This window comes from Chaetodon auriga, chromosome 14 (genome assembly GCF_051107435.1).
Source record: "Chaetodon auriga isolate fChaAug3 chromosome 14, fChaAug3.hap1, whole genome shotgun sequence".
NCBI classification, from domain to species: Eukaryota; Metazoa; Chordata; class Actinopteri; order Chaetodontiformes; family Chaetodontidae; genus Chaetodon; species Chaetodon auriga.
The window spans coordinates 3,896,520-3,957,467 of NC_135087.1; the positions used below are offsets into that span (position 1 = coordinate 3,896,520).

A 60,948-nucleotide genomic window follows, 5' to 3' on the forward strand; every position below is an offset into this window, starting at 1 on the left:
AAAAAAAAAAAAAAAAAAAAGAATAGAAAAGTTACAGAAACAATGAGCACTATATAACTGTGTTCATCTCTGTCTCTAGGTCTCTCGCCCCCGCTCTCTCTCCACTCCTCTTTAGAAATAGCTATAGGAGAAAGCCAGAGATATGCATATATTGATGGAAAAATTATTAAGTCGCAGAGGGCTTGCAGCAAACATAAATTAGCATATTCAGGGTAAATATGCAGACTATTTACGATAATAAGACCGGATTATTCAATTCAATGAATGTTAAATAGATGAGGAAATGGTATGTGTCTTATCTAGTCAAAGCTTCTATTCATTTTAATCGCTTCCCAATTGAACTCTTCATTTTATTCTCTCTGAGTTATTGTTCCCATTCCAGCCAGCGATGGCACCTATGGGTCCTGGGAGATTTCCGCCGGTCACGTGGTTTAAGTGGCATTCACCTTATTCTCGGCGGAAATGGAGAAAGTCGACGTCACCCCGAGGCCAGCATCATGATAAGCCCCTTTTCATTATGCACAGGGGCCGATGGAGAACAAGATTAGCGGGGCCTTGTGTGCATAAAGGTGGGAACATACAAGTCATCTAGATTAAATAAAAACAGCTTTTTTTTCCCACAGCACAGGTCCATAAACAAAACGCATTTGGTTTCTTATTGTGTGCATTAAAACTTTAACTTTAATCAGTTTGACTGTGTGTGTGTTTGTGTGTGCGTATTAATATATTACAGTCGTTCTGACATGCACGCACACAGACACACAGATTGTTACTGCTGCAGGCTTTTCGTCTCTCACCAAATTCATAAGGCATGAAAGACACATTTGACCTAATTATTAATCCACCTACATGTGGAACTGGTTGAATACAAGCCCTTTCAGGTCCTATAGGGGGTTCATAGGGTCCTTTTGTCTCAAAATGAAGTGTAATTTGGTTGTTATTTCGCACTCAATGTACAAACAAGTGATTTAAGTTATACAGAAAGTCCTGATAAGGTCAGATTAATGAATGTTTATTGTCAGCAAAACACAATAAAAGACCAAAACCAACCAGAAAATCTAAAAAATAGGTAAATGAATAAATTTAAAAAGCTTACAAATCTATAGCTTCATTTTAAAAATAGGCTCTGTCATTTCCTAAAATGAATGGTCGCTGTAGTTTTTGGCAAACATTACTGCAACAGGAGTAAATAATGTATTTGTTGAGGACTATTTTCAGCTGCGGATTATTACACATTTGGTTCATTAGTGAGTATTTACAGCAGCGGGATGGTGTATGTGGTGTGTGTAAAAGCTGACATGATGCTGTGATGGATTAGTGACTGAAGTCTGTTTGAAGTTTTACAGAAACAGCAGCACATACGAACAACACCACAGACGACTGAGCACGACTCAACTGTACATCATATGGAAAAAGCTTTTTTCTCTTTTCACCAGTAAGAAAAGTTTAATTAGTACAAATAATAATAATTAAATATATTATTAATATAGTTATTTTAGTGCAAAGTCACACCTTTTACAGAAGAATTTCAACCCTGCACCTGCTGAAGAAAGTGGCTGTAATTACTTTCACAGCATTCTTGGAGATGCCTGAATAAATACAAATGATATATAATATATAGAATATTTTAGGTTCGGCAACCTGCTGGGAATGTTTTTCATTTTAATCATGGAGATATTTTTTTAGATCAAACTCATCCAGTAACAGTCAAACTGGTCTGCGTGTTGTTTGAAGTTTTTCCTTCATGTTGCTTTCAGTTTCTGTCACGGGATCAAATCCCGCTGTGGTTTCTGTTTTCATGACAGTTTGACTGATTCAGAGTCAGTCAGTCCATCCACTGCTGAGACAACTCATGTGTCAAAGTCTCCATCTAGTGGCTGAGAGGCTGAACGACTGCAGGGTTATTTCTAAAAACTCTCAACTGCTGCCATATACTGCTGATATCGAGGTATTTATGTTTTCATGAAGTGAAATGTTCTTCTCTTAATATATAAAATGTGTTGCACAGACAAAGAAGAAGGTAGTCTGACAGCATGTAGTTTGTCAGACTGAAGTGGGGAAGTGAAAATCACTCTGTCTTATGTGGTAAATTATTACTATGATACAAACATTTAGAATAAGGTGTTTTTTGGGGATAAAAACCAACAGAAATATTCTTAATTTTTGCATTTCTATTCTGTGCATGTTGGCAGGTTTGTTCCAAAACACCAAAAAGACATTTTTTAAATGCTCCCAGTGAAAAATGTCGAACTGCTGTGGCCTTTTGCTCCCCTGTCACACGGTGGCGCTCTTCCCTTAGTATTTCTGCAGGTCACATATACTGTACGTCATCGCTGCTGTCATGAAGCCCAGAAAACCTCATTGTTCTGCACTATTTAACAGTCAGCAGCCTAAAACCCTCTGTGATGCACCTGCTGTATTTTGGAGATCAGATTTTGCTTCCAGGATTTCTTGCATTCTGATTCTAATTCTCCATTTTCATTGCAAGATATCTTTTATTAGCACGGCCAAAGATGTAAAATAAATGTGGTGAAGTAAAACATTTCCCTCTAAAGGATAAAGTAGCCTTAAAATGAAACCCTCAAATAAAATAAGTGTGATATAACAGAACATGAGTAAATGTACTTTGTCACCTTCCACCACAACTAAATCCTGTAAATGTGACACCTAATCAGTGGTGACGTACATTTACTCAACTAATGTTCAAATTTGAGGTACTTCGCATTTTCATCTAAAGCTTCTAAAATGTGCAGATTTGCTGCTTTTCCATTGAATTATTTAAAGATTTTTATTGTATTTTTATACTTCAATAATGAAAATGCTAATTACTTGCAGTCTTACACATAACAGTTTAAACGTAGCTCCACCTCAACGACAGAGAAAAGAGGAGATGGTGGATTGTTCAGTACACAAATATACACAAAACAAGTCATTCATGTTTCTTTTTCAGACATATTTCACTCTCGGAGAATTCATTTTATCTTGAGGGATGTAAAGTCGACTAATCTCAGTCGTGTTGAAGCTGAAGTTTGAGACGCTCTCTGAAGACTTGATCTACGTCATGCTAACATTCATGCTAATGTTAGCTACCATTAGCCCTCAGATAGCTTATAAACATTGTTAATGTGTGCAAAAGATGGAGTTACTGTAACAGTCTTACACTATATTTTTCTCTCCAGAGGGCCTCAGCTAAGCCTTTTTTTTTTTTTTTTTTACAAGTTTAGTTTTTTGAGTAAGTCGGGGGAAGCGGAGGCTCACAGCTCCATCAGTCACAACAACGGAGAGGTGTGAGGAGAAATGAGTGTTTCATTTCAGGTGTCAGCAGAGGACAGCAGCAGTTCGCAATAATGTTTTCCACAGTGAACAAGTGATTTGTTTTTAAATAGATATCTGGTGTTCCTCCAGCGCAGAGCATTGATTGACTTCTGTCTGACTGCTTTGCTTTGAGTGATGCTCCACAGTCTTCATGGTGACCGCACTCAGTTTGAGATGTGTGAGGAAAAAAATAGTGTTTCATTTCATTTCATTTGCATTGAGTGATGCTCCAAAAGCTCTGTGCCAGCATCAAAAGCTTCTGGAAAGCTGGAAACATAAAACTGTATTTGAAATAACAGTTATTTTATAAATAGCAGTACTCGTCTCAGTACTACCTGTACGACTACGTGCTGTAATAAACAAACGTACTCCTTCCACCTCTGCACACAGTGAGCTATCAGGCACAGCAGGTAGCAGCACAGAGGTAACATTCATCTGCTTAAAACATTAAAAACAGGGACAAAGCATGAAGGCAATGGAAGTAATATTCACTAAAACCATATATATCTGTATAGTGTCTGCTGATGCCGTGTTTCCAGTTGCATATGTCTTTGGCTTTTATGTATTTATGATTAAAGAAGAAAAAGAAAGCCTCCATCCGCTCCCCCTCCCATGCACACTATAAAAAACCTGACATTAATTATTTGCTATTTTGCAGGCGGGAGTCTGCCCTTTTGCTAAAGGGAGTCATTTATCCCTTTGCATGATGCCTGAAACAAATGAACAACACAACGATGAAGATAATGAAAATGATTTCCTGCAGCTCATCACTGATCGAACACGGATTTATTCACACAAGCAGCGAAATTAAAACTGTTAAAGAGCTGAAATTCATCCGCTGTCTGGTGTGTGAAGATGCTGTAAGTCAAGTGGCTTCCATCCACAGGTTGTCGTGGAAACTGTCAGTCAGTCAACAGCCTATAGGAGCCACTTGATGTCGGCAGCCATCGCTCTCCATCATGAACTCCGCTTCATGTTTGGGGAACTTGAAAGCAGCCATGCAAAACAGGGTCGCAACATCAACAGCAAATTGCTAATCACTTCTCCACTTCTGAGCAATGACATCAATAAGGAGAGGCTCTGGCAACAACACGGTTTATGTCCGCGGTTACCTGAGGAGACCCTTTTACCTTTGATCTCTCTGAATGACGCCAATGACAAAAAACTGCTTTTGTTTTCTTTGATACTGTAAAAGCTTTTATGCATCAAGGGATTTGGGACAAAAATGTATCATGGCAAGGGTTGCTTTTTATGGTAGATATCCCCGTGGTGGAAAAAGTACTTCATCTTTGTTTCTACTCGGGACCGTCTCCAAAGGGAACATTACTGGAGTTCATTTAGACTCTTACCGAGCTCCGGGTTTTTGTTCATGCTCTCCCCCCTCCTCTCTCTCATTTTCTTTTACTGTTATTTTGTCCTTCTCCGGCTCTGGAAGCCTTGAGGGAATGTGAGGGATCCAACTCTGGCACAATACTGATTCAGTCTCAGCTGGAGTGGTGGATGCAGAGATGAGAAAGAAAAGAAAAAAGGCATTTGCTCTTATATCTGAGTTGGTCTGGGTTGTTTTCAAGAAAAAGACCCACAATTACAGTCTGAGTACCAGACACTAAACGTAGGCGCACGAACAATTCAAAAATACCTCTTTCATCCTTTTGAGACCCCGCTGAGAAGCCGTTTTGTGCCGAGATGCGACTTTTTTCAAATGGTGCACAGTAGAAAATGACAGCACATTAATGGAGCTTTTAAACGATAATAACAATCATGACTGACAGAGAGATAACACCTCATGAGGGCTAAATCTTCTTCCAGTAATTTCTTTCAAGTAATTTTCCCCCTCAAATGGATTAATAATTGAGCTTTTGACTGGATAATGATTTGTTTCATTGATTCACACCTCCAGTTACATTAGAACAAGCCGGGGAGTTTACAGCCATGCTGCCAGCTCTGTGTGCACAGCACTGCTGCAAGCTAAATGCTAATGCTAGCATGCAGTGCTAACATGCTGTTTGATAACATATAATGTTTGCCATTAGCGTGTTAGCATGCTTACATTTGATAATAAGCACCAAACACAAAGTACAGTTGAGGCTAATAGGAAGGTCATCAGTTCTGCAAAGTACTGATGTGATGATGGCGCCGAAGTCATTTAGAGTCATCCTCATTATGATTCATCCTCTGGGCATCATGAGTATCTGCACAGCATCTTATTGAAATCCATCAGTTAGTTAAGATATTTCTCTCTGGAGTACAGTGATGGACCAAAAGACTTCCATTAACATCCCGAGAGCTATGTCACTAGCATGGCTAAATATTCCTGCGAGGCTATTGCAGTAACCATAGTACAGCTTTATTTAAGGTGATAAATTACTAGATTGAAGTACTGGTTATTATGGAGTTCCTCAAGGGAGCGTACTGGGGCCCGTTCTATTTTCTTTATTTACACAACATCATACAAAATTTGATGCAGACATTCATGATGACAGGATGAATCCAGCTGACTCTGGTGATCCCCTGACTTTTCCTCCATAGTGCCATCAACAGGTCAGAGTGTCAGTTTGTCCAGTTCTTTGGTTTGTGCCCAAACGCCTGCCAAACCAATGACACTCCCATCATCCTCAGCTGCGCATTGTGTATTGTGCTAATTACCAATGTTAGCATGCTAAAAAGCTAAACTTGGATAAGTTAAATGGTCAAAATGGTCAACATTATACCTGATTAGCAACAGCATGCTAGCATTGTCACTGTTAGCATGTTAGCATTAAGTTCCATACACTGCTGCACACAGCCTCATAGAGCTGCTAGCAAGGCTGTGGACACTTAGTTTTAAACTAAAGTCCATATCTTTTTAATCTGGTTTTTAATTTGGGATAATCTGACCATGTCAGGTCTTCACTTTTTATTCATATAATTTCTATTGGTTTTATTGCCATTGTTTTTAATGTTTTATGATATAAAAGAATGTTTTTCTTTGTGCTCCTGCCTATTTAAATATTTGTTTTCTGCTTAACGTCATTTGTAATCTTCTTAAATGACGCTGCATGTCTGCATGAAAGCTGCTACATAATTTGGGTTATTATTATTTATGTTATTAAATATAATGAGAATATGGTCTTGTTATGTGGAGAAATCATGACAGCATCTCTGTGTAAACAAATGCACATTTGAGTGTTTGGTTCACATTACTGATAGTTTTCCAGAGGTGAAATCAGTGGGAGCTGAAACCTACTTGTATTCTTAGCCTTGCACAGTCCACAACATATCAATTATCTCTGATTACTGCACGCCGTGAGGGCAGCACTCCTGCTTGTGCTATTATATCATCTCTAAATACCACCAGAGCCTTTTCCCCCTCTGCACCGACGCTATGTAACTGTTCATTTATTAGATCAGAAGCTCCAGAGTCACTTAAAAAGCCTCTCTATCCATCCATATCTCACACTACTTCATCATGCCTCACATCTTCCTAACCCCATACTGTGATGGTGGCTCCGGTCTCCTAGCAACCAGCCCTCTTAGAGGAGGTGACAGCATTTGAGTGGGCACCCTCACCTCTCCACATACAACCCCCCCCACCCCACCCGCCAACCCCTCACCCTCTCTCCTCTTCATCATCCGGATGCTCTTCAAGTCAAGTAAACACACCTCGCTCTGCGGTGCAGTCTGCTTCATGCACTTACGCATCACAATCACTGTGTTAGACTGATAACGAGCCTGTACTGTCATGTTGTTTCACTCATTCACTCAGATTTGAATCAGTGAATCGCTATGCGAGCACCTCAAGTTAAAGCAGACATAATGTGGTCCATTCATATTTACTTTGACCTCAGTACTGAACTTGTGGAGCAGATCGGGTGTCGACCACAACGTGATCCACATTAAATACAGTTTCATTGCCAGTGTCTTTATAAAAATTCAATGATTCAACGATCAGTACATTCTTCAGTTAGCAGGTTGCTAACTCAGATCTGTTTCCGCAGATACTCCAAACTGAGGTTTCAGATTCTATATAATGGGAGGAAAAAGCTGATGGTTTGGTGATAAAGCTAACATTAACAAATATTCATTGGATTCTCACTCTCTAATAAACCACTGTGTCTGCATGTTAGTAAGTCATTTTTAAAGGGTTTTTATATAAACCAGCAAGTCTGCAGGTGTCAGACATAACCAAGCTGATTTGTTGCCTGAACAATAACCAAAGCGGACTTTTCACAACATTGAAAACAGGTTTATTATTGTTCCCAGAGAGCTTTATTTTGAAATTGTAACAGGACGTTATATATTTATTATTGTTAGCTTGACCGTGAAGCCCTGCACTTACTGATCCAAACTGTGTATTTAACAGATTAACACTGATCTGTAAAGTAGTAATAAGTCATGTATTATTAATAATTAGTCACATAAAAGGTGCTTTATTTGAAAGTGGCACCAGTAAAATGTTGTTGATATGATTCTTAATCAAGTTATTTTAACTGTGATGTTTACTGAACAGCAGCCACCGTGGTCACAGGTGGAAGGTTCTGGATAATGATAAATACTACAGCGCAGTGCTACATTAGCACAAGCAGAGAAAGTCATCACCATGACTCAGAAAGGCTGATTACACAACAATATCTACAGACGTTTAGCTAAATGTGTGTTTTACTGCATGAGTTCCGTTTTTCATTTGAGAGAAACAACAACAACAACAACAACAACAACAACAACAACAACAACAACAAACTTTTTGAAAAGTGACATGGTGTCACTTTAAATGTTCTTCAATGCACCTTTAAATGTTTTGTGAATGGACAGAATGAGTGTCTTTAGGGGCCAGAAATACTTGATTTGATCCTCAGTAGACCATAGTTTTGCCTTAAACGTTGTTTATTCTTCTCAGTTTGCCACAGAATGGACGATTCAGGTCATTAATGTTTGACACGACTGAGCCTGGGATAGTTTTAAAAGGGTGTTTCTGCAAAGTTTGGAAAATTTGAGCCACCAATTCCGCAATTTAAGAGAACCATGTTTAATCATTTTAAAATGATTTGAAGGGTGTTTTGTAGTTGCATCCTTTTTTTAAAAAAAAAAAAATCCATTCCTTGATTTGATTAGTTTTCAGACATTTCATATGTTGGTACAGCATGCCATTATATGTCAGGGATTCCAGTCAGTCACAGCTCTGTGCTTCATATCTAACATACACAGAGTTAACTAACAGACACCCAGAAGATCCAGAGGATGTTTTTTTTTTTTTTTGGTACATATTTCTGACACGCCACACCAGCCGGGATCCCTCTGTGGTTTCAAATGTAAATCACATCACGCTGCGCTAACATTTGGGCTGGCTGCAGCCTGGAGCCACACTGGCAAAATGACGTGAGTGCTTGACGATGCTAAATGGCAGCACTTGAAATAGCCTACCTGCCAGCCCGCTCACCCACTTGCCGATGCGATCGCGACCCCATTAAGAGCGTTTCAGCACCGCGGCGCGCTGGACAGCTCCACCGCCTTTTCCCCTCCAGGACGTTAAATCTGCGGAGAAAAAGTGGAACTCGAAAACATTTTCATCTCATTTCTTTCTTTTTTTTTTTACTTGAATGAACTTTAAAGTCACAAGGGAAGACATGGATACTGATCGACCTGCAAACGTCTCCTTTTTTGATTTTGTTGGAGGAGTTCAACTTCTCCAGGGGGAGGACACCAGGACCGCCATGCCTGTCATCCTGATCGGGATCTGCGTGTCCGGAGCAGTTGGGAATTTGCTCGTTTTGCTGATTTTCATCCGTGACTTTAAAAACGGGAAGGGCTCTGAGGTGAAGGCGCTCCTCGCCTCTCTGGCCTCCACAGACTTGGTGATCCTGCTGCTGTGCGCCCCCGTGCGCGCCATCACCTACTACAAGCAGACCTGGACCTTGGGGAGTTTTGTCTGCAGCACCACGGACTGGTTCCAGCACTCGTGTGTGGTCGCAAAAACTTTAATCCTCGCAGTCACCACCAGAGCCAAACACACGTTTGTCCCCAGCACCTCCACGGGGCCCCTGTACAGCCCGACGTGGATTCACGGAGCCCTGGCGTTCGTTTGGATTGTGTCGATGATGTTTCCGATTCCCCAGATGCTTTTCTCCTCTTTGGTGCAGCATGGCCGCGAGACTGTTTGCGTCTCTCAAATGCCAGTGTGCGCGTCTGAATTCATGAGTTTGTTCTACAAGATTTATCCAACTGCGACCTTTGTGGTGCCGGTCATCTTCACACTTGCCTACTACACAAAAACGTTGCACTCTGCGGTGAACCACGCGCCCAGCCCGCAGCACCAGAGCAAGGTTATCCTGGTTTTACTGTGTCTGAGCGGCGCACTCGGGCTCATGCTGCTGCCTGAGTGGGGGACTTTCACCTGGATCAGGCTTGGGTACAACAAACCTCCTGTGGGTTTGATCATCTTTGCGCAAGTCCTCCTTTACGCATGCAGCTCCATCTCTCCGGTGATCCTGATGACCATGTACGACGACGTGCGCCAAGGACTGATCGCCATCTGGTTCATCGCGACCTGCAGAGGCTCAAAGCAACTCCCCAGCAACAAGTGTCCGAAAACGGAGGGGAACGGGGCAGAAGTCGGAGCCAACGCCGTCACCAACGCGGTCTCACCGGACAAGGAGAAGACCTTCCCGGACGTGGAGCACTTTTGGACGGGGCGCAGGAACACGCAGGTCGAGGAGGAGCAGGATCCGGTTCCGTGGGAGAGAGAGGAGAAAATGTTGTAGTGAATCAGATGTTTTTCTAGCAGAAGAGTTTATCTTGTTCTCAGCTGGCTTCTAGTGTGTTCGACCCACAGTAGTGGCCTGTTTGCTGTCGTGAGCTTGATTAGATGTAAAATAAACTTGTAAGCGACCATGTTTTGGTGTTACACATGTTTCTACTATCTATTTTGAGTATTTTGTTCTTGCCTGCAGGTTTGCTGCGCTGTCAAGTAGAATAACACTTTTATTAGTTGAGGTTTGTACAAATATGTGTAAATATCCAGGACACTCAAGCATCAAGGGGTCTGTTGTGATTGTACGTGTGGTGAAAAACGTGGATATTAAACATTCTCAAATACGGACTGCTGCGTGTGTTTTTTCAGAGGGTATAAAATACTCACCTTAATCACAGATAAAATACAATTCCACCATCAAATCTCTCCATTTAATTCAGAAGATTACGAGGTGACGTGCACTGTGCTAACAGATCATTTCTCCATATTAAATTCATGAGTAATCCAGCTGCATGTTTTAGGTCAAGTCAATCATCATATTTCAGTGAAAGCAGCATTTTGGCAGTTTTGACAAGACATGACACCAACAGTCAGTAAGGGGTCATAAAAGTGTATTATGTGGTGATATTTCAGAGCATAGGTGTTAAACAAATGTGTGCAAACCATATTCAGGATGTATAAGCAGTGGTGGACTCAGATCTTTTAAGTAAAGGTAGCAGTACCACAGTGTAGAAATACTTACAGGTTAAAGTCCTGAATTCACATTTGACTCAGGTAAAAGTAGAAAAGCAATAGCATTAGTACATACTTAGAGTACTAAAAGAAAAATTTACGTATCACTGAATAAGAATGACTGATGCATTTATGTTCTCATCACTTTAATGTTGTAGCTGGCAAAGGTGGGGTTTGATTACTTTTTGATTACTTTATTTACTGTTGGGCAGCTTTTGAAAGTCTGATCTTAACCTATAATAATGAAACATAATGTAGTTGTTGTTTTTACAGTAATCCAAAATTGCAAAGTAAAAAGTAAGTAATGTGAGCAAATAAATGCAGTGAAATAAAAAGTTCACTATTTGCCTCTGAGCTGTAGTGGAGCAAAAGTAAAGTAGCATATGGTGGAAATACTCACAAGGTAGAAGTAGTACATGTATTTAAGTATGAATGACAGTCATTATATGAACTATGATCTCATGGGAGAAGTTCTGATTGGTAACACTTTAATTCTCTTTATTAGCATTTAGAAGCAGTATATAAACATTTAACTCATGGCTCATAACACACTATCCATATGGACATTTAGTCATATTGATTTACATAATACTGTGTCATAAGTCATTTATTAAACATTCATAAACTGCTAAGTACAGAACATTGATAAACACTAAAAGATGTTCTGTCACCTGCACATAACCACATCATAATGTGTTATAAACACTTTATTATACGTTTATAAGCTTCTTATAGATGGTAGATATGGAGGGTTAAAGTACTTTCATTTTCTGGTCGTAGTCACTTTTAAAGGTAGACAATATGAATAAAAGTACAAATAGAGTCATATAAATGTCTAGAGGAAGAACTGAAGCTTTCATTACACAGCAGGAGTTTGTAGAAGGAGCTAATTTTGACTTCTTATGTCATAAAAACAGTTTATTCACATTTTAAATAGTTAAAACGAAAAATCAAGACCTGTTAGGTACTTAAAAAGGGTATTTGGTGATGTAGACATTGTAGACCTCGGTGTGATGTATATGGATGGACAGATGCCCACCAACCCGTCCGTCCCACATGACCTTCGTCAGCAGGATAACCTTTCAGTGGTCGTGAAAAGAAGCCTGCTTTTAGTCATCTGTGTGTTTACCAGTAAAGCAGCGGCCGCCCGTGGCGCCGACGCCCCGGCTGATTTGACATTTTAGTCTGCCTGAGTGAAAAGAAAGGTTACAGGTTGAAGAGAAAAAAAAACAAGCTCTTCAGCATGATTGTGCTCCTGCACATAATTTATTCATTGACAATAGACCATGTCTCCAAATGTCTGCCCCGAGGTCACCTGGTTTTTCATTTTATGATTCACTGTATTTTTAAGGCTCTCCATCATACGAGGATACGACGCCGAATAACAGACTTTTTGTTCAGCCAATCAAGGAGTTAATTTAATAGACAAATCCACAAAATGATTTGTTCTGTACTTTTTCTCCAACATTAATTAAAGATAGAGACACTGTTCTGCTGACAGCAATGTGCTCATATACTTTCAGGGAATAAATTATAAAGAAAGAAATGAAAAAATGTCAATTTTATCGAAAACCTGGTAAACCTCTAAAACAGGTGTAAAACATAATTAATCAGAATGTGACACTTTGCTAATACTCAACTGAAAACAGCACAAAGTCAATATATTTAATGGGGTTAAGACCTACATGCAGTGCCACCACAACACACCAATAAAGTTTCTTTTGATGGACTCTGAGTTTCTTGAAACAAAATCAGGAAGTGCAGGGCAAAACTCCTGGTCAGGGACTGAAGACTGATGTATTCATGAGGGAAGTCTTGCATGGAAACAAAGAACAATCTGGCCCCGACTGAGTGTGGGAGAACAGCCTAAGTACTTGACTGATTGGAATGAGTCTCAGGTGTGTGATCAGGTGAGTGGGCAGGTAGGCGTGGCTGAGTGTGGAAAAGTACCAGCTGAGCAGGTGACGAGAGGGCAATGGCAGCAGGTCAGAGGCTGAATGAAGTGTCGCAGGGTCAGTAAATACAGTTCGTTTGCAGACGATTGTGTTCTGTTTTCTTGGGAAAAAATGTAGAATCTGAGAGGAAATATTCACCCTTAAGTCTCAAACTGATGAGACAGGACTGTGTTTTGACGATAGGGAAGAGTCCAGGGTGGGAGAAAAGCGTACGTCTAACAGAGGGAGTCGGTTAATGAGGAAGAAGATGAGTAGAAGCCAAGAGTCACCAGTTCAGAGAGCAGATCCAAAAATAGAATTCTTGATGAGCTCCAATCAGAGATCACAGGAGCCAGAAGGTAATCAATCAACCCGTCTCCTGGTGTTAAACGATCGCAGTCGTCCGAGCGTCTGATGCAGCTCAGGGATCCTTCACGCCACTAAAATCTCGCTGTGACTTCAAATAAACAAGAATCTCAATGCATTCGAACTTGCCTGGCTTGGTTTAGATCAGTTATCTGCAGTTTTTTTGCTTGGCTGCTACAACACACTGGACTTGAACGCAACGCAGATCACACTACACCATGACCCAGACCAGGCACTTACAGATCAGGCAGACGCAGCCTTCATGCACTTAGCAGAGGATCGAGGTCGGGACGCTTTCTCATAACCCAGAGCGATCTGTGGCAGGTCAACTGTCTCCTTGCTGACTCCTCATGAACGATACAGCTGTGTTTGAATGAAAAGAAACCAGCCACCAAACATTTTATGAGAGGAACTGTCTGCAACAATTTCTCTTTTTTATATAGACAGTATGTGGAAATATCCATTTTCTGAGCAGCAATAGTGATGCATGTTATGTAATGTTGTGTAATGCAGCCACAATGCTTGATTCATTTGGCTGTTTAAACATAATGCTGGCATGAAAGAAATTAAACTGCCTTTGGGGGATAAAGTCAATAAGGGCCCGTATTCCTTATGTTACATGTATGCTCCACAGAGGAGGAAGAGCTCTCTTTAGCGTGCACATAGTTCAATACATCAATGAAAGCCATGGCATTCATCATTCATGCAGTCAGTGAGCTTGTTGGTATGTCGGTGAAGGGTGAGCCGTGTCTGGAGGGCACCCTGTAGATCACCTGGTAGAGCTCGAACTGCATGGAGTCCTTAATGCAGCTGCCCAGGTTGGATTCCAGCCTGAGGCCCCTCGCTGCCTCTCTCCTGCTGTCACCGCCGCAGACAAAGTGGAAATGCTGAAAAAATCATCACTAAAGAAAGGAGGGGTTAGCCATGTCTGCACCAGACTGAGCTAATGAACGTTGTACTTCACCCGAGTATTTTCTTTTCCTGCCAGTTTCTGCATCTGTTCCACTACAGCTCAGAGGGAAATATTGTGTTTTTCACTTGACTGGATTTGATCATGAATCCTGATTTTCACTGGTGTACTTCAGTACTCATAAAGTTTGTAATTTAGCAACTATTTACCCTTGAAGTATACTCAAGTATACTTAAAAGCAGTACTCCAGGACTGCTTTTAATCATTTATACTTACATACTTTTATTTCAGTGCCATTTTCAATACAGGGCTGTAGTATTTTACTGTGTGGTATGAGTGAATTTACTTCAGTAAAGGAGCTGAATACTCCCTCCACCACTGCCAAACTGAATCAGTACTGAAGCCTGAGCTGAGACATTTGTGCTGTGTGTCTTCTATGCCAGTGTCTCTTAGCAGTGTGCTGTGCTGTTAAAGCTGAAGGCCTCTGAACAGAGTACAGTCCTGCTCTCTTATTGGGATGTACATGGTGTTTTTTCTCCCCACTCAACCGTGATGGATTGTTGCTACAGCCTCAGGCGCTCGCTGTGGCTTTATTTGTATCCTCCTTCCTGCTAAAGAAGGTTTGCCCTGCAAGATATGAAAGGTTTGAAGCAGACTGGAGTCAAATAGGACTCACTAATAGTTTTAGTATTTCCTCTGAGCTGCATGGAGAGTTTTTACCATGTAAATATAGATTAGTATTGTTTCATATTGCTCTGAAGTGATTTTCATAGTCCTAAAAATGTCATAATAACGCTGATAATGAACTGTCTGTGTCTAGACTGCAGGCCAAATATGAGCAGTGCTTTCACCACATAATTAAAAGCAGGAATCGTCCTGATGATAAACTCAGATCATCAGATTTTCATAAGAACACATCTTTGGTTTCCTACTCCATGCAGCTGATTGAACACAACAGTAATTCTGCCTGAATCCAGTTCACATTTACTTTTCTAAACATCCTCCTGGGGAAAATCCTGTGGCAGCTTTGTATTTACAATTCAGTTTACTCAAAAATACACAGAAGACATTCAACAGCCCCCAAGGCCGAACAGACAAAGACAGGAGCGCCACCCAGATGCAGAAACAACAAAAAGAAAAGCACGAAAGGCGATGTCACAAAGTAGTACCACCCACATTTGATTGACAGGTGATGTCTGGGAAGTGCAGTGCAGAACAAACACAGCAATGAGCACCAGCAGGTGTGCTGCAGGGCTGTGAAGACTCAGGTCGGTTAGATTTAGTCAGTCAAAACAACATGTACGAGATGGATGTAGGAAGAAGAAAAGGAGGAAAAACACTGAAGCAGCACATCAGTCTCATGTAAAATATGACAAAACCTATGTTACTCTGAAGTTCACCCTCAATATAATGTGAGAGATTTGTGTCTTTGAGGTGTTTATTTCTTCTTTCCCACAAAAAAACTGAGCTGCTGACAAAACGAATCTGTGTCTGTCACAAAGGCGACGCTGTTCATGCTTCAGCAAAGACGATTTCTCCCTCTTTGCAACATAAATCTGCGAGGGACGTGGCTCTACTGAGGGCAGTGCATTTAACCTATGAGGCAATCAAATATCATCAAATAAAATATAAGAGCATATAATCACATAACATCTTTACATTCAAACAAAGCAATCAAACATATTAAATCCCTGTTTAACAGAAACGCAATACAATGAATCACCATCCTGCCTGATGTCATTATCCATCCCACAGTCAGATCACCAGGACTCTGTTCGTGCTGTTAACACACAGCTGTTAATAAAGATGTACATTCAATAAGATTATTGTCACGCAGAGACGGATCTCCTGTTAATAAATATCATTGGAGGCACAATCATTTCTCTTACGTTTTTTTTTAATGCATTCTGTGTTTTTGCTGAGCAGTCTCACACAGCCTCGGACTCCTCGTGTCTCAGTGAGTAAGTGGCGCCACCTTCTGGTTTGAAATGAGCATAAGCCGTGATTCCACTTCATGTTCCTGCTGTGGGGTAATAACATACTGCTATACCTGTAATTTAAGGTCCTACAACTATTGTGTTTGTCATTGTTTCGCAGACGTTGTTAAAAATGCAGACTATAGGAGACCTGTTTGTTGGCTCATCTGTTGTTTTTCCTTTTACAGACTTTAATTCCCAGCAGGGGATCAATAAAATTTATCTAGTTTTCTTCAATGATCGAGTTTCAGAACTATGACAGTTATAATGGTAAAGTGTAAAAAGGCAAAGCGGTCTACAGAGGGGCCAAGTTCACTGTGTGGCAATTAGTTTGTTTAATTAGATTAACTGCAAAAAATTAGTTTGGTGCGATGTACTACTAAAGGAGAATAGTACCTGAAATAAGTTGGGCCTTAAAGGAGGTCCTTCATTTTCATTCTTGTCTTGTGATTTGAACAGCAGAAGGGCCCTCTGTCAAACTGTAGCTGTAAAACCTTTATTGCTCAGGCAATATAATACTATTATATAATATTGTGCTTCTCGGCCGGAGTAATCAGTCAGTTCATAGAGCTGAAACACCAGAACTGCAAAAGAACTCTAATATTAGCTCACAGAGTAATTCCAAGGTGTTGATGTTGTTGTTTGTGCTGCTGAAAGGTCAAAAAGGCAGCGCTGCTGAGGTATATGCAGATAGAAGTATGGATTAAGGATGAGGGTAAGTATAGACACTGGAATAAATAAACCAGAGTTGCTACTGCTGTTGATTATAGTTGTTGCACACAGATTAACCATGATTAAATGCAGATTAGTACATTTGCAATCTGTGCTGCATACTAAAATACATCACTGTGTGTGCATGATGATAATAGCACAATATAACTGCAAGTACATTACAAGGATCTGAGCATTTCTTCACCCCTGAATATCAGTGCGTAAACCATGAAGAAAGTGTACATTCTGCCTATTTTATGATCCTTCCAGTGGTGGAAGAAGTATTCAGATTATTTAGGCTATTTAAGTAAAAGTAGCTGTACCACACAATAAAATACTCAATAACAAGTAAAAGCTCTGCGTTCAAAATGTAAGTAAAACCATGAATGTAACATGAATAAAAACTACCTGAATATCAAAAGTGTTATTCTTAATCATCGTAACACTGGATTATTAGTCTGGACGCATCGATGTGTAAGTAGTCACTGCTTTATGTACTATTATTGAATCAGTCTATCATATTTCTGATAATCATCAATGTTTTGCATGTAAACTCTTAATCTGTAGAGTAACGAGGAACTGTAGCTGTCACATAAAGGTGGAGTAGAGGTATGAAGCAGCGCGAAATATACATATTCATGCACAAGTACGTCAAATTTGCACAGTATTTGAGTTAAAATATGTATTAACAATCTACCACGGTCTACTGCATGCACAGATAACACAGTATATCCCCCCTCTCCCTCTTTGTCCATGTGAACGGATTAGGATCAGGGATTATAGGCAGATGTAAACCAGAAGTCGAGCTCCAATCTCATTCCGCTGCACTCACAGCAGAGGAAATGTCACGTTTAGGGTCAAGATTAAGCACGTCCCGCCTTCGTTTAAAGCCCGACCTCGTTTCTATTGGTCAATTATTTTGATTGACGGTACTCTCGTCCAATAGGAACCGAGAATGGGATCTCCCGGGACTACCGCTGCGCAGATGTGTGAGAAGAAGACAGCGCAGGTTTCAGTTGGAGAGAGAGCGTTAGAGAAGGTCTCACGAACTGCCCAACACCGAAACACGAAAGGTGAGTCCGAGATTATGAGACATTACGTGAAATGAAGCTAAATGAATTGTGTAACTTCACTGAATTGGCGTTTCATTGAACACTTTGGTCAGTTTTGGCCTGTCAACTGCGGAAACAGCGGTGACATTAGCTAACTCAGGCTGTGTCGTATTTGTCAGTTTAAAGTAGCTTGTACACAACTTTAACGGCTCATTTCTGTTCGCTAACGTCAGCTCTCCTGGGGTAGTTTTCACGACATATTTTAACAATTTACATGCGGATATCAGTCTGTAGCATTCGTGTGCAGTCTTACCGACCCCTTTACTTAGTTGTTTTACCCCCAAAATAGTCTTTGTTAACGATATTTCAGTAATGTACAGGCAGATTTCCTTGTTTGTGTGCAGCCATTGTTAACCGACCGAGGCTTTTCGCCAAAACTGGCTCGATAAGTTATTTCCTCATGCCAACATACAAATCTAAATGTCTCTGCTTTCACTTCTTGTCAACTCTTTGCAAGCTTGTCTTTCCTTGCAAGCTTCCGGAGACTGAAAAGAGGGCAAGACACGAGGCAGTCAGTGTGAGATTTTGCTGAGACGAATCTGTTATGGTTGAAATTTGACCCAGAGTCTTGGAAAGCGGAGGAGAATGGCAAGACAAGAGCCGCCGTGACCTGCCAGCTTAGAGGTCATTCAATTGGCTCAGTTCTGCATAGTTTGACCTTGTTTCAAGGTCTTTGTTCTCCCTCCCACACAACCTTCCTTGTCTTGTTAATCTGCAGTCTCTCATCAATTTAGATGCATGCTTGAAAGTAATACGAATTTCCCAGATTCCACTATAGGCGTGAACACAGCGCAGTGTGTGTACCTGACAGGTTGTGTGTGTGTGTGTGTGTGTGTGTCAGCAAAACCATGGCCTCTGAGGGCTAATGATACAGTGAGGAAGACTTTGCTCTTTGGTTGCTGCGTCTGACATTTATTCCAGTATGAGACGCAGCCAGATTGCTGCTGTCGCACGTTTACACTAAACTTTAACGCGCCGCTCCTCGCTGTCCTGTGAAAACTTTCCTCCTGACTGAACCTGACAACAGATTACTCCAGATGACTGTTTAGGCACAAACACAGTGAAGGTTTTAAGGTGTATTCAATACAAAGAAGTGTGGTCAAGCCTCCTCTTTGACCCTGACAAGCCTCAGCAGTGTGTGGGCGTGTGTGGAGTAAGACGTCTGAGGCTTCCATGCTGCGCAGATGAAGTTTAGGTATTTAACTGTCTGGAGGTGATTAATCAGTGACTAGTCAGGACCTGTTCACTTTCCTCTCCAAACACTGGCAACCTTGAAATGTAGGAGTGACGTCCTCCCCTTGAAAATGACAAGAAAGGGTTGCAGCTGTGCAGAGAGTCACTTCCTGTCTTTTCAAATGTTTCTCCTGAGCTGAAACTGAAGGGAAAATGAATTTTTTCCTTTTCCCGTAGCTGCATGCTGGCTGATATTCACTTTCACTTTCAGTTTCATTGAATAAAAATCCCCAAACTGTGGCACACAACAAAGATTAGGTTTCATCAGTCTTTACAGTACTTTAATATCTCATATGTAGTAAAGAGAAAGCTTAGAAGTAGGGAATGTGGCCAGTGTGCCTTGTTGTCTTTGGTGGTTTCTAAAATGCACACTGTGTATTTACTGAAGAAGCCCCTTTGCCAAATGCCACCATACAAACCAGGTATCAGGAGTAAAAATTCTAAACGTTTTTTCCTGTTGTCTGTTTTTGTCCACTTTCTCTCAGATGTCGTTTGCCAATGACAAACTGTACAAAGGATACCTGCTGCGGAATATGCCCACCATTGTGAGCAAAGTGAAAGTGAGAGAGATAGTGACCCATCTGCCTTGCTTGACTGATCACGACAGGGTAGGTGTCATTAGGTATAAGGACCCAGAACTGGGGCTTAGTATAATGTATTGGTACCAGTATCCAAATTAACACCAGTGCTAATACAATGCTGAAATTTCAGGACACATGTCAAAAAACATGCTTCTCATCTTAAACTGAAGCTCTCAAATATTAAATGTTGCACGAACACAAGCTGCACATGAACTTCGTCCAAAATTGTCCTTATCCTTAGTGCTCTAAGTGTTTATTTTCTTATGCTTTTCTTTTCTTAAAATCTAATTATAGGAAAACATAGAGGCAAAAAGAGAGATATGTGGGAACTATGACAGCATGGTGCTTCTTCTGGACTGTCTAAAGAGAAGAGAGAACTGGCCGGAGCAGTTCATCGCAGCACTCGAGGCGTGTGATCATACAACTTTGGCAGCTGAGATTAGAGCAGAATACGACGCTCTGAAAGGCATCAACAGTAAGTCAGCAAGTCAAGTATTAGTACTATAGTGTAGAGTTTAATAGAATTTGCTCTTTATATTTAGTTTATATTTTTCAGTTGGTTGCATCTTGGCCTGCTCTTTAATTTTACTGCCTGTACTTACTATTCTCATTCATTCTATATTCACTAATGTGCTACTTAGTGTGATTGTAAAAGGTCAAAATCATATCGAACATGAGGTTGTTTGTCATTTTTCCACAAAACACTGCAGGGAATAACTCGCTGTATGTGTGCTGCACTTGCAGACTTGAGTCCCCAGTAAATGACAAATGATGCACTGTGCAGTTTCAGGGTTGGCTGGTCCTTCAGGCACTTTAGTCATATGCATTCAAAACAGATTTAAATGACAACATTGTTTGCTCTGCCCTAGATTCCAACCCCAGCTCCCCTCCAACGACTGTCATCAGGGCACACGTCCATCCAGCACCATCTGCCAGTCATCTGTCCGTCCCAGAGAGTGGTGGAAACAGTCAGGCTGCTGTTGCTCTGCCAGCTGAAGCATCAACTCCCCCAAAGCCAGCTGCCCAGGCCTCACCCCCTCTGGAAATCCCCGTGCAGCCACAAGCCCCCCCGAGCTCAGCAGTCCAAGTTCCTGCGGCTGTTTCCCCACCTGAGCCTGTCACTGAGCCTCCACAGGCAGCTCAGAGTGAAGTGGCACCTGCTCCATCAACACCTCCTCCATCCCCTGAAACTCCACACAATCAGGCAACCACAACTCCACCACCTCACAGGGAGATTCATTCTCATCAGGAGCCGGTGGAAAACTCTGAATCAGACATCCAGAGCATCTCCACTGATAATGGTGTGATCCCTGATCAGGTGAGCGCGAGAAACGGCGAGGTATCGATCATCTCTGTGGCCACTCCCCCGCCATCCCACCCCGTGAAACAGTGTGAAACAGGTACTCCGTCCCAGCCAGATCTTCTCCAAGCAGCATCCACCACCACAGAGGTCAGCCCACAGCACAGTCCCTCTCCAAGTCAGATAAACTCAGATGGGACCAACGGATCCTCTTTCCCCATAATGACCCCAGAGAAGCCTCCAGTTCAGGACACCACCCCTCCTGTGGACGTAAGACCTGCTGCTGTCCAGCAGCCCGAAAAGACTTCTAAACCTCCTGCTACACAGGTGAATACCTAAATATGCTAATTTAAGAGTTCTTATCAACAGAACAAATCTGCACTGTCAGTCTCTGGTACTTCCTGTTTTTCTGTCTTCAAATGTTCATCAGGGAAAATTAATTGAATTAATTAAGCGTATTAATTCATGAATTTTACCTGGTGAAGGTATGAGACCTGTTTACATTGGGGAAAGTCATCTATGGAACAACAAAAACACACCACAAAACAATAAAACCATAGCACCGTACATCAAAAATGTCTATTTTGTTAATCACGTTGAAGCATTTTGGATGGAGACTTTGATTGTAGGATTATTCCCTTTTATTATGGGTTTTCTAATTGCTACTGAGGCCAAAGTTAAAGGCTGTTGAGTTTTCCTGGAAACAAAGTACATTCATTGTCGCTGACCAAAGTACATTAAGTGTATCCTTGAGCTCCAACAAATATCTTGAAAGGTTTTCCTTCCTCATAAAACAGCTGAATTTTGACATATTTTAAGTGGTGCGTTGTTAACATTCATGTTCACTAGCTTGCAGTCTTCTTCTTTCTTACCTTTGCTGCGTTACAGCTGCAGACTGCCAATCAGACAGATAGACAAGATGTTAAAAAAATATAGTTGACACGTATTCATCAATTTCACCTGCAGGTTTTTGGAAGCAGCCCGCAGACAGAAGCCTCCCGCCTGCCTGCTGCTGCTGGGATGGACGCCTCTCTCTCTGATGACAACACTGTGTGTCTTAGCAAGCCAGGTCAACTCATCAGCATCCAACCACAAAATCATGGCAGCCCCTCTGTCTCTGCACCCGGCTCACCGGAGGGGCCCTACTCGGGTAACAGTGAGCGACTGGAAATAAGCAGTGTGTCTGTGACCTCTGGCCACGTTCCTACATGCTCTGCTGTCAGCTCCACCGCCGTGAATACAGCGTCTGCACTGACACGCCAGGAGAACGGTATAGCTCTTAACCATAACGAACCAGAGGAAAACCACTACGAGTCACCCTGTCAGAGTTTCGAAATGCAGGATGTGCGGGTGAATGTGGTGCAAGTGTCCGAGGAAATGTCCATCCTGAACCTAGACGGCCAAAGCTCCACACCACAAGCTCAAAGCGTCAACTGTGAAGCAGCCAAGGAGATCACCTCTGCACCATCGCTGTCCACCATTACTGCTGATACTGTATCGAGTGTAAACGCCCCCGCCAGTCAGCACTACCACCCCTCTGAGCCTGCTGATATGTCACCAGAGCTGAAGACACTGCCGGATTCAGAGGAGAAGACCTCCTCTCGCACCCTGCCAGCTAATACAAAGTACATTCTGGCCGCTGCAGGAGTGGGCGCCTGTGCGATGCTGATGGCGTGGAAGTTTAAGAATTAAGGGGATTTCATTCCTTTAAAGGAAGAGAAGATTAGGCTTTAAGGCTTTGGAAAGAGGATCTTAAGGTTATGGTGCCTTATTGTAGTCACTGGCCTGGGCTAGCGTGTGGCAACTGTTTAATAATTACCCATAGTAATAATACCTGACTTGCCAGACCTTTGATCATGTCATTACTTTCATGCCTGATATTAAGTTGGACTGCGTTTTATCCTTTTACCGTTGAATGAAGGTGACCCTAGTGAGCAAAAACCAAATCTACCTTCTTTATTCAAGTAAAGGAACTGGCTTGAGATCTCAGGTTATCTATGCTCTTGCTGCAAATATGTGGTTTGTAATGATAGAAATGTTTCTATGTTCACTTGTGTGATAAGCACTTTTAAGATGGGCGTCTTGGCTGTCATCCAGTGAGGATCAGCGTACCAAAGACCTGAATTTTACTGGATGTGGACTGAAAGAGCACCAGCGTCACACTTGGTAAATTTTCCTTTCCTGTTGATAGTGGGAAGTGGTGCTGTAAATGATGGCCAGTGCACTGTCTCTATTTATTTGTACATATATGTACACTATATAGATATGAAATGATGTATTTTAAGAAAAACTGACATTCCAAAGCAGTTACAATGTCTCAGATATTCAGCATTAACAACACATAATTCAGTTACATACTTTGCAAATGCATCTGTTCATAGTCTAGACCAGTCGCCCCCAAGTGTTTTCAAACCATGGCCCTCCCTGATAATGGCTTTTCTTCCATGGGACCATCCTGTTTCTCTCTGAGCTGGAAAATGTGTTGTGTTAAAAGACAAGTAGCCACCATGAGCTGTCATGTCATTAGCTCCATACTTAACAGTGATTTTTGATTAGTTCTTCTTCTTTTCTATGTTTGAAAACATATTGTCAATGTAAACACCACCTATTTTTTTATGCAATGAGATAATGCATTCAAATGTCCAATAACTGGAATTGGAAATGAGCAAATCGTGTTCCGGTCAGATGGAACTGATTTTGGCAACCACTGGTCTCGAAAAGCAACTGTGTGCTTCCTGGTATTATCTGATGTAGCTGTTTGAGATTAGATTTTATTTTTCCATAGGTTTTCTTCCCCGTTAATTAGAAATAAGTTTGACTGTGTCGTGTTCTGTGACATGAGATTTTACTGTAAATAGCATTGTCAATACAAGAAATGTCACATGAAAAAATATGTAGAAAGTTTTGCACATTTAATAGGATGTTTGAGCTGCAAACATGGTTTGTAGATTAACTGTGCTGTCATTATAATATATATGTAAATTATAATCTCAGTTAAAGTCTGAGCTCAATTTTTATGCACTTGTGTCTAGGTCTGCACTTGAAAATCACTTAAATAAACCTGAAATTATTAAAAAATTCTCAGGAGTTGTTTGGGATTGTGAAACGCTGCTTGCTTCATCTTTGCCATTTATGCACACGTGGTGTTTTTTCAGTGTGACCAAAAACTGAAGAAAAATGTGACATCAGCCTCTTCTTATAAACTGTTTTCTGGCTGGCGGATTCGCACTCTGATTGGTTCCGGTGCCCCTCAATCACCTCCTGAGCACGCCCACCGCTGCCTTGACAGCGAACATAAAAAGGACATGTACCGCGGCCGAGTGCAACGACACAGCTACTTAGCTAGCTAATTAGCTAGCTGCTAGAGACTTGGACTAATTGTCCACGGAAGTCATTGAGGTTGTGCGGTTTAATTTATCACAAAATACAGCATATATGTAGCTAATTTGTCCTTTCAATGGCGTTCAATGGCCACCAACGCGACGATGAAACTATCGACGAAGACGAAACGCCCACGAAGCAGCCGCGGTCCGACAAGGAGATGCCTTGTTACAGGAACGAGCCCGACAATGAGGCATCCGCGTCCGCAGCAAGAGCCGCATCCGACCGGCGGACCTCCAACTCGACGGCGAGGCAGCGGATCGACTCCGTGAAGAAAACAAGGCCGCGTAGGTGTTTTACGTTGCTAGAGTGGGCTCAGAGTATTTACTGGGGAAGGCACCGTAGCATGTTTACAAAAATCAAAGGCGTTCCCCAGAAAAGACAGGCAGTGAAAATACAGATTTGGTACGAAAATCCTGCAAAGGGCCGTATGAATACCACAGAATAAATTGGAAATAGCTGCATAATTTGCGGTGGGGATGCTAAAACTGAGAAAGCCGTTTTGGCATTGCTATTACAATGTAATATCGGTGCGCTGTAATAGCAGCAGATAGCCAGAATCTATTTTGCAACAAGATGGCGTTCGCGGTACACACTGTACCGCTGCTCCTGTGGATGGAGCTGCTTGTCATTATGTCGGCCAACAATGAGACATCAGCTCCATTTATACGCCCAGTCTCAAAGCATTTAAATATGAATCTACATGATATTGTCATTCAGTGTACAATGATGATTAATAAACTTTTTTTTTCTTTTTTGCATATATTATCTCACATACTGCAGCGTTTCCCTGGTTTGGGATGGACATTGGAGGCACCCTGGTGAAGCTGGTGTACTTTGAGCCCAAAGACATCACAGCGGAGGAGGAGCAGGAAGAGGTGGAGAACCTCAAGAGCATCCGGCGCTACCTAACCTCCAACACTGCCTATGGTAAAACAGGCATCAGGGACGTGCACCTGGAGCTAAAGGACCTGACGCTGTGCGGCAGGACGGGCAACCTGCACTTCATCCGCTTCCCCACGCATGACCTGCCAGCCTTCCTGCAGATGGGCCGCAACAAGCACTTCTCAAGCCTCCACACCACCCTCTGCGCCACGGGAGGGGGGGCGTACAAGTTTGAGTCTGATTTCCGCACGGTGGGTCTGCAGTTGTTCTCTTCTGTTTGCTTTTGCAGGCTGGACAGGATGAAAAGAGGAGAGAGGATGTCATCACATGAGGTGGAAATTCATGTAATCATGGCAAAGCGGCCAGTGATGGAGAGCAACTAATATCCACGGCTAGTGAATTCCAGGACAAAAGGGCATTTTATTAGATGTCTAATTCTAAAAGTCTTCATGCAGTCATCAACAAATCAAAGAAAATAAAATTTCTGGCACATTGGTAAAATCACTTTTTTCCTTCTGGACCATGAGAAAGCATCGGTTAGTTAGTTTGGACAAAGTAAACAGTGATGACGATGAGATAAATCATCATTGTCGCATCATCTGCTGCTTCAAGTGTTATGTTTTTATTGAACTATGGGATGTACATTTGCCCAATTAGTTAATTTAGGCATGAAAACATCAATCTTGTGGTAAACATTCATCTCACTAGATGTTATTTTTCTATCTGTCTATCTTGGTTGGTGAGACATGTTGAATTTTAATAAAGGTTCCTGTTTTCTTACCCCCCTGCTTTCCCTCCTACCCCAGTTTCCTGTCTGTGTTCTCCTGACCACATCCCCTCAGTGATGTAATCCATATTCTCTTTCCTCTCACCAAAACAAAAAAAAAAAGATGGCAGACCTGCAGCTTCACAAGCTGGACGAGCTGGACTGTTTGATTCGGGGGGTGTTGTACATCGACTCGGTGGTGTCCAGCGGACCCTCAGAGTGCTACTACTTTGAAAACCCCACCGACCCCGACCGTTGCATCCAGAGGCCCTACACACTGGAGAACCCTTATCCTCTGCTGCTGGTCAACATAGGGTCTGGCGTCAGCATCCTGGCCGTCTACTCTGAGAGCAACTACAAACGAGTTACAGGGACCAGGTAATTATCAGTGATGGAGATTTACTGTGTGCTGGCTGGATGATACATCAGAAAGTGAGGAAGAAAGAATGACTCGAACTAGCAAGCTAACCACTGTGTTGTTTACTATTGCTTGTACTGCTCATTTGAAAGAGAGCACAAATATTTTTTTTTTTTACTATTTTCATCATTAATAGTGGTTAGAGACAGCAACTCCCATGACCCCATGGTACTTATTGACGTCATCAAACTTGGCCTTCATCGGACACTAACAACGATTCAAGATGCCGTTTGGAGGTCTGATAATGTTCTACAGTCTTTGAACAAGTTTAAGAAAGACAAAGACAATAAGAAAACCACCAAACTTTATGTTGAGTGCAGCATCATCATTTAAATATGTGGAGGTTTGCTTTTCTTGTCACAGGCCCCAAATAACCACATGCAGGCTGACGCCAGGCTAAAGTGAGGCAGGGATCCCTCTTGTGCCTTTGTGTGAAAAGTCGCACCATATTTATTTATTTGTTTTTGTTTAGCTGTCGGTTGAGGAAAAATGGTTCTTTGTTAGTTTGATTTGGGTTTAAAGTTAAAAAAAAAATGAGTCAAACTCACGGTTTTCCCTCCTCCTCGTCTCCTCTGGGTTATTTTTACATGTGGTTTCTCTGTCTGGTGGCTCTGAAAGGATCCTTGAGTGCTTAGTTCTGCCTCGACATAATGGCCCTTTGTGCTGAGAAGGAAACACTAGATGAGTGTGTTTGAATTGGGACTCTGTAAAATGTACATAACCTCTTTTAAAAGAGGTCAGTCTTACTGTTGCTATTTTTCTTTGTCCTCAAGTTTTAGACTCCAAGTGAGATTCCAAGTTACAATCTCTGCACCACCTAACAGTCAGTTTATATTCCAGACTGATTGATTTTACATTTCTACAGTGTTGAAGTCCTGATGAAACAGCATTTTGAGAGTATCAAGCTTCCATATCATGAAGTATTTCCTAGTGAAACAGAACAGACAGACTGGATGTAATGTTGGGAGAATTTGCTTTGAATGTTAAAAAAATTGAGAATGAGAACAAATATGGAGAAAGACAGTGATTCAGACTTGGATGCTCGCCTCCATTCAGTCATAGAAGACCACTTGCCCCCTTCAACACCTTCATCACCCTCGTTATTGAAACCGTCCATGTGTATCATTTCACCTCGACCTTAATAGTTAACCTTTCGTGTGTGTGTGTTTGCAGCCTTGGCGGTGGGACCTTCCTGGGCCTGTGTTGCCTGCTGACTGGCTGCTCTACTTTCGAGGAGGCTCTAGAAATGGCTTCTCAAGGGGAGAGCACCCGAGTGGACAAGCTGGTTCGGGACATCTATGGGGGAGACTATGAGAGGTTTGGGCTGCCAGGCTGGGCTGTAGCCTCAAGGTGCGGGTTTACAGCAGCGTTTTTTATTTTTAACCTGTAGGACAGGAGCCTGTTTTAAATGAGACAGGAAACCAGGACACTGCTAAATTTACTCTGATTCCTGTCCCAGGGTGGAAACAAGAAGCCTTGATATGCTGAATTTTAACAAACCTCTGAGGTATTTGTTTGTCTAATAATGTGTTTGTGTTTGATTTGGTAGTTTTGGCAACATGATGTCGAAGGAGAAGAGGGAGTCTGTGTCCAAAGAGGACCTGGCCAGGGCGACACTGGTCACCATCACGAATAACATCGGCTCCATCACCAGGATGTGTGCTCTCAATGAGGTTAGTGACGGGGGTGGGGGTCTAACTGTAACTGGAGAGAATTTTATTGCCGTCTGTGTTTGACTTGTAAAAAGAATCCAAGATGGATGGATGTTGGCGTCTCTGCTGGCCGTTTCCTCTTTGCGTTCAGCCTCTTTACGGTGCTGCCTTGTGGCGTCTTGATCAAGCAGCATTGTACAGGGCTATGAAGGCGTAGAGGAGGTAAGCTGCAGTGACCACGCGTCTCTCATGGCCCAGAGCAGGAGGCGCTCAACTCAGAAACCAGTGAAAGACACAAGAGGTCAGCAGTGATGAATGAGATTTGTTTGTTCAGCAGTCAAAGTAGCACATTTTAAAAACACAACCTTAATCAGTAGACCAATAAACGTAGATTTTATGGTTTTTAAATGTACAAATTTTGACCAAAATGCTCTACAGATGAGTTAGAAATGCAATTAAATCATTAAAATGAGAAAAAAATGCAAGCGTATTGCAGAGGAACACAGTAATCGTGTAAGCAGGACAGTTTTCCTTTATGTCTGTATGATTTATTAGCTGAGTCGTCTGTTTTATGGAAACCATAAATCGTTACTACACACACTGTCTGTAAGGCGGTGACATGTAGTGTGTTTTTGCTGACAAGAATGTTCTTTGCTGCTTTATTTCCAGTAAAATGCTGATGTGTTTGAGTACACCGTACATCTCAACTTTTTATGGCTTCTACTACTATTACTGTCTGTGCTGCAACGATAATAAGTACAAATTTACAAATAAGTAATATCACTTTCAGTGTTTTAAGAGAAAGTTTTACATCTAACTCAACAGATTTCCCAGTTTGACTCGTGGGTGATATTTGTCAGCTGTGCTTATACAGTTTGGAGATAATACACTTTGGTTTCATCCTCGTTCTCTTTTGTTTTTAAGAACATAGAGAGAGTGGTGTTTGTGGGCAACTTCCTCAGAGTGAACACGCTCTCCATGAAGCTGTTGGCCTACGCCATGGACTACTGGTCTAAAGGACAGCTCAAGGCACTCTTCCTCCAGCATGAGGTGAATAACTCCACCCCTTACTGACCTCAGATACCAAAAACTTGGTTTCATGCTTTGATGGGCTCAATGATTTCTAATTTAATGTTCTTTTCTTGTTTTTTGTAGGGTTACTTTGGTGCGGTTGGAGCCCTGCTGGAGCTTCTGCATCCATCCTAATCCGTCCAAACTACACCCAAAGAAGTACTTGTCAATCTGCTGCAAAGACCATTAGCACTTTAGTCTGTTCACAATGAATTCCACAGTGTTGTGCCACCTATCAGTCAGTTACTGCTCAGTTTTGAAGCTGTCCAAAAATTTGGAGGTCCTGTTACTTTTAAGTTAAGGTGCTTTGTAAAATGGTGGCTCCTAAACATTGATACACATCTGTTGTTGTGGTCAGTGGACAGAAGTGTGTGTCCTGTTCTCACCAAAGCTGTACGCAGCAAAGTCAACAGTCAACGCCCGCAGGACTTTTCAGAAACGAGCAAAGTTTGGGCTGAAACGTCTCAAGGAAATTCACCACAGTTGCCTGAAATACTGTAGGTCAAAAGTACTCGTCATCACGTAGTATTTTCTTGTGCACTGAACTTACCATTAGTGAGTATCAGGTCCTGGGCCAAATATTTGCAAGTACTTTGTAAGGTTTATTTTACGCTACGTAGGTACCAGGTGGATGGGAGTTTGTTCGATTGGACTATGTGAGTTTCTCTGCTTGAAAGATTGGATGAAAGATTTTAACAGAAAAGCTTCCTTCATCATTTTTTATTTGCTGTATTTAGGTTGTTGATTAATTGTTTGGCCTATAAAATATCAGAAAATAGTTAAAATTGCCCGACATTAGTGTCCAGAGCCAAAGATGTCTTAAAAGCACCAGAATTCTTGATGTGGTATCTAAACGCAAAAATTAACCGTCATATAAATCAAAGAAATGCAGGAAATCCTCATGTTTAACAAGCTGGAACCACCAATTTCTTTTGACATTATTGCCATTAATTATCTTTCTGTTTGTCGACTAATCCTTTCAGCTCTTCATACCCGTCGTTCTACAGGAACTCAGACAGCACTGGTTAACTTTACAAACATCATGGATGTTATCTGGAGAGCTGAGCTGATTGAACTCTACAGTTGAAAGTACTCCTTACAGATTCAGCTGTTGAGGTTCCTTCCTGTAGCGTGACTGATTGTTCTGTCAGGTGAGATATCTTCATAGCCCTCCTGTCATCTGCTAGTCTTAATAAGCTGAAACAAAACACTGAGAGTCATTTAAAACCACTTATTACTGTTTTATCTGCTATGAGCATTTGCTCATTGTCACCAGTTTGACTTTAAATGAGTTTGTGAATGGTATTTTTTTTTTTTTTTTAACAGTTGCTGCAACAAAAAACTACATTTCAGTTTCCATAATGGCTAAAAATGCAGATGGTCACCATTTCATCAGATTTTAACTCCCTAGCTGATTTTAGCAGCAGCACTCGTATCAGGAAATCTAGACAATCAGTTTTGAGGTTTGTGAGATTGTACTGTAACATATGAGTGATAAATTTAAGTCCCTTTCTGACCCCAAACCTCTGCCCTGCTGAAGTGCCCTTGAGCCACTGCATCCATTTCCTCATAGAGAGAAATCAGAGCGAGTTGAAAGCTATTGATGAATGTGAAAATGGATTCATGGAGGTTAAACTTTGGGCATTATATCCCTGAATTTTTCCGAGGTTCAAGAAAAGTTCTTTTGATGCAGAAACTTGATGCATACCTCCAGTGGAGGTTTTAAGTCCTGTGACCCCCCAAACCATTTCTGTCTTGTTGAGCGTGTTAAGTGTACACTTAAATATCAATGTTTTGAATTTAATCTACGTTTTGATCAGTCTGCTTGAGGCTTTTGTTCTAGAAGAGGACTTGAGAAAGGTAGAACTTGAAAAATGTTGAAGTGTATGTGTCTGATGTGTGTGTTATTCATTCCATCATTTCTTTTAATGCCTATCCGTCCCATTTCAATGTAATCTGTTTTTTTGGTAATCGGTCCATGAATGGATTACAGGGCCCATAATGAATCCTAATCTACCTAATGAAGGGGTTTGACTCCCAAAACAGTTGGAAACTCAGTGGTCACAGTTTTTCATGTCCGTTACTTGAGGAAATGTATCTGCAAGTTGTGTAAACAGCAAGTTCATTTTAAATGAAGTGCCTGTCATGCTTTTGTATAATATAAATTAATTTGTTTGGCAAAATGATTTAAAATGAGATGAACTGATGTAAATCTCAAGATGTCCGTCTTGTTAGCTTCTTCATTGCAAAGAAAACGTTGTACCTCTTTTGTAACAGAGAGATCACAAATTTCTTACTGCATTATCCCCATTAAATGCAAACGTTTCTTATCGTGGTGACTACTTTTTTTAACTTTTAATGGCAGCACTTGACGTTTGGAGAAATAAGTTAATTTGCTTTCTTATTGACAGCTGGATGAGAAGACTTATACCATTCCAACACTTGGAAAGTAAACGTGAAGCTACGGCTAATAGCTGGCTAACTTAGCTTAGCATAAAGACACAGGAAAAAGGCCGTTCCTGTCACTGGCACAGGTTGCCAGGAGATTCCAGGAAGTTACTGCTCCCGCCAAGAGATGATCAGTCCGTAAACCCGGAAAAGGGGGATTGTTGGGTTTTTTGTTTGTTTGTTTGTTTTTTTTTTTACATTTTTTACTGAGATTAAAGACGACATATAACGTGCTAACTACTAAATTCTAGAGGTACTTGTAGGCGGGTTTTGTTACCGTAGTTTGGACAGAGAAAGACTAGCTTTGTTTCCCGTCTTAATGCTAAGATAACGGCTAGCTTTATGTTTAGCTAATAGAAATAGCGATGGGGACTCACGTTATCTCGTTCCAATTGGTCTTTTTGGTAGTGTGATGTTATTTCTCAAAAAGTCGAATTCCTTTAAGTTAACGAGTCATTGAAAGGGCGAACTAGCTATTTTAGGCGAGGGGCTGATAGTTGAGTTGAAGTAGATTCATATTTTGTAAGATTTTTCTGCCATCTTTTTGAGCCGTTACACTTCGTATATTTCAATGTAATACAACATAAAGATGCATTTTTAATGTAAACTCACCATTGTGTCTTATTAGGCAGTCTAACTGAACTGCAGGTCAGTGTAAACATGTTTTATTGATTTTACTGTTAAGATATTTTTACAAGAGGCTTATCTGCAGCTGTTTTTTTCCGGCTGTAAATCTGCGGACACGTCGTTCCTTGACAGGCACGTAGCCCCAGTCTGAAATAAATGAAATTCACGTTTTTTGGCGTTATGCAAGCGAAGACAGCCTGTTACAGAACCATCCATGAAAGAGTTAGTGTCTTTCCAGGGAATAAATCCAGCCCACTTCAGCCTCGCAGCCTCCTCCTCCTCCGCCTCAGTGAGGGCTGCACAGCTGGCAATTTACAGACCGTAGCGCCGTAAGGAGTAATTGGCTGCTGGGTGGACCACTGCCCCGCAAATTGGACCCGTGTTTGATGAAGATGAATTAGCACAAATACTGGAATATTAATTTAACGTTTGTCTCCGGGGGGTACAGTTTATCCACCTCTGGATCGCCAACATTTTTAAGACCCAGCTGCCCCTCTCCACTGGAACCGTTATAACCTCCTCATACTAGAAACTTAAGGTAAGGCAGATTTGTTAATAGTTTCAGTTTTTACTGACCCACATAAGCAGAAACATAGGGTTGAAAACGTGCATTTTGATGTGCTTGAACAGTGAAACTCCTTAATTTAAAAGAAGAAAGTACCAAACTACATGTAAACCTCATGTCTGCTGTGTTTCGGTTCTGCTTTAATACCTGTGAGGCAGCTTTGTCCTGTAAAGTAGCTTCATACAAACTCAAGCCCCATCTGCAGCTGTGCAACAAGATCTACTCAAGTAAAACTTCACGTCTGGGATGCTGAATACTGGAGATGAGAAAGGAATGCTGCAACAGGAAGCAGCAAAATACTTCCAAAACCAAATGTTTACTTGGAAAAATAGTTTGAGGTGTATTCACAAGAATCCCTGCTGCCAAATATCTGGTGTACGAGTTGGAGCTACAGTTATTAATGGCACTTAGTAATTTACTAATGGTTTATAGTTCATTTAGACACCCTAGAACAACATTTGGGTTACTTTTGGATGATGTTTTCTCTGGTAATCAATGTTGTATTAGTACATTCATTTAAATAAGCTGTTTGTTCATGTATGGGTTTTGATCCGGATGCTCTGCAGCTGTTTTCCAGAGGATAAGTGGTGAACGGGTTCATTGGTGGGAGTTTTCTGATTTCTCAAAGAGCTAAATAGACATGGCAGATGTCATGCAGAAACTGATAAACAGCAGCCAAAAGCAACCCAAGAGCTGTTCTTCTCAATAAGTGGTACTGTGAAATTTCTCTCTTGAGTTTGGGAAAGATTGCATCGCCGCGTTATGGTTTCCAACTGGACTCCTTTCACAAAACAGTTTGGTGGAGAAAGCCAGCAAACCCTAATTGCGCTTCCTCAGAACTTCGAGGAAATGTTTGACCACCATGTGCTTCTATTTTGAGCAGCTGTAGTTTTCTTTTTTCCTTCTATATATTTCTGTCTACATCTGAAACATATCCCTCACTGCTCATCTGTAATGTCGCCTCTTCCGTCAGTCATACACTGCCTTTGATGTGGCTCCTGCTCACGTTGACTGGTTTAGGTATAAAGTTTCACATAGTGCCTCTGAGGTCAACAACGTGTTGCAGCACGGGAGGAAAATCTTTTCTGTTACCCAAGGAACTTTCATTCGCAGTTTATCTCAGACTAGCACAACAAGGTGCAGACCTCTGATAGTGATTAGCAAACATATTCCAAGTTGTATGTGTGGTTGTGTCTGTGTGTGTTTTGGTGGGAATGTGTGCATGTTGTGTCTCACAACAAGACTTTGCGATGACCAAAGTGTTCTGTATGTTAAAGCGAAGAGCCACGCTGATCCAGAGAACTGCTGCCTGGTTGATTTGAGCCTTTCACAAGACCTGATCCATGAGCACATTGGTATGGAGTGTCCCTGCTTCAGTGAGGGACGAGAGAGGAAGAGAAACAGTTCAATGTGTGAGAAAGAGAGACTTTTGGCTTGAATTAGGGTTGATTCATAAGCGTTGGCCTTGTCAGTCAAATCAGATACTTGCCAGACTGTGCTGTGTGATGTTATGGAGCTTCCTCATAACCAAAGCCACAAAATCATCAGTTGTTATGTAAATTATAAAATAATCTTTCATAGCCTGCATAATGTATTTTGTTTATTTAGTTAATGGTCCACAGTGGTTGTCAATGGGCCAGTCTTCTTTACAGGACTATTCCAGTTTATTCAATTTGAGTCCTATTTTTGTAGTTTTGGCCATCATCTCTATCGGTTATGAAGACATACAAGTTTTGGCTGATGTCTGGAGCTGTGGTGAGTTTGCTGCAGTGAAGTTACATGAGAGGTCAGGTGATCACACAGGTTGTGAACACTTAAACCGGATCATCTAAACCAATTTATTTGGCACTAGAACTGAGAGCGAGTGCACCTGAAATATTGGTAAAAATCCCTAAACTGTGCGTATGCAATGATACGGTGAGCACAGGAGGTCAGGAGTAAGAAGTCAGTGTGTAAACTGTGCCTTTAAAATCCCCTGCTGACTAGAGCTTAGTATGAACGTGTGTGTGTGTCCATACACTGTGAAATTGGATTCAGACGACGCAGTCACTCTCAGACATGTTTTGGAACGGCCATGTTAAGGTTGTGGTTTCAGTACAAACACATCACACTACTGTATCTGTGTCTCTGGAGGAAAAGCCCCCCACTCGCTAAAAGCTAAGACGGAGCGTAGCTGTCAAGTTATCAATAGCAGGCCTATGTTAGCATGCAGTGCCTACCAGAGCTGTACAGGAAAGGTTTAAGGGAGCAGAGTGAACATTCTGTAGGGAAGAGGTGGCTTATTTTATCAAGAAATGTGCATAAATATAAACCCAGAGGAAAATGTGAATAATACTGATGTCTCCTCAATAAAAACTGAACAATAGCACATTGAAAGAAACCAGAGAGAAAGGCCATAAAAAGGATAAACATACTGTAAAAGTGTAGCTGTTAATTTCATAAATATAAATATTTATGTCAATGAGGCTGACATATCCTGAAACCTTCCCTGTTATTCTTTCCCCTGTCAGGCAGTGTCCAAATGGTTTGAATCAAAGTGCTGGAGCAGCTCTGCACTCTTACATCAATCCTACTTCCATATCCTGGCATATTTTCACCTCTTGGTTTTTAACCAATAGCTATTTACAAAATACATTATATATGTTGTGCTTCAAAACACTGCTGTGAAACCATTTCCAAAGGTCTCTACTTGCAGTGGCGCTTTCTGACACTTAAAACGTATTTTTCTGGTTAGAAAAAATGAAAGTGAAAGTGATGAAAGTGTCTTCTTACAAGACATTATGAGCTCTATTGGAATGTACAGTCGTGCTTTACTTACTAAACAGTTGTGTGCACAGAGTCTCACAAGGACAAAAATGGAAATGGGGCACCACCATTGTATGCAGGGTCACAGGTCTTTGAGTCCATTTTTTCCTCAAAATCACACCAGTCATTGTATTTGAAGACATGTCCTCAGATTTGACTTGACATTGTTTTCTTTTTCTTCACGTGCAGCTGACGTAATGGAGAAGTCAAGATGCAGGCAACAGTTAACATTCAGCCTTCTGTTTGCGTTGTGGTTTACTTGCTGTTTGGCCCAGACTACACCATCAAACACAGCCACGGCGGCACCCACGCCATCCCCGTCCCCCAAGCCCCAGACCGAACGGATAAAGGTCAAACTGACTGGATACCCACGAAAACACAACGAAGGTCGGATAGAGCTTTTCTACAAGGGAGAGTGGGGAACCATCTGCGATGACGACTTCTCAATAGCTAACGCCAACGTGCTCTGTCGCCAGCTGGGCTTCGTCTCAGCCACAGGATGGACCCACAGCGCTAAATACGGCAAGGGCCAAGGTACTGTAAGGGTGACCTCAGCGACTTTCTGTGTGTTCTGCCACATGGGCATTAGTGTTCAGAATGGTTTGGATGTACACAGACATCAGAGATTTTCTGAATTAAGTTGCCAATCACAGAACTCTGTGTCAGTAATAAAGAGTCTAAACTTTGACAGTTATTAGTGGTAATTTCCACCTATGCTGTAATGCAAGTTAAAGCAAATACTTGAACAATTTGGATTATTATAATCACATTTAAAGCCACGCTAGCAGTGTGGCTCTAAGGATGACAGTGCTGGTCTGTCAGGTATCTCAATATCTATCTCAATTGTCTGGTTCCCAGACAATGAATCCTAATGACTTTGGTGATCCCCTGACTTTCCTCTCACGCTACCAACAGGTTGACATTTGTGTTTTGGAGTGAAATGTCGTAACAGCTATGAATTGCCAAGAAATTTGGTCCATTCATGTCACCCTCTAACTAAATGATTATTGAGATAACCACCAGGTCTGAAAAAAAAGATTACATTTATTTCATTTTGTAAAAGCAGAAATTCTCAAATTTATTAGGAATGATTTTAAACATATTGAACTGCATCTGTATTTTAGGTATTTCACTGTTTATCTTCTTCAGCCTCTTGTCTAGAATAAGTGCAGCTGTGGAGAGCTTGCTGCCATTAGTTACAGGGAAATAAGTGTCACTTCCAGGCCTGCACTGATTACTTTCCGCACACCTGGTGTGATGGAGCCACACTGACAGTCTGCTGCCTGTCCAGGGAAAATCTGGCTGGACAACGTGCAGTGTAACGGGGGTGAGAAGAGCATTGAGTTCTGCAGGTCTCGCGGATGGGGCAACAGTGACTGCACTCATGATGAGGATGCCGGAGTTGTGTGCAAAGACGAGAGGATTCCTGGCTTTGTGGACTCAAACGTTATTGACGTAAGTTGCTAAACTGCATTTGAAGAGATTTTGTAATTTTGCTGCAGTAAAAATTCTGTTCAGAATTCATTAAGAAGCTGGTAAAAGACCATAAATGTTTGCATTCACGCCCTGCTGCTCCACAGCCTATAGACTGTAAGATTTAACCCACATGGAAGACATTCAACGCCTCAGTGTGACGCCACCTGTAGCTGCCACACACATGGTGCTGGTTAGCTCTGCTGCTCGATGCCATGTGTCTGAGTCTGTTAAAAGCAGCAGCCTCTCCAAGTATATGGTGTTGGGGTGATGCAGTGAGTGGAAAGCTTTCTGAGTAAACCTGGCATACCTTCCAGAACTGAGTGCAGCAAGTTCCTTTGTTATTGTGGAGTTGTGGAGAGGAGCAGGGTCGTGACCTCAGGGTCGCCGGCTCAGATGTGAAATTCTGCCGTCAGCAGCAGCTCTCACTCAGAGTTTAGTATATGGGCAGATCTTAAAGGATTAACACTCCCAAAGAAAACGGTTAAACCAGAAAGTGCAGTTTTTTAACACTGCTCAGTTCACTCATCAAATACTGTAAGTCTGTGTTTGATTAGTAAACATCGCTGTTGAAAATGCCAAATGCCATTTTCCCAGCGTTTGCGCGCTAAAAGCAGTAGCAGTCATACTGTCTGTATGAAGCTCCAAACCTCAGCTCATACTCATTATACTGAATTATGTTGTGGTGTAAACGGAGGAATATGAAACCTGTGCTGGGATCTGATCACAGTACTTGATATCAGCCAGATAATGTCTGTCCGAACCAGACAGATGAATTTCCATCTTTTGTCTGAATCATGAATACTGAACAGTAAGTAGATTTATACATAAACTCCTGATAAATGTCCTGAATGTAAATAATAGTCTGTTTAATCTCATTATTATATGTGGACAGACAGTCAGTGATACTGACTTGTCAAGCCCTGTTCTTTGTGCCCTGGAGTGAGAAGGCACTTCACTCCCACCACCTCCAGCAGAATCACTCAGAGAGTTTGTACTTCATGTACTCTCAGGTGGGAACAATGGAGTGAATGAAGCAGAGTGTTTCTAAAAAAGGCCAAGTGCGCTCAGCAAACTCTCCCTGGAAAAATAAAGATTGAAGCTCTTTCCAGCTGCTCGTCATTTTCCATTTGTCCTCTTTGATGTCCATCTGTGTCACCGGCTGGTTCGAGGTGAACAAGGTTAGACCGCGGATCAACGGAAGCAGCTTGAATGATTGGATGAGGTGTCTCTGTCACACAGAAGGATCTTATGACAAAAAGTTTCAGAAGAATAAGTCGGCTGACTGTCTGATGCGTAACTGCTCTCCCTCTTTCTGCCTGTTGCTGCGAGTCAGGCTCAGTCAGATGTAGCGTCCAGACTTCAATCTGTGACCACAGGCAGTTTTTTTTCCAAATAAACCACAGCGGAAGTGAATCATTGCAAAGCTGGCAATCAGAGAGAGTCACGTTTACCACTAATGAGCCATTAGTTAGAGGATTAGACCTAAATTACTCTCCGTCTTAGCTATGACTCAGTGTTTAGTCTGCTCCTCTCAGTCAAGAGTGTGAAAGAGTCGCGCACACGTGAGCTTGTCTGTGTGCATGAAGAGATATTAAGTAAGATATTAAAGGTTTATAAAACGATTTAAGTACAAAGGCAGTGGAATTATTTTAATTGAGAAATGCTTTTTTCCAAACAGACTCATGTCGATGAGAACAAGATAGAAGAGGTGCGACTCCGGCCGGTGGTCCCTTTGGCCAAGAAGAGGCAGCCCATCACTGAGGGCGTGGTGGAGGTGAAGCACAGAGACGGCTGGGTGCAGATCTGCGACCTGGGATGGACGATTAAAAACACACGTGTGGTCTGCGGCATGCTGGGATTCCCACATGAGAAGAAAGTCAACAGGAACTTCTACAAGTAAGTGAAATGCTCGGCGTCAACCAGCACAGAAAAGCTTGGACTTCAGGGTTCATGCTCATGTTTATCAAACCAGACTGTGAGGGTTTATAATACTGAAAAGGGCTGCACTGATTACTTTCCGCACGCCTGGTGTGATGGAGCCACACTGACAGTCTGCTGCCTGTCCAGGGAAAATCTGGCTGGACAACGTGCAGTGTAACGGGGGTGAGAAGAGCATTGAGTTCTGCAGGTCTCGCGGATGGGGCAACAGTGACTGCACTCATGATGAGGATGCCGGAGTTGTGTGCAAAGAGGCGAAGGACAAGAGAGGCAGTCTCAGCTGTTGTTAAACCACTATTCCAACAGGCAGACTCTTTCATTTCTCAGCTTTGTTTCCCAGTATCAGCAGTGGGAATTAGGCCACTTAGCAAAGTGGCTGCAGCTTTCTCATTCACTCAGGATGGGATGTTTGATGCAGCCTGTTTGACATTCCCGTGGTTTCAGTCTGTAAGCAAAGTGGCAACACTTTGACCAAACCACAGGCAGGATCTTAGTCTTTGTTCAGTAAAGAGTGGACATTATAGGAACAGCTGTTTACTGCAGACTTTCTCCTCTGTCTGCCAGAACTGCAGCTCGACAACAAAGCACAATGAGCCTCTGACTGCTCTGCTTCTTATTTCTTCCTTCAGAGGATGTTTTTGTTGTTTGTCGTCTTTGGATAAACAGAAGAACCCTTTTGTGCATGTGTGTGTGTGCGTGTGTGTGTGTGTGTGCATGTGTGTGTGTGTGTGTGTGTGTGTGTGTGTGTGTCCTGGTCGGGTCACATATTTCATGTTCTCGGTCTCTGTTCATTACTGCGGAGGAAGCTGAAGAGCGATTATTATGACTTCCTGCAGAGATGGAAAAGTATGAAGCCGTCTGTGATTTGTCCCATGTGTTTCCACATCTGCACGGCTGTTTGGCTCAGTGTGAAAATCAAAGAAATCTGCATTCAAAGTATGAAAAAAATAAGCAGCTGAAGTAATTATCAACAACAAATTTGATTACCGATTTATCTTTAATATGTTTAATCAGGCAAAAATGTCCAGCTGTGAGGATTTGATGCTTTTTTCTGGTTTGTATCATTTTAAATTGAGTATTTTTGAGTTTTGGTCTGTTGGTCAGAAAATATAAGACATTTAAAGACATTACCTTGGGTTTTCACTACTTGTTATTGGCATTTTTGACATTTTTAATTTGCCAATTATTTTCTCAGTGAATCACTTGATCTATAATGTGAAATGAAAAAGAGAAAAACAGCAAATCCTCACAATTTAGAAGCTTAGTAGCATTTTTCTTTGATAAATGTCTTCATTGATTATTCCAAATAGGTGCTGCTTTTTGTCAATTAATCATCTAATTGTTTCAGCCCTGAATATAAATAGTTAGTGTTAATTATGAAGCAGTAGATGTTGTTTACAATGAAGATGAAAATCTTAAAACACGTGAAATTCATTCAACGTGGGCATGAATTATCCAGAGGGGTAGAAATAATAAACAGTACTGGACAGTTGGACTCTTGGACTCTCCGACCTCCACTTTCTTCTCCCAGTTTGTCCTTCCAGTATGACTGCACACATTCCTGGCTGCGCTCCAGCTGAAGACGTTTCATTCATCCCCTGCAGACGGTTCACAGTCGTATGATGGGAAATGTGTGTTTTCTCTCAAATGTGTGTGAAGGCTGAGACTCAGGGGAATGGTCCGGGGTTGGGGAGGGACGTTGGTTGGTCTCATAATGCACAGACAACAATGACTGGAGTGAAGCCAGCCTGCACACAGTCAAACTGCTCTGTGTGATCAGGTCCTCCGTCCCCTTCTGTTATATTGTGTGAGCGCAGGAGGGCTGAAGATGGACAGTCATAGAGCGTCATCATAAAGGGTTTTTGAACAAACAGACATATACTGAGACTACTTACTAATAGCACATTCATTTTGTTATTGTTACCAGTTTATATTAAACCTAGACTGGTACCAGTAGCAGAAATCAAAATACCCACTGGAGCAGCACCAGCTCCAAACAGGTAGACACTGGTGTGTTGTAGCTGCTGAATGAGACTCAGATGGCCGCTGTAGTGCTCAATCCTGAATAGCTGGAATAGCTCTTTAATTGTGATGGTGTGTTGATGTTCTGAAGACTGTAACATAATATACAGGAGACTTGAGGAATGTCAAAAATGTTATTCGCCACTGACCCTCCATAGTGTGCAGCCCACATACAGAGAGTGTGTGTGTGTGTGTGTGTGTGTGTGTGTGTGTGTGTGTGTGTGCAGCCTGTGTATGAGTGTGTGCTTGCATGCAGTCTTTCTCCTGTATGTGATGGAATTTGGCTGTCTCACTGTTGCAGACGTCTGAAAAGGCGAGCGGCTGAGAGGGTCTCCAGGCCAAAGGTTAATGTTTCAGCCGGTGGAAGGTACACTGGGAAAACCCACCGTCCACCTCCGTCTGCACTCTGTTTACTGTAGTCCTGACAGTGGGTTTCCTGTTGGAGTAGACAATAACCATTTAGCTCCTGTTTCTAGCAATTCAACCACTTCCCCTCTCTCTAATATCATATCATTATGATGTGCAGCATGTGAACGGGTTGAGTATTTTTATTTCATCCTGGTAAAACTCACGGTTGCCTTGTGTTGAGGTTTAGTTTTTTTCTTCTCCTTTCTCCAGTTTTGTCTTTCTCTTTTTAGCTGACATGGCACAGATTCTAAAACACTGACCTCAACAAAGGAAATTCAATATCTATTGCGCAAATCATTTCTAGTTGGAATGGTTAATAGGTAGAATAAATGTACACATAAAGTTAATTGGGGAATTTTTTATTTGACCTCTTCATCAGTCTGTGCTGTGTCAGTGACTGGGCCTTAAGTTCTCCACAGAAAACTGGTCCTTTAGTCCTTTTTGCTCTAATGCAACAGCTGGAAATCCCATTCCCCACAGTGGCATGCTTTTCAGAGGAGGTCAGTAACTTTTCGCTCTGGGTTCTTCAGCTGAGAAGTCACAGGCCTGAGTCTCCTGAACCCACAGGACGAGAAGTGATCTGTGTCTGGTGGAATCTGCAAATAATTCACAGTGATTGTTTTAGCTTGCTCAGAGTGTCAGAGGAGCCACACTGACACTCCAGCTATGTTAAAACAATATCATAATCATTTGCAGATTGTTGGTGACTCAGGTCTGGACCAGAATAACAGAATGAGTGAGGCTGTTTTTCATACAATGAAACTACACATTCATTCTAAAACCTGTACGAAGAAGCTGAAGAACACACTAACATAGACCGTACGTGATTCGCACCATGTATCGTCATGCTTTGATTATTACACCGACCTCTATACCTGAAAGCAATGCCCTACATCAAACAAAATCAATGTGGAAACGAGAGGTTCACATTGGCAACAACCACAGTAGGACTGCACATACTAACAAACATGTTAATGATCATGTTTTATGTGTCATACACGATGTGGCCAAAGGTATATGGACACCCAGACACCACACCTGTTAGTTCTAGCTCCACTTCATCCTAAAGGTGTTGGGTGGGGTTGAGTTCAGGTGATGTAAGAAAATATGTGTCCACATACTTTTGGTCATGCAGTGTATATGAGCCTGATGAAACGTGATGAAATAACTAATGAATGTTAAATGTTAAGTGATTTCATTCTTTGTCACATTTGTGTTCGTTGTCATTTACATGCATTTAAAAAGGATGTGTCACTTTCAACGAATTTGGGACTTATGCAACTTTTGAGCACACTGGGAATCATATATTAAGTGCTGACAACTGAATTTAACGGCTGTGTTGAAGGAGGCACATCCTTTGATGTGATTAACAGCAGTTTTTAACATAATTGTCCATCGTGTAGCCTTTGTTATTAGAATATTTCGCTGTGTCACCTCGTTTTCTTCTCCTAACTGTGCAGTCTAACCCATGTTTACCTTGCAGGCCGACATCCAAAGCTAAAGCTAACTCTAAGTCTAAACAGAGCAGCCCTGGCAAAAGGTAATGTGAGGACAAACAGTTCAGTGGGTACATTCAAGCTGTCTGAAAAGACCCACACACATGCTGCTTCCACAGACAAGTGCCACATAAACTGATAAGAACATCAGGGGGATTTGCCAAAAAATGTTGGATGTTCCCAAGAGTGGAAAAAAAAAACTGTTCCTCTGAGCCACATCCATCCCCTCCAGTATGAGCACCTGCTGTCCACATGTGGCCAGTTAGAGGGAACATCCAGGCCTTTCAGGACAAAAGCCCAGAGCTTCATCCAACAAAAGACAAAGTACTAATGTAACGGATGTGCTGAATAGTCCAGTACCTTATGTACAGTTTGTGCCTGTACTGTGCAAATTATTCTGTTTGTCTTTACAAAGAGCCCACTGTAGAAAAGTTAAAGGAATACTGACACAGTTTGGAAAATGTACTTATTCATTTTTTTGCCTTAAGTTAAAAAAAGAGATTGATACCACCCTCATGTCTGTACGCTAAATATGAAGCTACAGCCAGTAGCTAGTTAGCTTAGCTTAGCATACAGACTGGAAACAGGTGGAACAATGAGCCTGGCTCTGTAAGGTATCAAAATTGGCCTACCAGTGGTTTAATAGTAAGATTGGTTTAATACAAATATGGATTAAGTTAATGAGATGTAACGTTAATTAGTGTTAATTATTGAGTTTTAGAGGCAGATTTTGTGACAAATTGGACACAGCCAGACAAGCTGTTTGTGTGTGTTCCCCCTGTGTCCACATTTAACACGTAAAAACGATAGCAAATTGTGGGATGAGGTGATGTTTCTAATGTTTCTGTCATTACAGTCCTTTGCTTGTCTCTGCTCCCCGCAGGTTGTATTTGGAGCGTCAGAAGAACTACTTCCACGTTCACTCTGTGGCGTGTACGGGCACAGAGGTCCACCTGGCAGCCTGCCCCCTGGAGTTCAACAAGCCAAACGCGACCTCGACCTGCGCCGGCGGCATGGCGGCTGTGGTCAGCTGCATGCCGGGGCCGCTCTTCATGCAGAACAGCGGCTTGAAAAAGAAACTTAAAATTTCGGTAAAGTAGTTTTTAGCTTAAGGGCTCAAAAGGTCTTTTTCCACAGCCGACATTTAGACTTCACATGTGTTACTAATAACAGTAACAATGGCTCTGTTCTAGTCCAAGAGTGCATGACGGTGTGACAGTGAGCCAGCATGAACTGAAGCACCTAAATGGCATTCAGCCATCTTTAATTTTTTTGTTTTGACCTGTGCTTTTGCTGCTGTGATGTGTCAAAATGTCCTCTGTGAAAAGAGATTTAGTGTGTGATCTGAGCACAGTGTGGATCTTTGGTCACATGATTACGCTGTGAAACGTGTTTGAACGCTCCAGATAAAGCTCAGTCCTGTAATGGTCCAATTTCTGTTTACCAACATGACAAAAACAAAGTTTTAGTGAAATGTTTGTATTTTTTTGAATGGAAACAGTCTAAATTAAGGATTTTACATTTTCTAAGCTTATGTCATTACACAGTTAGTACAACTAATTAGCCAACAGTAGACCATTTCCTGGTCAGAAAACCATTGACGCCTGCCAGGCTGCTCAGAAGACTAATTAAAATATCATTTTATTGGTCTGCTTACTGTCTAGACCAACGTGAGGCTGAAGGGAGGTGCCAGGGTGGGCGAGGGTCGCGTGGAGGTGCTGAAAAACAACGAGTGGGGAACGGTGTGTGACGATCGCTGGAACCTGCAGTCAGCCAGCGTGGTCTGCAGGGAGCTCGGCTTCGGCAGCGCCAAGGAGGCTCTCACCGGAGCCCGCATGGGACAAGGTCAGGAAACAAAGGCTGCACTCCAGTGACAAAAATGTCTCGGTTTGTGCCAACACAGACAGAGGTTGAAAGGTTTGGTAATTCTAAAGCTTGGTTACCTACGGCGTACACCCTACGCCGTCACTGAGCATTCGTAGTTCTGCGTCGAGAGAACGCGTTGCTCCGCAATTCACCGCCAAGCCGCTAGGGGGGTGCGGCTGTGTCTTTGTATGGTTTCAGGGGGCTCTTGCTGCCGCGAAGAGGAGTTGTAGAGGTGGTCGTACTTGCGTACCTCCTCGATAATTCTTTCTTCGGCTTGGTCCAGTTTTTCTTGTAGCTCTCACCACAGAAACTTTGAAAATGGCGGTGTTGTTGTGCTGCGACCATAGGGCTGCGACTGAACCGAAAATTACGTTCTGAACGGACCAATCACAGTCCTCGACGTTCACGTCACTACGCGTCGACGCGACGCGTAGTCAGGATTTTTTGGAGGTGCGCGTCAGGCTACGGCGTAGGGTCCGCGTAGGGGTCTGCGTCGACGGCGTAGGTACGGCGTCGCCGCGACGCAGAAGCCTAAACCAAGCTTAAGAAGTCTATAGCGTGACAATAATGTTGATCCCACAGTCGATTGTGTGCTTTGCATCAAATCCCTCAAACTGTCTTCAGACTGGACTTCAGCTGTCTGTCTGCAGCTTATCTGTCAGGTCATCTCTTCACCCCAAAGTCCACATTCCAACATGGATTCCTCATTTGGAGATTATTTTGATAAGTAATGGAATGTTGTGCCTGAAGAAACAAAAGAAACACAGACATGACAAATATGTTGTTAATTTCTGACCAAGTTATTACAATAATAGACAAATCTCAGTGCATCACTTCATCTATTAATTGTCTTTTTCACAAATACAAGATAACCCCTGCCCCAGCATATGTCAGGCATTTTTTACAGATGAAAACCATATGTGTTATTCGGGTCAGGCTACGGACCGTTTCGTGTGAAAATTAGGCAATTAGAAGTCCAGCTTGTGTTTGAGTCACATGGCCTCAGCTTGAGTAACAGTAAATCTTAAAGACAGATCAGCTTATTCATTTTCTCGCCTTAAGTTAAATAATTAGCTTGATACCAGTCTCATGCATGTATGCTAAATATGAAGCTAGCTAAGTCACCAGTTAGCTTAGCTTAGCTTACAGACTGGAAACGGGTGGAACAATTAGCCTGTCTCTGTTAGGTATCAAAATTTGTACATATAAAGCAATGAAAACCCCAACAAGTGAAAGTATCAGTCTTAACTGATAGAAATACAATAACAATCACATTAAAATTTAGTACCTAGACCACATAAAATAAGAGAATGTGTGATCACTCTGCACTTATCAGTAAAAATGATGATGCTTATCTATGCACACTAGAACTAAAAATCTTACAGTTTCCAGCTTGTAAATTGCGTCTTCATCAACATCTAAGTCCTAATTACCACTGTGAAACTCACATATTTCAGACTCTGTTGTATTGAACTGAGGACAAGACCAACTCTGCAATCATGAACATGAGATTTTTCCTGCCTACCGTCCATCTCATATGAGTGAAAGCAGCATTAGTGAAGAGTATGACAGCATGAGGAAGGTCACAGGAAGCGAAAGATCGCTGTGAATAATGGCAGTATGTGGAAGCATTGAGCCAGCGCTGCCATGTCGTTCAGAATAAAAGTGCCAGCTCAGTGTTACAGTATTTTTCTCAGTGTGTGTGTTCCTCATTAGTGATTCTCCTCAAGAACATGTGTGTAGTTTTTGGGTAACTACCCTGAGATTCCACTGAAGACGAAACAAGCGGCCCTTTGAAGGGCGCTTCTCAGAAACGCCGGGCGGGGACGTCTGCTCTCGTGTGTGCACATTATGATTTCCACCACAGAGGAAGTCGGTGGAGGAGCTTCATCACAAAATCTCTTTGAGGCAGCAGCATACCTGCTCTGTGCTCAGATGGATGTCAGACCACCGCTGGGCTGAATCAGGCCAAGAAACATTCCTCAACGTCACTGAAGTCGGAAACGAGCGCCGCTGAAGGAATTCCTTTCACAGAAATTTCGTAATACAATCACCTCATGGTGCTGTGACTCGAGGTGATGGAGTGAGAGTTTCGAGGGTGAATGTAAAGCAGAGTGTCGCTGACAGAGAACATGCACGCTCAGCAAACATGCCTCGGGTCAAAACGTGAGCTGCAGATTGGTTTCAGCAGGTAAATACACTGTGGATCCATCAACATGTGTCTCTGTGCGCCTTCGGATAGTTCTGTTTGTTGATAGGATGAAAAGCAAATCACCTGTGACATTTTCATGTGAATCACTGTCTGTTTTGCTCTTTCTGCACGTGACCTCTGCCTTTAAAATACCTAAATCTGGAAACAGCTGCCAGCTTGTCTGCATTCGTACTGTTAGCGAGCAGTTTTGTTTTATTGAAAGCTTTGAGCTGCTGTCTGTCTGTGCAGGAATGGGTCCGATCTACATGAACGAGGTGAAGTGCCTCGGTCAGGAGAGGTCCATCTGGAACTGCCCCTTTAAAAACATCACATCAGAGGACTGTCAGCACATGGAGGACGCCGCTGTCCGCTGCAGCGTGCCCTACATGGGCTTCGAGAACTCGGTCAGAGCTGAACCTCCTCACTAAAACACTTCATCTTGAAATTGTGCTGTTAGAATAAGTTATTTATGCTGTTATTAAGCTATTTATTGCATCAGGCAGTACAGGACATTACGTAGATTACTGAATAAGGTAACTGCATGAAATTTCTTTTTGGTTTCTTCTGCTTTGGTAAATGTAGCACAGGAGAGGACTTGAAAAATGGCTCTTTTTATGTTGTGTTTATTGTGTCATCCATCCACTTAGTTCTTTGCTGCTCTGGAAGTCTTTTTTGGTTTTCCCTAACATGTGAGATTTAGAGCTGATACTCACAAAAATCTCCCTTTTTCACTGCTGTCACAAAAATCAGTATCATCATTAATCAGTACGTCTTTTCTTAGTTTAAAGTTTCATATTCGTTTGTGCTGAATCGGTTAAAAAACTTGAAACCAGCTCAGACCTTATTGTTTGAAAAATAAGAGAAGATCATTTATTTTTGTGAAATAATATTTTTGCTGATACTTTTCTGGACAACAGTGAATTCCTTTTAACACAGAGTATATCTGGTTGTGCAGTTTGTGTCACCAGATCATACTCCTCCATGTTTCCAGTAGATACACACTGGCTGGACTAGGTGGGATAAAAACCAGTAAAAGTAAATCTTAAATGTTAACCTTCAAGATTTTAGACCATGAAGGACACCAACAGACCTTCTGACAGATAAAAATAGAGTTTTTACCCGCCCAGCTCCTGTGTATCTACGCTCTGCTTTCTGGTCTCTAACCCCTTCGGCCCCACACAGATCCGGCTCACAGGAGGACGGACCCGTTACGAGGGCCGTGTGGAGGTGCTGAGCTCAGGCCCTAATGAGACGCAGAGCTGGGGTCTGATCTGTGGAGAGACCTGGAGCACCAGGGAGGCCACGGTGGCCTGCAGGCAGCTGGGCCTGGGCTACGCTAACCAGGGCCTGCAAGTAGGTTATTAACACCCCTGAGGCCCCCTTTCTGCAGCAGAGTGGAGCTGCTTTGACCCGTTGCCTTGTAGTATTTTAGACATATGCAAATATAATATACTGTCATGAACACCCATTTTTTTCTGTACACAAAAAAAGTCTCATTCCTGTCATTTCATTATAGTAATTACATTTAGTTCTATGCATATATGTTCAAATATATTCAATATTATTAAATCTGTGCAGCACACTAATACTGTTTATCAGAACTGGTATCACATTCGGATGTATACCTGATGTACTTGAACATGCATGCATGTATTAATGACAGTATATTATAAGTTCCATATGGAGTAGACGTTCCTTTTCCTCCATGGAAGGGCAGAATACTGTTTTGGTCTTTTCAGACAAAACAGACACACATGAAGTTTCTAATCAAACTCCAAATCCACTCACCACTAAAGCCAAGTGGTGACCTCATCTGGAAACCATGTTAATGCTCTCTACGCCTAGAAGAGTCTAACCAAACTGCTGCTTTAACAACACGTTGTGCACCGAGGACTGTACATGAACAGCGCTAGTTTCAGCCCAGACAGCTCAGAGACAGAACAGGAAGTATGTCCCTTCACTGACTCCCAGCAGGGCATTTCTGCAGATCCGGATAGTGGGCGGCCGGAGCACTTATGAGGGCCGGGTGGAGGTTCAGGTTGGGTCCAAGTGGGGCACAGTGTGCAGCACAGGCTGGACCACAAGGGAAGCCATGGTGGTTTGCAGGCAGCTAGGGCTCGGCTACGCCATGCATGCCATCAATGTAAGTAGGACCAGTGGCTTAAATGAAGAGATTTGTTTCACAGTGAGACATTGAACACATCGTTTACAGGATGAACCTCTCGAGGTGCATCATGAACAAAACGTAGACAGAATGTCTGCTGTCAATACATGAACCACTGAAACTGAAGGAAAGAGCTTCATATGTACGTAATACATGAACTAATGTAAAGAGAGTGCGTTGATGGATTCTTCCTGAAAGGAGAAGTTTGAGCTTTAAATTTTGGATTTAAAATAGATGATTTTTTTTTAAAGCCTTTGCAAAAGCAAAGTAGGTAACTGGGGTCTACAGTTATTGTTCTAGTGGTGTGGAACTGAGAAGCCGTCCAGTAAGTAATATGATTGTTGAATTTGCACAAAGTTACTGTCGTGCAGTGATCGTAAACTCAGCATTACTCTGTGTCCTCAGTGAGCAGCCAATAATGAGTCATGGACATCTGTTTTTCAGAGCAGCAACATCCCCCTGAACTCTCTGCACATCATTTCCTGATCGATGCACTTTCTTTGTTTTTGCTTGCACGTTTGTCCGTTTGCTGTCGTCTTCACCCCGAATCTAAGGAAACCTGGTACTGGGACAGCAGCAACGTGACGGAGATGGTGATGAGCGGTGTGAAGTGCACGGGGAACGAGATGTCTCTGAGTCAGTGCCAACATCACAAAACCGTCAGCTGCCAGAAGTCTGCAGCGAAGTTTGCAGCAGGAGTCATCTGTTCTGAAAGTGAGCGACCACAGCAGAAACAATGAAACGTTTGAACAAAGCTCTGCGTTTACTGACAGTCAAGAGCCTAAAGAAAAGACAACAGAAAAAACGAAATCCTGCATATATTTAAGTGGGCAGTCATTATTTTGTCCGACCAAAGCTCAGTGAGAATGTGTGTGATGTAGTACAGACACACATTATAAAAACATCTTCACCAGTCTGACAACACACACAAGCTTTTAGAAGAAATGCTGAAAGTAGCCCAAACAACAAGGGAGACTGTTTCCAGGGGGACACTAAAACATGATGCACACAGCTGTAACGTGCTTGTTAACATGGTTCATAACTCATGAAGTTATTGAAGTGGGCTGTCCATAAGCGTTCATCACTTTGAGTGCCTCATGTGTGAATCCAGCTGGTTGAAACTAACATTTGATGCGACAGTCATTTTCCAGTGTAATCCCAGTTATTTAGCAGCTTTGAGATCATCTGTGCTGTATGAGGCCTTGTCGCTCGTGTTGTGGATTTAGCAGCAGTTCCACACAGACAAATTTCTCCGATCTTGATTTATTATAAGGAACATAACTCGAGCCTAATCCTGCTACTGCCCCTGTGCCCAGCGGCCTCTGACCTCGTCCTGAACGCCCCTCTGGTCCAGCAGACGGTTTACATCGAGGACCGCCCCCTGCACATGCTCTACTGCGCTGCTGAAGAGGACTGTCTGTCCAAGTCTGCGGCCAAGGCCAACTGGCCCTACGGACACCGCCGCCTGCTCCGCTTCTCCTCCCAGATCCACAACATCGGTCGGGCCGACTTCAAGCCGAAGGCTGGGCGGCACTCGTGGGTCTGGCACGCCTGCCACGGGTAACGTTGTCACTCTGTTCAGATGAGCTGTTTCATCCTACTGCCAGCAGACTGGAGTTTTAATGAAGGAGTGATCTAATTCTCAGTGGGCAGAGGTAACAGATCAGGAGTACAAGCATGCAAATCTGAAAGGAAGAGTTTAAAAAACATGAAGGAAAGAAGTTTACAATGATGTGACAGTAAGAGTTTTTGAATAAAACCTTGTGTTCATGCAGCCACTACCACAGCATGGACATTTTCACCCACTACGATCTGCTGAACGCCAACGGCACCAAAATGGCAGAGGGACACAAAGCCAGTTTCTGTCTGGAGGACACGGATTGTCAAGAGGGTGAGTGTGACGCTTCAGGTTCGACTCAAGCCTCCAGCGACTGTTTTCATTTGCGTGGAGAGACAGAAATGAAGCGTTGAGTCAATGAAAGAGAGCGACAGGTGGATTCACTGGTACATCTTAAGAAATGGAAAAGTCAGAGTCTTAGATTTCATATCATTAGGTTGTTCCACCTCATGTGTTAAATGTACTTCGTTGTATTCACTGAATCTTTCTGCCGCTCAGGTGTTTCTAAGCGGTACGAGTGCGCCAACTTTGGCGATCAGGGCATCACTGTGGGCTGCTGGGATTTGTACCGTCACGACATCGACTGCCAGTGGATCGACATCACAGACGTCAAACCTGGAAACTACATTTTTCAGGTGAGCGTGTGTGACTGTGTCGAACACAGAGCGAATCCCGTCCAGTGAAAAGCACGTATCTCCAAATTCAGTGATTTATAGTGTTTCTGATAACTGAAGTGTTCTTTATGGTTTGAGATGATTCTCCTCCTCATTCTTAATCTGGATTACCTTGATGCATCGTCACAAACGTTCGTCTGCAGGTTGTGATCAATCCAAATCACGAGGTGCCTGAGAGCGACTTCACCAACAACGCCATGAAATGCAACTGCAAGTATGACGGACATCGAATCTGGCTGCATAACTGTCACGTTGGTAAGAAGTAAAAAAACACACAGGTGTGAACGTTGATGCGGCTTCTTCTAAAACTTCTCTGCTTCACTCGCTGTGTTTTTTTAATCCCTGCAGGTGATGCGTTCAGCGAGGAGGCAGAGAGGAGGTTTGAGAAATACCCCGGACAGCTGAATAACCAGGTTTCCTAATCAACAGTCATTTTAACAGCAGCACGAGAGCCAGAGTGCAGGTTTAATGAGTAAAAACACACACAAACCTGTAGATTTCAATGGATTCCCCAACGTATCTCAGATAATGGAGTCGTGGAACAAGCTAGCAGAATGTTTGCTTCGGTAAATATGGTGTATGTCTGAGTTATTATACTTGAATATTCAAGTGTTTTCCCTCTGGAGTTTCTTTTCTCAGTCTAATGTGAGCTAATGCTATATTTTTTATCACGGAATAGGATTTTATAAAGCCAGTCATACCGTCTGTGTGACACATGTACAGCCTTCTGTTGAATGTTCTGAGTTATGAATGAGGTATTTTTTTTATAACCAGCGTTTGTTTGTACTTGGAGCAGGCTGGTTCAGAACTACCTGAGCTGTTAGCATCAACTATAGACAGGAGCAAACGCAGCTCTGTGCAGCTCTTACTGGTCTGAGTGCAGCTTCATACTGGGTATTATGGACAGACCAGACGGGCCTGCGGGTGCATCGGAGGATCATTCGCTCTGATAATGAACATGCTGCTCACGGGAAAAGGTTTCCACATCAATCCCTGTTCACTTTTCTACCATCTGAACTGGTTTTGCTTCAAGTCATAACGCGCCTGCCTCCACGGTTACAATATTTTGTGAATGTATTTATTGCTGATATCAAGGTGCTCAAGAACAACACTTGTTCATTAGCATTTTTGTACGTCTGAAGGGCTTTGGAGCCAGTTCGAAGCACCTTTAGCGTTAGTCTGTATGTATTAATGATAGTCATTTAGAGTCAGAGCATAGATGTTATTGGGCAAAGACAAAAAACTACAATTACCCTGAAGAATAGCTGTATGTATGCTGATGTAATCACACCCGCTGCACCAAATAAAAAGGAGAGGAGTAATAACTGTGCTGCATCCAAACTTATTTCAGTAGAAATGATTCACAGTGTGAAGCCACGTTCTCGAACGTCCGAGACTCTCAACCTTCATGCGTGCTGTTCAAACCGCGCCTCGTTGTCTGTCCTCTGAAACATCCAGTGCTTCACAACAAGAACACAAGATTAAAGGAAAGTCTGAAAAATGTACGTAATGTGGGGTTACAGAAATGCTTTTCCCGCTTTCCTTTAATCTCGCCATGATAACAGTCTGCGTAACCCTAGATTTCATTTGTCCTCGTCTCATGCACGTCCAGCGCTGACCTTCATCACAGCCTGTCTTTGCTTCGCAGACTCAGTCACGAGGAATCAGAACTCTCAGACTGTGATTAATGTGCCATTTGGAAAAGGATTCTGTTTCTTTCTGAAGCTGTAACAAGAGGCCTGGTTTAAATAAGAGCTGGAACTGTAAGAGATGAAGTTTGAGATGCATCGGGGTGAACAGAAGCAGACTGGGTGAATTCTTTCACCTCTGTTTCAGAAACAAAGAGATTCAGGGGCTATAAACAAATCACGAGGCCTCACTGATCTTTACAAATCAGATGCGCTGACAGTTGTGAGAACAGCTGCTAATCTGTTACCTCTAATCTCAGCCTTTGCTGCCACGGTTGAACAATCCCATTAACCTCAGTTACCAATCGCATTAACCATGTGCGCTACATTACAGCTCAGGCCACACCCTGTCAGGTTGAACGCCAACAGCAGAAATAACACGCCAGTATTATTAAGACGTCCACAACAAAACCACAACACATGTAATCCCTCATTGGCTTTTAGAACATTATCCTCCTGCTTTAACTGTACTATGAGTAGGTTTAGGACAAGATAACGTATTCAAGTGTTTGTTTTGTCCAACACAAACACTCTTCTCCAAACCCTCAGCTTAAACCAACGATATTTTTGAGGAGATTCAGGTGAAGGATTTGATATCAGCCTTAAAGGGAGGATTACTGAGGTGCATCATGTGTTGATCAACTCAGTGCTTGTGTGATGTTTTCTACACTTTGTCGATGTGACACGAACACTGTGGAGGTAAACATTTAAGTCCCTGTTCACACTAAAGCCCCTGCCTGACTTCCTCACCTCTGATCATCATCATCATCATCCTGTCAACCTGCACGCCGGCCTGACGGAAGAGGATTACGCTGGTTCAGCTGCACGTTGTCATACATGAGCCACTTTAATTCCTGTCTGCCAGTAAACCCTGACAGTGAGCAGAGCTGCACACGGCGCCTCCTGCAGGGCAGCGGCACCGAGTGCAGGAGCAAAGGATGTGAAAACTCCTCTCATGAGACAGAAATGTATACAAGCATCCATTTAGAGTCTCCACTTCTATCCCATTGTTGTTTCCAAAGCCACTGGTTCCCAACCTGAGGGGGGTCGTGCAAATTTAAAACTATGCAGCCGGCCTGTGTCTCAGAGTGTTGTCTCATTTCTGTGAAGAAAACTAATGAAACTGTCATGTTTAAAGTTTAGATTATTATTTAAGAGTTAAACTCTCTGCTTAACAGCCAGTTAAAACCACCAAAGAGCTAACAGAACAACGGCCAAGCATCAGGGAGAAGACAACAGTAAATCTGTCAAAAAAGAATCCCATTAAGTGTGTGTGATGGTTAAAAATTAAATACATAATAAAGAATTGTATTAAAAGTTTCAAAAAATATCAGGAAGACTAAACTCTGATGCAAGATTAACAGGAAATAATCTGACAACAAACTCCCACAAACCAGCTGACAGACTGTGAACGTGGTGCATTCAGGGTCCCAGAGGAAATTTCCCACTTCTCCTCAAATGGTAATCCAGCTTTACTCAGGACAGAATCTGCGTGTTGTCTGACATGTTTCTACTTTTTTATGTTAAACGCTTGAAAACACGTGTCGGCTATCGTCACCGTGGAACGTCTGCTGAGTGAAGAACGTCCTGAAGTTCATCCACCAGGATGTTTTTTAGAATCACTTTCATGTTATACCAATTAAAAAGCTAAGTCAGTGGAAACTCCAATAAACACATATTTACTTGACATACATGAGAAGACAGTGATGATGAAGAGGAGGGAATAACATATCCAGAAACAGACAGACACACGGCCTCACTCTGGAGTCCAGCTCAAACTTTCCAGATGAAGTTATCTGCTGATAATCATGTTTCTCAGTTGGACAGGTGCAATAAGCGTCTCACACTGAATGTTCTTCACTGTTCATGTTTTGTGAATCAGACTGAGGTCGGATCACAGTCCTGACCACGACAGAGTGGCGTTTGTCTGTGTTTTTTATCCTCTGCGAGGGACATGTTGGGCTCAGTCCGGTGCTTCACTGCAGCATCGTCTGTTTAACAACCCTCCCTTGTTTGTCGATGGCAAAGTTGTAATTCTTTGGATTGTCCAGAGCTTCTTCTATACGTTCATCCAAGTTCTCCAGTGTGATGAAGTTCTTTGCATCCTCCTGTAAGAGTAAAAGCCAAAGAAAGCCAGAGGTTAAATTTGGATTATCAATATTTAGGATTAGAAGCAAGGAAAAATATCAGTCTGGAGGGAGAAAACGGACAGAAGATAAACAAAGACTGAGGAAATCACACCTGCAGCTGCATAATTTCCATCTCTTTCTCTTTGAGGAGTTCCTCCTCTTCCTGTTGACGCTGAATGGCAGCTTCTACCTGCCTGCGCTCGGCCTCCTCCTTTTCTTTCTGGATCCTCTGGATCCTGAGAGACACGGAGGAGAAGGTGAGCGATCACTCTTAGGACGAAATCCAAAGTATTCTTATTCTTCGTGAGGTCATTTTGAGCTTCGTCTCACCTGAGTTTGAGCAAGCGGAGGTTCTCCTGGTTGTTCCAGGCCATGAGGGCGCTATGCTCCTCCGCCTCCTGCCTCGCCCTCTCCTCTGCCAGGGAGCCCGTCTCCTCCTCGTACTTCTTTCGAAGCACCTCCTCCTTAAACTCCAGGCTGGGACAGAGGAAATAACCTGGTGAATTCCTCATCTCAGGTGTTTAACTTCAGTCAAATCATAAACACGACTATAAACATGCCAATTGATGGTCAATTAAAATACTCTCATTAAAACACTGTGGAAGTGAACGTACCGGAGCGCCCTCATGATCAGACGGTACTCCTCGTATCTCTCCTTGAGGACGACCATCTCCACCGGGTCGACCGGGGGAGGCACTTTGATTCGCCCCTCTTTGGACTTGGCGACCGTGTCGGTGCGGGACTTTCTGCCCCGCACAGCCTCCACGAGCACGGCCCTCCTGGGTGCGAGGAGCCGGGCCGCCTGCACGCCCCTCCCGCCGATTACTTGGAACATGTCGGCGTCGAAATGTGGTAACGATGCAGATTCTTACTCGCTCAATATGACGGTTAATCACAATATTCGGGCGTGAAACCTGCGCTGTGAGTTAACATTGACACAGGAACGTTACGGCTAAAAGGCGGCGGCCATCTTGGTGTCCTCTGACCGGAGGAAGTAATTACCAAAGTAGCTAAGGTGTCGTTTTAGCTGTACCGCCATCTGTAGGTGACAGAAAGGCGTTTTGAGGCAGTCTGTGCTTCTCACGGATGCTTTTAAAGACAGTTTTCGTCGTCCACGACTGTCCTACACCAATGTAGCTGTGATTTAACGGCCCGCCAGTAAGCTAACTCAAGCGACGGACTGCTAGCGAGCTAACAAGCTAGTTAGCTAAACAAGCTAGACAGCTAAGTGAGAGATTGTCACACATTTTGCGACTAACATACACCGTATTGTGCACAGTGTCCTATTTAAAGCTCCAGTTTATGCTTCTCGTGTATTATCATGAAACGTAATAAACAATGAATTATAATATATGGAGGCTTAATGTCCTCATACTGCTGTCACAGGCCTCATTTTACTGTACGAAAGGGCGCTGAGCAGTAGGGAGATGGGAGCCCCAAATAGTAACTTATGTAAAAGAGATAAACAAGTTGGACAATTAAAGTATTTGTATTTGCAGTATGTGAGTAGATGAAATATCGTGCTTGTCATGGCAGGAAAAGTGCTGGTGGAACTAATAACCTGACCAATGATCCATGCCAGTGAGACATGATACACAATACCTGAACGCTGGACCTGCTATAACTAAATGGGATGCAGCCATTTGTGATGTTAATAATCACATCTTTTCTGCTGTAGGACATTTCAAATATTTGCCATGAAAAATGTCTATATGGCATTCAGATGGTAAACAATTCACCGATATCTGATATTTTTCCTTTATCAAGGAACTTTTCCACAGTTGTTTTTAAAGCAAAAAGAGGTGGAAGGTGTGCCATGATGGCAGAGTTTGCTCTTTAAAGTGGTTCAGTGCAAAAATGTACAATTGTTTTTGCATTTTTTTTTGTGTTTCTTCAGGGTTCAGTGGGATGTCTGGTGTCAGCCTGCTGACTGATGATCCTACTGAGGCAAGGCACCAACACATTACAGCTACAGTCAGCTTGCCAGGAACAAGGAATCATGGGAAATGGTGCAGTGCCGCTGTGTGTCGTTCCTGTGACGGTGAGAGCTGTAAGTAAGGAGAAATTTAAGGTATTTTGAAATGAAAAGATGCATGTTTTGCTTATGTTAATTCAGTATTTCAGAGGAAACTGTTTACAGTAGCCTCCAAACTCAGACAAGTCAAATATTCACCATTCTCAATCACAAATGTAATATCCCTTTAAATATGTAATCAGACATTAGTCGAGGCAGCACACAGAGAAATAATTATGTTATATATGAGAGTCACAGAGGAGACACAACTTTGAAATGCAATCAAAGGAAAACACGAGATGTGAACTGATTTGCAGGTCAGTTATATGTTTATTCAGCTTGTTGCCGGCTGTTACAGGTACATCGAGCGCAATGGTGCAGACTTTGTATTAGTTTCACAGATGTAATGCACCATCTAGATCACCAGCTGACGAACAACAAGGGGCTCCTGCAGTTATCTTTCAGTTTCATCGTTTAGCTTTGAATGAACTCACAGAACAGAAACAAAATTGAATGCAGATAGGCTGCGAGACACACTGCATGAATATTAAGAGAAACCAGTAACAGTTAGTCTTCCACAGCATTTACATGTCCGGACGGTTATGCAAGAAAAGACACAGCTTCGTTAGAAATTAGAAATTTAAACAACCGGCCAAATAGGAAGACCCAAACTCACTCTGGTTTTTAAACCAACCAAACCTTGTAGTAGTTGTGTGGATGTAAATGCAGTGGAAGAATAATTAAAAAGGACAAAAATGGGGTTTTAATATAGTGAAAAGAAATTGTTAAGGTTACTGGTTCACTGACTACTACTACAGAACCAGGGGTGCAGGACAATGCATAATCGATTGGTAGAGCTCCCAGTCAATAATGCTGCAGGTTTCCTGCATCAGTTTAAACACAGATAAAGTCCAAGCATCAGGAAATAAAAGGCATTTTTGTCCTCCTTCACAAACAATTGGTCAAATGTTTGCACAGTGAGGGTTCAGAGGAGTCGAATCGTAACCCCGCTGCTTGGACCTTAACGTGCGACAGAAAGGAACTCAGCCAAAACAATATTGCTGTCCGATATAGCTATGTAACTAATGCAGTGCAGCCACTCTGCATTTTACAGTTTGCCATCTTCTTGATGTGTGGTGTCAGAACGTGTGTAGAAGAAGGGGGACTTCTGGTGGTCCTCTTGTTTAGCACAAGGGCGCATCTGTCTTGAGAACGATGAGCTTTGGTTTGCGGTTTGGTTTTGGGAGGAGTAAAGGAAGAAAGATTTTTTCGGGGGGGAAAGATGACGGAGGGGAGAAAGTCAAAGAAATGAGGGAAGGAGAGGGGTGGTGTTCAGGTCGGGGCAGGGATGGGGGGGTGTGAAGAATTCAGGTTTTTGCCACGCTGGTGGCTTTTAGGATTTAGTTTAGGGCAGGAAGGGATGGATAAGCCAGTCGAATCTCTTCCCCCTCCAGAAGTTTTCTGAAAAATAAAGGAAATGGATTCTCTTTACTGTCTACTTATGTACGTACAAATAGGTAAAGTGAGATTAATAATACACTAAACAAGGTGTTTAAAATATGGCTCAGAGAAAGTCATGAAATCATAATTGTTATTTCTTTGTCCAGTATTTGTGGAGGAGCCAGATCTTACCTGTACGCAGCTATTTCAATGTCAAGGGCCATCTTCACATTGAGAAGGTCTTGGTACTCTCTCAGGTAGCGCGCCATCTCCTGCTTAGCGTCAGTGATATCCCGCTCCAGTTCACTTATCCTCACCTGTGAATGCAAAAAAAAGGCCAAAAAGAGAAGATAAAACACAGAATCAGGTTGTTTTTGCTTGAAGAGATTTGCTTCAAAATGTTTGGAAAGCGGTAAATTCAGAAAGACACTTTTTGGAAATCCCTGGTCAGTTGTTGGGTGTAGCCATGGCGTGCTCTCTCCGTTTAATTAGACGGTAACCTTGCAGATTTTCACCTCTGCTGTGAGTCTGCCATCATTTCCTGCTGAGCTCTACAGTACAGGAGGGTGTAGCTGCTGCAGAGAATATATTTACATCTTGTAGCAAAATGAATCATGGCTTCCTCCTGCTGTGTCTCTGCTTTCTGCACAGAGTGTTTTCTTTTATTCTGGGTGGTTTCTATTAATATATTTCTATCTTATCTCTGTGCCCAACCTTGAGGCCAAGGGCCTTTAGACACCATCTTTTCAGCTTTTTCGTCACTTTCCCTTTTGCATCTGTTAGGAGCAGGAAAGCTTTTTAGAAATAGCGTAATAAGAAGATTCTTCTGATCTGCGAGCAGAATACCTCTCAAGTCATGGGCAGATAAGCAGACCAGGCACCACATATTAGTTCACCTACTGGGTGAATATTAGTGCTGATCAGGATCCGACTATCCCTCATTCACCTGATACTTTGCCACCTCTTTGGCCTGCGTCTCCTCCAGATCCTCCAGTTGCTTATTTAGGGAGTCGATGACGTTCCGGAGAGCTTCGATCTCCGAGGAGCGGGACTGAAGCAGCCTCCGGTACTCCATGGTCTCCTCCCGGATGGCGTGCACGGCCTCGTTGTTTTTGCTGGCCATCTCTGCCACGCTCGCGAACTTGCTCTTGTACCAGTCCTCGGCGGCCTGCATGTTCTTGTTTGCCAGCCGCTCATACTGCGCCCTGATGTCTCGCAGGGCGGTGGACAGGTCGGGCCGGGACACCTCCACATCCACGCTGATGTTAGCCACCTGCAGCTGGGCCTGCAGCTCTGCTTGCTCCTCTGCAAAGACTTTCTTCAGGAACACCATCTCATCACAAAGCGAGACCACCGTGGCCTCGGCATCACAGTTGGAGAGCGTGGCCCTGCCGGCCTCCTCCTTGGCCCTCTGCAGGGCCTCCTCAGCATCCATACGCCGCCTCAGCTCCTCCTCGTAGCGCTCCTTCATCTGCTCATACACATCACGCAGGTAGTCTCTCTCCGCCTCCATCCGCATCTTCTCCCCATTCTCCGAGTCTATCATGGCCCTCAAACTCCGCGCCTGGCCCTCATACAGCATCTGCAGACGGGACGGGTCATTCTGCCGCCTCCTCAGCGCCTCCAGCTCGGCCAGCAGGGCTCGGTTCTGCAGCTCCAGGTGCCTCACCTTCTCGATATAGGTGGCGAAGCGGTCATTCAGGTCCATTAGCTGCTCCCTCTCCTGGGAGCGCAGGCCCAGCAGCTCTGTGTTGAGGGAGCTGGCCTGGGCCAGGTCCATCCGCTCAGACCCATCTGGCAGGGAAGAGGAGGCCAGCCTCAGGATCCTCTTCGCAGACGGAGGAGCTCGAGGAGAAGAGAAGAGGGAGGAAGACATGGAGGATTTGGTGGTGGACTGGGAGCCTCTGAAGCTGTCCCAAGGGCGGCGGTAGGAGAGGTAGGAATCGTAGCTCATGATGAATTTTTTGTTGTTGTTTTTGTTTGTTTAAGAAAAGGATATGGATGTTTTTAGTTTCGGAAGGTTTTTTATGTCCCCCTTGTTCTGCACACCATCGGTGAGGATGAGCGAGCGTTTTTGCACTGCACCAGCTCAGTGATGCTGCAGATCCCTGGCTTTTATAGAATGAGGCTGCCCCCCCCCACCACCACAGAGAAACATCAGTGCTGTCAGCATCCACCAGACCAATAGCAGCCTGCTGCAGTGAGGAGAGAGGAGGTTGGTTTTCAGACTCACTCTCAGCCATGGCAGGTGGATTTGATGTGGTAGAGCCGGTTTTCTTTAAATCTGCCCTAAAAATGGCATTGCAATC

General features: G+C 42.7%; 6 protein-coding genes across 10 annotated transcripts; 4 read left to right on the forward strand and 2 right to left on the reverse strand.

Annotated features, from left to right (window-relative positions):
• The first annotated feature begins 8,892 nt into the window (after nucleotides 1-8,892).
• LOC143331804 (G-protein coupled receptor 151) lies at nucleotides 8,893-10,382 on the forward strand. The gene has a single exon (XM_076748975.1). It carries the CDS (start codon nucleotides 8,919-8,921, stop codon nucleotides 10,050-10,052), a length of 1,134 nt encoding a protein of 377 aa, XP_076605090.1. The 5' UTR covers nucleotides 8,893-8,918; the 3' UTR covers nucleotides 10,053-10,382.
• A 7,272-nt stretch (nucleotides 10,383-17,654) lies between these two features.
• Nucleotides 17,655-23,975, forward strand: mavs (mitochondrial antiviral signaling protein). The gene is made up of 5 exons (XM_076749560.1): nucleotides 17,655-17,744; nucleotides 19,502-19,624; nucleotides 19,892-20,072; nucleotides 20,467-21,224; nucleotides 21,864-23,975. Exons 2-5 carry the CDS (start codon nucleotides 19,502-19,504, stop codon nucleotides 22,587-22,589), a joined length of 1,788 nt encoding a protein of 595 aa, XP_076605675.1. The 5' UTR covers nucleotides 17,655-17,744; the 3' UTR covers nucleotides 22,590-23,975.
• A 178-nt stretch (nucleotides 23,976-24,153) lies between these two features.
• Nucleotides 24,154-31,402, forward strand: pank2 (pantothenate kinase 2). Its single transcript, XM_076749490.1, has 7 exons — nucleotides 24,154-24,565; nucleotides 25,062-25,414; nucleotides 26,054-26,307; nucleotides 27,521-27,697; nucleotides 27,897-28,020; nucleotides 28,924-29,049; nucleotides 29,155-31,402. Exons 1-7 carry the CDS (start codon nucleotides 24,355-24,357, stop codon nucleotides 29,203-29,205), a joined length of 1,296 nt encoding a protein of 431 aa, XP_076605605.1. The 5' UTR covers nucleotides 24,154-24,354; the 3' UTR covers nucleotides 29,206-31,402.
• A 777-nt stretch (nucleotides 31,403-32,179) lies between these two features.
• loxl3b (lysyl oxidase-like 3b) lies at nucleotides 32,180-52,678 on the forward strand. 5 transcript variants are annotated; one of them, XM_076749486.1, is made up of 15 exons: nucleotides 32,180-32,683; nucleotides 35,705-36,049; nucleotides 36,807-36,970; nucleotides 38,670-38,887; nucleotides 41,253-41,318; nucleotides 43,739-43,946; nucleotides 44,520-44,700; nucleotides 47,162-47,316; nucleotides 48,900-49,055; nucleotides 49,631-49,790; nucleotides 50,393-50,636; nucleotides 50,852-50,967; nucleotides 51,193-51,329; nucleotides 51,512-51,623; nucleotides 51,717-52,678. In XM_076749486.1, exons 2-15 carry the CDS (start codon nucleotides 35,713-35,715, stop codon nucleotides 51,788-51,790), a joined length of 2,328 nt encoding a protein of 775 aa, XP_076605601.1. In that variant the 5' UTR covers nucleotides 32,180-32,683; nucleotides 35,705-35,712; the 3' UTR covers nucleotides 51,791-52,678. The 5 variants fall into 5 exon arrangements, with proteins under 5 accessions (XP_076605601.1, XP_076605604.1, XP_076605603.1 ...); XM_076749489.1 differs by lacking the exon at nucleotides 41,253-41,318 and adding an exon at nucleotides 48,095-48,265; XM_076749485.1 differs by lacking the exon at nucleotides 48,900-49,055 and adding an exon at nucleotides 48,095-48,265 and having other exon boundaries at nucleotides 32,182-32,683.
• A 1,200-nt stretch (nucleotides 52,679-53,878) lies between these two features.
• Nucleotides 53,879-56,181, reverse strand: mrps26 (mitochondrial ribosomal protein S26). The gene is made up of 4 exons (XM_076748859.1): nucleotides 55,800-56,181; nucleotides 55,516-55,662; nucleotides 55,298-55,421; nucleotides 53,879-55,164 (listed from the first exon to the last, which is right to left on the reverse strand). Exons 1-4 carry the CDS (start codon nucleotides 56,018-56,020, stop codon nucleotides 55,033-55,035), a joined length of 624 nt encoding a protein of 207 aa, XP_076604974.1. The 5' UTR covers nucleotides 56,021-56,181; the 3' UTR covers nucleotides 53,879-55,032.
• A 1,325-nt stretch (nucleotides 56,182-57,506) lies between these two features.
• neff2 (neuronal intermediate filament family member 2) lies at nucleotides 57,507-60,735 on the reverse strand. Its single transcript, XM_076749491.1, has 3 exons — nucleotides 59,586-60,735; nucleotides 58,832-58,956; nucleotides 57,507-58,660 (listed from the first exon to the last, which is right to left on the reverse strand). Exons 1-3 carry the CDS (start codon nucleotides 60,591-60,593, stop codon nucleotides 58,600-58,602), a joined length of 1,194 nt encoding a protein of 397 aa, XP_076605606.1. The 5' UTR covers nucleotides 60,594-60,735; the 3' UTR covers nucleotides 57,507-58,599.
• Nucleotides 60,736-60,948: the final 213 nt, after the last annotated feature.

Excerpts from the sequence above, each read along its gene's own strand:
- neff2 (XM_076749491.1), bottom strand. The coding sequence starts at position 60,593 with ATGAGCTACGATTCCTACCTCTCCTACCGCCGCCCTTGGGACAGCTTC. Across the intron at positions 58,957-59,585 it reads AAGAGGTGGCAAAGTATCAG|GTGAGGATAAGTGAACTGGA; the intron begins GTGAATGAGGGA and ends TTGCATTCACAG. Across the intron at positions 58,661-58,831 it reads ATTGAAATAGCTGCGTACAG|AAAACTTCTGGAGGGGGAAG; the intron begins GTAAGATCTGGC and ends TTTATTTTTCAG.
- mrps26 (XM_076748859.1), bottom strand. The coding sequence starts at position 56,020 with ATGTTCCAAGTAATCGGCGGGAGGGGCGTGCAGGCGGCCCGGCTCCTC. Across the intron at positions 55,663-55,799 it reads CTGATCATGAGGGCGCTCCG|CCTGGAGTTTAAGGAGGAGG; the intron begins GTACGTTCACTT and ends CCTCTGTCCCAG. Across the intron at positions 55,165-55,297 it reads TGGAAATTATGCAGCTGCAG|GAGGATGCAAAGAACTTCAT; the intron begins GTGTGATTTCCT and ends TTACTCTTACAG.
- LOC143331804 (XM_076748975.1), top strand. The coding sequence starts at position 8,919 with ATGGATACTGATCGACCTGCAAACGTCTCCTTTTTTGATTTTGTTGGA.
- loxl3b (XM_076749489.1), top strand. The coding sequence starts at position 35,713 with ATGGAGAAGTCAAGATGCAGGCAACAGTTAACATTCAGCCTTCTGTTT. Across the intron at positions 36,050-36,806 it reads TAAATACGGCAAGGGCCAAG|GGAAAATCTGGCTGGACAAC; the intron begins GTACTGTAAGGG and ends CTGCCTGTCCAG. Across the intron at positions 36,971-38,669 it reads TGGACTCAAACGTTATTGAC|ACTCATGTCGATGAGAACAA; the intron begins GTAAGTTGCTAA and ends TTTTCCAAACAG.
- pank2 (XM_076749490.1), top strand. The coding sequence starts at position 24,355 with ATGGCGTTCAATGGCCACCAACGCGACGATGAAACTATCGACGAAGAC. Across the intron at positions 25,415-26,053 it reads TTGAGTCTGATTTCCGCACG|ATGGCAGACCTGCAGCTTCA; the intron begins GTGGGTCTGCAG and ends AAAAAAAAAAAG. Across the intron at positions 27,698-27,896 it reads GGCTGGGCTGTAGCCTCAAG|TTTTGGCAACATGATGTCGA; the intron begins GTGCGGGTTTAC and ends TTGATTTGGTAG.
- mavs (XM_076749560.1), top strand. The coding sequence starts at position 19,502 with ATGTCGTTTGCCAATGACAAACTGTACAAAGGATACCTGCTGCGGAAT. Across the intron at positions 20,073-20,466 it reads CGCTCTGAAAGGCATCAACA|ATTCCAACCCCAGCTCCCCT; the intron begins GTAAGTCAGCAA and ends GCTCTGCCCTAG. Across the intron at positions 21,225-21,863 it reads CTAAACCTCCTGCTACACAG|GTTTTTGGAAGCAGCCCGCA; the intron begins GTGAATACCTAA and ends TTTCACCTGCAG.